Source organism: Peromyscus eremicus, chromosome 22, assembly GCF_949786415.1.
Source record: "Peromyscus eremicus chromosome 22, PerEre_H2_v1, whole genome shotgun sequence".
Lineage (NCBI taxonomy): Eukaryota > Metazoa > Chordata > Mammalia > Rodentia > Cricetidae > Peromyscus > Peromyscus eremicus.
The window spans coordinates 42881453-42950188 of record NC_081437.1 but is presented as its reverse complement, the minus strand read 5'-3'; the positions used below and the strand labels follow the sequence as shown (position 1 = coordinate 42950188).

General features: G+C 41.0%; 2 protein-coding genes across 2 annotated transcripts; one reads left to right on the top strand and one right to left on the bottom strand.

Moving 5' to 3' along the window:
* Nucleotides 1–26153: 26153 nt before the first annotated feature.
* LOC131897519 (large ribosomal subunit protein eL21) lies at nucleotides 26154–26709 on the top strand. Its single transcript, XM_059248444.1, has one exon. It carries the CDS (start codon nucleotides 26188–26190, stop codon nucleotides 26668–26670), a length of 483 nt encoding a protein of 160 aa, XP_059104427.1. The 5' UTR covers nucleotides 26154–26187; the 3' UTR covers nucleotides 26671–26709.
* A 34390-nt stretch (nucleotides 26710–61099) lies between these two features.
* Fam110c (family with sequence similarity 110 member C) lies at nucleotides 61100–65939 on the bottom strand. The gene is made up of 2 exons (XM_059248515.1): nucleotides 64775–65939; nucleotides 61100–61463 (listed from the first exon to the last, which is right to left on the bottom strand). Exon 1 carries the CDS (start codon nucleotides 65775–65777, stop codon nucleotides 64791–64793), a length of 987 nt encoding a protein of 328 aa, XP_059104498.1. The 5' UTR covers nucleotides 65778–65939; the 3' UTR covers nucleotides 61100–61463; nucleotides 64775–64790.
* Between the last annotated feature and the right edge of the window lie 2797 nt (nucleotides 65940–68736).

Here is a 68736-nt window from a genome sequence, read left to right as displayed (position 1 = left end):
CAACTAAACAAGCACAGGATTTATATTGAGCTTCTTAGGGGTGTTTTTCCAGGGAGAATATTTTCAAGTTGGGAATTAAACTTGAGCTTAAACAAGCTAAGAGATTGGCTGGATTTCTTGCTTATGTATTAGTTGGTTTCAAGCTCAGGGATTGGTTGGTTTTGTGTTCAGTTGGTGGAGGCAGAATGTTTCTTTGCCTCTAGTTTCAAAGTCAAAATGTGTTTCTTTCGACTCTGATTTCACGGCTAGGGTGTTTATTTCATGGGCTCTGGTTTCAAAGCCAATGTGTTTCTTTGGCTCTGGTTTCAGGGTCAGGGTGTGTTTCTTTGGCTGGCCCTTTTACCCTACACAAAGGGCTTCATAAATTCATAAATTGATTTTTCCCATGGTTTAGCTGGTACAAACAATATAAAAATGGACATGTTTGAACAGATTATTGACACTGTCAGCTTTTTTATCTACAGAACAAATACTGTTGTGCAAATGACTGTAAGTGTGTTGTCTAAAGATCTTACCAAATAATCTATAAGAAGAAGCTCTTAGTATCTTTTCCAGTTACTCAAAGATTATTGAAATATGCAAAGGCTTTTACAGATTGATTGCACCGAAAACGTTTTACTCCTCTATAAAGTGCAAAACTTTACCATACTGACTACTTTTATAGGGTGTCACTGCAGTACGGTTTTTTTCTCATGATTTCGAAGACTACGGACACATGCAAATGGTTTACCACATTCACTACATTCATAGGGTTTCTCTCCAGTATGTGTTCTTTTATGCCTTTGAAGAGTACTCTGCTGTGCAAAGGCTTTACCACACTGATTACATTTATAGGGTTTCTCTCCAGTATGTATTCTTTTATGCATTTCAAGATGACTGATATGCAAAGGTTTTTTCACACTGATTACATTCATATAGTTTCTCTCCAGTATGTTTTCTTTTATGCATTTGAAGATGACTTTGACAAGCAAAGGTTTTTTCCACACTGATTACATTCATAGCGTTTCTCTCCAGAATGTGTTATTTTATGTATTTGAAGAGTACTATTACATGCAAAGGCTTTACTACATTGATTACATTTGTAGGGTTTCTCTCCAGTATGTGTTCTTTTACGTCTTTGAAGATCACTGTATTGTGCAAAGGCTTTACCACATCAAGTACATCATACGATTTCTCTCCAGTATGTGTTTTTATGCCTTTGAAGAGAATTATTACAAGCAAGGACTTTATCACACTGATTACATTCATATAGTTTCTCTCTAGTATGTTTCCTTTTATGCATTTGAAGTTGACTTTGACATGCAAAGGCTTTTTCACACTGATTACATTCATAGTGTTTCTCTGCAGTATGTGTTCTTTTATGCATTTGAAGATTACTGTGATGAGAAAAGGTTCTACCACATTGATTACATTCATAGGGGTTCTCTCCACTACGTGTTCTTTCATGTCTTTCAAGAGTACTATTACATGCAAAAACTTTATCACATTGATTACATTCATAGGGTTTCTCTCCAGTATGTTTTCTTTTATGTATTGGAAGATGACTTTGACTCTCTCCAGTATGTTTTCTTTTATGTATTTGAAGATGACTTTGACATCCAAAGGCTTTTTCACACTGATTACATTCATAGGGTCTCTCTCCAGTATGTTTTCTTTTATGCATTTGAAGATTATTGTGATGGGCAAAGGCTTTACCACATTGAGTCCATTCATAGGGTTTCCCTCCAGTATGAATTTTCTCATGCCTTTGAAGCTGACTCCCATATGCAAAGGCTTTAACACACTGAATATATTCAGAAGGATTCTCTCCACTTTGACTTCTTTCATAAGTGCAAAAATAATTGGCACATGTAAAAGCTTTACCACATTCAATGTCACTGTGTTTACACTCATATTGTTCTCCTTAATTAAGGATTGCTTTGCATTATTTTGAAGAGACCTGTGATGGTTAGATCCTTTATTACATGGTTCACATTTACCGAATCTTTTTCTATAAGAGATTTTTCACATATCTGAAGAGAACTTGAAAAACTCAGAACTTTATCACCCTTACTGCATTCACAAATTTTCCTATATTGTGAGCTACCACAGCTATATCTGATGAGAATGGCAAAAGTCATAAAGCCAGCACAGCTGCTTGACAAAGATACAGCAAATCTGAGCCACATGATGGCCTCTGTGCCACCTTTGGTTTTAATCTCCACCTGTTGCATACTTGGGAGATTTTTAATATTTGTACAAAATGGGGATACTGGACTGATGGAAAATTTCATATGCATCATTTATGCCTTCTCCCAGGAATGCTACTTCTAAGCTTCCTCATGACAGTCCTGAACATACTACATCCCCCTGCTTCTGTGGAGATATCCTTAGCTAATTGAAGGTCTTTCTTATGCCTTGGAGATTGTGATGTACATAAAAAAGCCAAAAGTCTCTTTATGAGGTGATGAGACATTCTTGAAACATCTGTTCCTTTACTTTTGCAGGAACACCACATTCAAAACAAACTCAAAAAGGTCAACATGATTTGGTGGGCTAAAGGAGTTGGCCACAGTTGAAATTTCAAGACTCTTCTCACTATACACTCAGGCAATTATGGGGTACATACAGCAGCAAAGTTATATTAGCTGAAGTTACCTCTGCCCTACACAAAGACTTATATTGATGAACCAAAAACAGAATGGAGAGGTAATATAATAAAATGCCAGGACCTCCCTTTCTCAGAACAGTTAGCACATGTATAGCCATTGTGGTGTCATATGACCAAGGAACAACAGATTAGACATGTAGACAAATTCTGTAAAGATATAAAATATAAACATTGTATGATGCCAGAATTTGAATAATAACTGCAGCAGGTTTGGACTGAAGGTATTTCTCATTCACACTGACTGTTAAGAGTTAATAATAAGATGCTTGGGACAGGACAATATGCCTGGGATGGCATACAAATTTTGTTTTCATCTAGCATCCTTGAAGAAGCCATTAGAGCCACCAGCCTAAGAACAGGCTGTCATATACCTTTACATTCTTAAGAATTAGGTTATGGAGTTAATGAGTAAAAATGATTAACTCTGTTTATCAATGATGTCAGAACTTGAGGGAAATGATTGGAAAAAGATAACTTTGTTTATCAATGATGATTAAAAGATGCTCAAGTAAAAATGATTTTGTGTATAAATAAAGCCTGTAAGAGATAGAGGTTGTCAGAGTAGGACAAGCCATGTCGAGATATGCTTCTTCTCTGTCCATCTGTCCTAAAACAAAACTAAGAAGTGTCCTGTGTCTGATTCCTATGATCTTCATACCCTGCCCACATCCAGAGCTGGACTCCAGCAGTGAGTCATACCACATTTTCTAAGTTAACTAGCACAAACAGAAGTATTTACACAACTGTAGAGTCACAAACCATGAAAAATACAACAGATGGCAATTAATAATTAAGGTCAACCCACCACATGAATAATTATCTGATGGGGAGTTCCACTTAGAAAAAAACATTGGGGTACAGTCTGTGAATGACTGATTGCTTCTGTATTTTTTCTCATGGGTCACTACATTTCTTTCCTAAAACAGCTATAGATATTTTCTCCACTGCTTATGTGTTTATCTCACGTATATATTTTATCTACTAGGCACACATATATTTGTGGATGGTCAGGAAGATGATCTCTTCTTAAGCTGTACAGTTTTGATGAATAGAAATAATACTGGGATATTTTTCATAACTCAGACTGACATAGGAAAATAAAAGTATTCTCAGCTACATACAAAGACATATTTTTATACATTTAGCTAATTGTAGACCTCATAGCAAATCCACAATGGACTAGTTGCCCCTGGAGATGAATTGCACAAGGACAAGTTCCCAGGTGTCTATTGCTGTACCAAGGTGAGGCATGAAACAACTTTTGTGCCAGTTTTTCCACTTACAAAAACCTGGCAGATAACATGAAAACAGAATTCCCTCTACAAATCCTCTTAGCAATTAACTTTCTGCATATACTCCTAATCTTACTTTATGATAAAACACTCAAGGTTCAGCCAACTACCTATTCATTGTTTAGGTCCTGAATTTCAATGTCACTCTCTGTTGGGGAATGCTGATCACTTAAACCTGCAGGCTTGCTTAATCACTGGCCAGTCAGCATGAAACCCTAGCCTGACAGAAAGTGTCATTTTCTCATGTGTTATCAAAATGGCTCAGACAATGAATATATAACTTTTATATTGTCCAGAGTTTTCTTGTTGAAGGAGATGTGTGCAGAAAGAGCTGTGTAGAGAGATGAGTAGCTATGTAGAAGAGAGAGCTGTGCAGAGAGATGTAGTAGGTAGCTATGTAAAGATGTATGTAGGAAGAGATATATAGAAAAGAGATGTAACTGTGTATAGAGATATATGGCTGTATAGTAGAGAGATATAGCTGTATAGAGATGTGTGGCTGTGTAGAAGAGAGATATAGCTGTAGGAGAAAGACATAGCTATGTAGAGACAGATTTTTTTCAAGATGCAGTAATACAGAAAGTTACCATATATGTGCTTTCTTCCTTGCACCCCCCAGATAGAAAAAGTCTAGCCCTTGACACATTTGTGGATTTCTTTTGCATACCTTGGTGCTGACTGGAGGTTTGCACACCGGGCAGCAATATCCTAACACTCATAGGGCTTTTCTGCAGTGTGAGTTTGTTGATGTATTAACAGTAAAGCTGGAAAACCAATTACTTGTATGCTTGAATCAAATTCAACAAGTATACTTAATGTGGGGACTCCTACATATCTTCTAATTGCTCTGAGAGTGATGTATGTTTTGACTTTCCATATCACTATGCTCACATGGCTTGTATCCAGAGTAATATATGATCTACCTAGTAAAGAAAGAATAACAAATAAAAGGTTTCCACATTTAATTCACTGTATGACTTTCTATTCCTCATAGACTTATGGTATAAGGATTAAAGTTTCTCCACAAAAAATGTCCCTTGACTTTTACTCTAATTTCCCCTCTCACTCAACTGAGCACAGTCACAACAAATATGCCTTTTGTAAGACAGCATAGCTCTCATGGTGCTATGATTCAAATGGCAATATCTGTTAAGGCATTGTTTTCTTGTTTTCTTTCTTAAAATAATGCATGGCAAATGCAATTCACCTACCTGAAATAGAGGTATATGGTTTCTGAGAATTTAATAATCATCAACGCACTATAAGCTGTGCTTATTTACACTGTTGCTTTTGTTTAAAACTTCCAGGGCACATAACAATTTCTTCAGAGGCACAGTTGTATCACCCAGCACATGAAAATTACCTTTCATATCCCCGAGAACTGTGATGATGTTCTTTGATATTACAGTCTTTCAAACTGTATCCTAAAATATACTATCAGAAAATGTATGTTATATTATTGAAAATTGTGCAAAATTTAAGTTACTATCTTCAGTGAACCTTAGAACTATGATTCATTCACCTCATTCATCTTCTTTCTCAATCATATTAGAGGAGCAGCAATAACCAAAGAACAGTTGCCCCCTTATTTTAAAATGTGAAGAAAAATTCAGTTTTACCTATAGTAGTGAGGTTCCTATAAGTCTCCAACATCACATCTTTGTAGAGATTCTTCTGGGAAGGATCCAGCAAAGTCCACTCTTCCCAAGTGAAGTCAACATGCACATCATCATAGGTCACTGCATTCTAAAACATCCCATACATGTGTACAACAGAAAGCATGATACTGACAACATAGCATAGTCATATAATTCTTGTGCTCCCCACACTTATTTCATGACATATACATTATAATGTAACCACTAAGTCATTTTGAAGAAAACTTGATAGGAGGGTCATCTCTGTCATTTCTGTACCGTTTGAGTGGAATATCACCTTACAATAGAAATGCCTATTAACAAACACAGAGAGAGAAATAAACAGATCAACATTACAGAGTACACATGAGAGAAATTGTATGAGCAGTTACTAACTACAGAGAAGAAAAATAATATAGATAAACTGGCTCACACCTTTAACCCCAGCACTCAGAAGGAAGAGGCAAGTATATCTGTCTCTGAGTGGAATGCCAACCTAGTCTATGCAATCAACTCCAGGACAGCCAGAAGTACATATTGAGACCCTGTCTCGCATTTAAAAGAAATAGTCAATCTTGCCAGGTGGTGGTGGTGCATGCCTTTAATCCCAGCACTCAGGAGGCAGAGGCAGGCAGATCTCTGTGAGTTTGAAGCCATCCTGGTCTACAAAGTGAGTTCCTGGAAAGGCACAAAGCTACACAGAGAAACCCTGTCTCAAAAAAAAAAAAAATCAGTCAAACTAACAAAAATGATAGAAAGAACTCAGAGGTTTTTACTGAAGTGCCTACAAAGAGTTATGCATTCATTCCAGTTCTGTATTCACCCTCTAGAAACCTGAAGTGCCCTACTTTATACTGTAACATCAATAAGATTTTACTAAAAGATTATTTACTAAAATATTATTACTAAAAGATTTTACATTTTTAAACAGTTACAAATGGACAGATGAAAACATAAACGATATAAATGTTGATCATATATAATCAACACAGGGCAGGAGAGATGGCTCAGTAGTAACGAGCTCTTGCTGGTCTTGCATATAGGTAGGCTCAATTGCCAGTACTTACATGGGCATCAGAACTACTCATTATTCCAAGTTCAGGGTTTCTGAGACCATCTTTTGAACACTGTGAGGTGATCACCAGGTATCCACATGGTGCATACCCATGCATACAAGTAAAATACTGATATTCATTTAAAAAATTCAAAACAAACACAACAGGCAGGAAGAATCCAATGACCTACAATCCAATGACTCAGAAGGCTCAGGCAGTATTAATGTCATGAATACATGCCATCCTGGGAAGCAGAATGATAACCTCTGCCAAATTTTTAAATTCAAGGTATGAGTAAAGCTTAGTTCACCAGCATATGCTTAACGTGTACAAAAACCTACACCACAGGCCCATCACCCAATAATATAAAAACAAAAAAAGCCAAGAATGTTGGCCCACCTTTAATCCCAGGATTTAGGAGCCAGAGTCAGGGGGATCTCTGAGTTTAAGCCCAGCCTGGTGCACAGAGCTACTTTCATGACAGCCAGGGCTATAAAGACAAACCTTGTCTTCAAAAACAAACAAGCAAGCAAAACTAAAACAGCCAGCTACCAAACTGCCTTAGCCTGCAATAGCAATTGCTTCTACTGTATTTTATGTGATTTAGAGATACAGTCTATAATGGTAGTAAAGGCATAACAGTACAAGGAGGAAGCTGGCTGATTAGTTTCAACCACAACACACTAGATACAAACTACAGTAAACGGGTTGAGACTATCCCATTCCCAATGAGGAATTTCGTCCAGAAAGGCCCCTCCTATTACAGGTTTCACAAGCAATTTAAAGAAATCACCAAGGAGATACACATGTTCAAATATATCATCCTATCTGGGAGGTTTTCATTCATTCTGACAAAGGTCACTATAGGCTCATGGTCATCCACAAAGAAAATGCATTTAGTCACTTCAATGATCCTCATAGTCTGCAACAGCCCCCGAGCTGTTCAAATGTCCAAAGTCTCTTCTGATACTCAAGACCATCTCTTGACAGTGCCATCTTGTAAACTCATAAATCAAGTTACATCTTTCCAATACACAATAGATGTTGGAATACCATTACCATTCCAAATGAGAGAAATGGAGACATAGTGAGGGAAGATTGGACCAAGGCAACACTGAAGCACAGCCGGACAAACATCAAATTCTTTATCTCTGTCTCAGACACATAGGGCTTCAGTTTCAAAGGGCTTAGATGGCCCTATTCCTGCAACTTCTCATACATCTCTCTTTTTGGTTACTTTCACTCCCTATATGCAGCTCAGTCTCCATGTAAAATTTCTCATAGCTTAGATATCTCAACATCTTGTGGTCTCAAAATCCTACCCAGGCTGTTGAGGAATATTATTTTAAAATGTGTTATATCTGTTTATATTGAACATTTCTTTTAACGATGTAAAGATCTGTTGCATTCTGTTGTGTTGCATTTGTTTAACTCTGTGAGACTGTGATACTTTGCCTGTCTAAAATATCTGATTGATCTAATAAAGAGCTGAATGGGCAACAGCTTGGCAGGAAAGGACAGGCAGGGCTGGCAGATGGAACAAATATGAGGAGAAATCTGGAAAGAAAAATAGGAAGGAGGAGCAAGAAAATGAGAGGACACCAGGTGCTAACCATCTAGCTACACAGCAAGCCATGGAGTAAGAAGTAAAGAAAGGTATAATCAGAATAGAGAAAGATAAAAGACCAGAGGCATATAGAATAGAGAAAGATAAAAGCCCACAGGCATAAAGTAGATGGGATAATTTAAGAAAATCTGGCTAGAAACAACCCAAACTAAGGCTGGGCATTTGTAAGAAAGAATAAGCCTGTGTGTGTGTGAGTGTTGAGAGCTGATTGGTAGGACACCAAAAGAGTTAAAAAAAAAAAACAACAACAACCAATAACACCAAGCATCATGCAATGAACTCTTACAGTCTTCTCACTGGGTTTCTGACTCTGCCAAACACAGATGCTTGCAACAATCCTGAACTGTAAACACAGAGTAAGAATCTTGACCTTAAAATTTGATTTTCTTGTTTCCAGGACTAGCCCATGAAAGGTGATCCTGCAAAGTTTGATTTCTTAATTGGGATGGACATTAACATACTTGGACCACAGGAGCAGCAGATTTTGTATGAAGTTGCTTCCTGGGACTTAAAATCACTTTGCTTACTCCTTCCATAAATTGAAGCTTTAGCTGGATGGAGTCTTACCCTTAGGGCACCTTGGTATGCTTCCATTCTATAGCAAGGGCCTTCTTTATAATGATAAATTCCTTAAAAATCCCTGTTTCAGCAATTGACTGCCACCTGAAACTCACAGCTATCTAGATGGATCTCTGCCTCTTGAGTTTTAGAATTAAAAGTGTGTACCACCATTGCCTGACCTCTAATCTGTGTCTGATCTAGTGGCTTGCTCTGTCCTCTGATACTCAGGCAAGCTTTATTAGGGTACACACTATTATCATTATAGGCTTCCACCTGGGGGAGAGGGGAATCATTCTTTTCCACATTGTGTAATGGGCTGTGCAAGCTAGCCACATTGTGTGCAGGAGGAAGAATGGAAAGTTCCTATGGAGTGCAGGAAGATAGCAGGGTCAGTTATCTTCCATGGAGCCAAGGCAAGTACTATTGAAATGCTTACCTGTGTAAATTTGGAAAAGTCTGGGTCTGGAGTGGGAGGCAGGGCCAAGGAATCACTGTAGTATGTCTTTAAGCACAGGGTAACCCTAAGGGACTTTCTCTTGTCACTCAGTCTTCAGGAGCCAATCAGGGCCTCCAGTCTGTCAGTCAGAAGTGGTGCAGGGCTCTTGCTGGGGCCAGTTCAACTGAGACCCTTTTGAGTGAGGACTCAAGAAAGACATGGCAGTGGCTTGCTCTGCTTCTCTGATCTTTCAGCTTTCACCCCAATATCTGGCTCAGGGATTTTTATTGTAAGAACATTTAACATTTGAACAACAGAAGGGTGCCCAAAATATTAGCAATTAAGAGAGATTTTAGGACCAAAAAGGAGATGTTTGCTCTGTGGCTCCATGCTGAGGTCAGGTGAATTCAAGGTACTTTTTATCTGGTTGTCCCAGGGACTTCAAACAACCAGAAGAGAAAAGCAGGAACTAGATCACAAACAAGATGATAGGTCTTTCTCCCATCAGAAGGCTGGATGATGGCTCCATTGCTTTAGGAGTTTTCTTCTGAAATGCATTTCAATCACTTGAAATTTTAATAATAATAAAAAGTGCAGTCTTCACAATAAGTTGAATACTTAGAGAGAAACTGAGCAAGGAAAAATGCTTTTATGGGCACTATAGTTAGCTAGCATGTGTTACTCAATGGGCAGCTGAAAAAACAGCAGTATTAATCAAGGTTCTCTGCTTGAATAGAACTGATAAAATAAATCTCTGTATGTATTTAGTAAGTGGATTTATTAGAATATCTCACAGACTGTAGTCCAGCTAGTCCAGCATTGGTTATTTAACAATGAAAAATTGAAGAATTCAATAGTTCTTTAATCCATGAGGCTGGATGTCTCAAATGGTCTTCAGTATACAACAGAATTCCTAAGATCTACCCTCTAAAGATAATAAAGAAATAACCTTCCCAGCCACAACCAGGGCAATCATTCAAAGAGAAAGGGCTTCCGTCTTCAATTTCTTTTATATATGTAGTCTGCCACCAGAAGGTCTGACAAGATTACAGGTAGATTTTATTACCTCAAAAGATCAAGATTAATGAAGGATTTTCACATTTCAAAACGTTTAATTAAGTAAAATGCTTCCCAGGTATACCCATTTCTTTGTATATTGGTTAATTTCAGAGGTAGTTAGTTTGACTACCAAGAATAGCCATCACAATAGTCAAGATGGAAGAAATGAGAAAAATTTCCTGCCTGCAGGAGGCAAGGACAGCATAGGAGTTATTTCCAAACCAATATTTTTCCAAAACAGAGGAAGCATGGGGATTTTACTTAGGGAGTCTGGACATGTTCATGTAGCATAACAAATCCACTTCTGAACATGATCACAATCTAAAAGGAGTGACATTTAGGGACATTCTCGCCTCAAAGTCATGCAGGAACATATATAAGTTATACAAATGATGGAAAGAAATCTCTCTGGCATGTTCATCTTGTACCACAAGGTCTAAGCTGAAAATCAAGGAAATGGCACTATGAAATTAGATTGCTTTGGAGCCTATGCCGCCTGTCAATCGTGATGTTTCATCTAATAGATACATGTATCAATTCTCACAAAACAAAGGACAGAGAATGCAAACACAGAAAACATCAAGGAAAAGTTACCTATCAGCACTATGGTTACTGCTCTTAGTTTGATAGCTCTGCTGAGCTATTTTCAGCTCAGAACAAGGTTGCTTTTACCAATGTGCAGATGGCTCAGAAGAAGATCACAGCTTCTTCTATGCAGGACAAGGAGTTCATTTTAATTACCCCTGGATGCTGTCTGTCTCAGGCCTGTGACATCACTGCAGAAAATTCCATTCTTTCCTTTTTTCTTTTCTTTTTTAAATTGGTTTTAAATTTTAGTTATATGGGTATTTTGCCTGAATGTGTATGTTCACAGGACCTACAGAGTCCAGAAGAAGGTAGGAGATGCCTGGGACTGGAGTTACAGCAAATGGTTAGCTACCATGTGGGTTCTGGGAATGGAACCTGGGTCCTCTGTAAAAACACTCAGAGTTATTAATTGCTGAGCCATCTCTCTAGCCCCTCTTTCTATTTAAAATTTATTTCTATACAGTTTATTTAAAAAATATAACACCACTTTCCGAATTTTTTCTATTCACTCCATCCCTTCTCAAATAGTTTGCTTCCAACTTCTTCCTTGTAAAGTATGAATGAATAAGTATGCTAAAATATATGAAGACAACCTGCTGAGTCTGTTTTTCTTGGTTTTACGTATATGATTGCAGGGCTGATGATGTAATAGAGAGAAATAAAGAATTATACATTAGTGACACAGAAAAGGACTCAAACTTGTATGTTGAAGATCACTATTAAAAGTGTGTTTCAGTAGAAAGTCTTATAGATGTCAATGAATTAATATCTGGGTTCTTTTTATTTTGAGCAGAAAAAAGGGTAGTGAAGTAGTTTCATTTCTATTAAATAGATAAAATAATCTGAGTCAAAGTAACTTTGGGGATAAAATATTCATTTGACTCATAATTTTATGTTACATCCCTATCAAAACAGATGTTTTCATCCATGGTCCCCAAAGTCTCATGTTAATCATAACATAAGTGCTGTGGACATCATTCTGTATAAATAAAATGCTGATTGGCCAGTAGCCAGGCAGGAAGTATAGGCGGGACAAGCAGAGAAGAGAATTCTGGGAAGTGGAAGGCCGAGGCAGAGAGATGCCAGCCACCCAGCCACCACCATGAAAAGTGAGATGTAAATACTGGTAAGCCATGAGCCACATGGCAACTTATAGACTAATAGAAATGGGTTAATTTAAGATATAAGAACTAGATAACAAGAAGCCTACTGTGGCCATACAGTTTGTAAGCAATATGTCTCTGTGTGTTCACTTGCTTGGGTCTAAGTGGCTGTGGGACTGGTGCGTGAGAGAGATTTGTCCAGGCCGTGGGCCAGGCAGGACTGGAGAAAACTCTAGCTACAAAATTAACTTCTTAAATCCCATAGTCTTTAAAAATTCCAACATTTAAAAAGTCTACAGTCTCCTAAATGTATACTCTGGAAAAAAAATGAATAACAGCCCACTGTTTTCAAAACTGGAAGAACAGGAGCACAGCAAATAATCACATTTAAGGAAACCAAAACAGAAAGCTATGCTCCTGTTCTTCCCTTTTTGAGGAGCTTCCTGTATCACATTTTGCAAATTCTGAGACTCTTAATGATATTCTGATTTGGGCTCTCATGGACTGGGGAAGTTCCATGTTTCAGGCTTTGCCATCCCTAGCACACACAGCTTTTCTATCATGTCATTTCTATTCCATGCCTGAAGCTGTCTTTGGTTAGCCTATGGTTCTAGACTCTACCACACCTTCAGGTGCCCACTGTAAGCAGTGTCCTTTCAAGTCCTTTCTGCAGGTGTTTCAAATCTGTAACAGGATCATCAGCTCTCCATGAGACCTTCAATCTTGGATTGACAGTCAAGACACAGACAGAAGAATCTCAGTAAACTAACAGTCTAGACTCTAGCCAGATAGCAAGCAAGGGTAGTTTCTATTCCTTCAACCTACTCTATATTGATTTACTATTAATCTGATCACACTGTATCCACAATCAGGAGGCAGAGTGTGATAAATGTTGGTCCCTTATTGCATAATTCAGTACCAAGACCATGGAATGGAATGGTGATATCACTTCTGGAAGGGAGACAAGTCTTCTCATCTCAATGAACTTAATATATAAGCTAACATATCTAAGCACACCCCAGAGAATAACATGATCTAGATAAGCCCTAACAGGTGTGCCTGGAGAAGTGTCTTTTGACTGATTCCAGATCTTACAAAGTCAAAATGAATATTAACCATAACACAAAATAACAAAATGTTATAGACAGAGAAAATCTTTCTTTTTTTTGTGATATCTCAAACACCAATAAGCTATGTTTGAGGCCAAAGTATATAAAACCTCTTGAGTATGGACTTACTCCTTTCCCAGATGTAAGAAGTACTCTTCTGAAGATTGCCAGGGTAGAATTATGAACCTCATGTAGAGTAAGATACAGTGTAGACCTCTTATGACCCATGCTTTTATCTTATTAAATCAGAATCCCACCCAAGCCTCCTCAGGAACTGACCTATGATCTTGTTACCAAAGAAGAAGAGAGAAAAAGAGACAGAAAAATACAAAAAGGAGCCGGGCGGTGGTGGCGCACGCCTTTAATCCCAGCACTCGGGAGGCAGAGCCAGGCGAATCTCTGTGAGTTCAAGGCCAGCCTGGTCTCCAAAGCGAGTTCCAGGAAGGGCGCAAAGCTACACAGAGAAACCCTGTCTCGAAAAACCACAAAAAAAAGAGAAAAATACAAAAAGGAAATAAAAACCAAATAACATAACACCCACACAACTTAGCAAAATGCAGAAAATCAAGACCTAGACCTATAATCATCCCAAACCCAGATGCCTAGATGATAGCATAAGAACATAGTCAACAACAGCCAGGGCAATATGTTTCCACCAGAACCCAGCTATCCTAGCACAGCAGGCCCTGAATATTCCAACATAGGCTGAAGCACAAGAAAAGGACCTTAACACCAACTATATGAAGATGATAGAGATCCTTAAAGATGAAATAAATAAATCTCTTAAAGAAAGTGAAGAAAACACAAGAATTGGAGGACATGAATAAATCCTTTAAATAAACCAAGAAAAAGGGGGGAAAAAAAGGTTGAAGGAAATGAATAAAACCTGTCCAAAACCTGAAAATGGAAATGGAAGCAATAAAGAAAATACAAACTAAGGGAATTTTGGAAAGGAAAAGTTTAGGAATACAAACAGGAACTATAGAGGAAATTTCACCAACAGAATAGAAGAGATGGAAGAATCTCAAGCATTAAAGTTAAGATAGAAGAAATGGATAAATTGGTCAAAGACAATTTTTTTAAAAATTCCTAAAAAAATACAGGAAATCTACAAGAATAATAAAGAATACAGGAAAAAGAAGAAACTCAGGTCAAAGGCACAGAGAATATGTTCACCAAATAATAGAAGAAAATGTCTCTAACCTAAGGAGGAAAGGCCTATCAAAGTAAAAGAAGCATACAGAACACCAAAGAGATTGAACCAAAAATGTCCCCTCACCACATAATAATCTAAACATTAAACATATTGAAGAAATAATATTAAAAGCTATGGTGATATATTGTGTACCCTAATAAACTTGCTTGGGGATCTGAGAACAGAGCCAGCGACTAGATTAGACATAGAGGCCAGACAGTGGTGGCACACATCCTTAATCCTATAACTTGGGAGGCAGAGATTTGTCTGGATTTCTGTGACTTCAAGGCCACACTGGAAACAGAGCCTGGTAGTGATGGCACACACCTTTAATCCCAGTACTGGGAAGCACACATGCCTTTAATCCCAGGAAGTGATGTCTGGGCAGAGAAAGGTATATAAGGCATGAGGAAATAGGAACTCATGCTCTTGAGGCTGAGGATTTTGTAGTGGTAAAAACATGGCTGGCTTGTTCTGTTTCTCTGATCTTTCAGCTTTCACTCCTATATGTGTCTATGGGTTTTTTTTTAATTAATAGGACTTTTTAATATTCATGCTACAAAAAGCTGAAGAAAAAAACACCAAGTAACACATAAATCTATTAGAATTACACTTGATTTCTCAATGAAGGTTCTAAAAGCCAAGGACCTGGACACATGTGCTGCAGACTATAAGAGACCACAGATGCCAACCCAGACTAGTATACCCAGCAAAACTTTCAATTACCACAGATGGAGAAAATAAGATATTCCATAATAAATCAAACTTAAACAATATCTATCTACGAATCCAGCTCTACAGAAGAAAAACTCTATTCCATGGAGGGTAACTACAACCATGGAAACACAGGAAATAATCTCATACCAGCAAAGCCAAAAGAAGGGAAACTGGGAAACCAATACTCTGTCTGTCTGTCTGTCTGTCTGTCTCTCTCTCTCTCTCTCTCTCACACACACAGAGAGAGAGAGAGAGAGAGAGAGAGAGAGAGAGAGAGAGAGAGAGGGGAACAATAAGAACAAATCAACAATCATTGGTCATTGATATCTCTCAATATAAATGGTCTCAATTATCCAATAAGAAAATACAAACTAACAGAATGGATATGAAAACAGGGTCCATGCTTCTGCTGCATACAAGAAACACACCTCAATATCAAAAATAAACATTACCTCCTGGAAAGGGGAGGAAAAAATATATTTCAATCAAATGGAATTATGAAGCATGCTTGTGTACTCATTTTAGTATCAAAATATGCTGCCACCCTTTCAATTCCTTTATATCCTCTCAAAGGCAGACTAAAATCTTGAATTGTATTATATTCTTCATTCTGGGAGTGTGTTTCCACAATGATGGTCTAGGCATATACTCTGCTACAAATATGTAAATAAGTGTAAAGGTATATACTTTGATATAAATATCATTGCATTATCACTACTTTTTATATTTTGGTTACATTTTATCATAAAATACAGAGTAGCAACAGAATGTACCTCTGAAAAAAGCTCAAGAGCCTTACAAGTTAAAAATAAAAAAAATGCTATTTATATATATGTACTTGTACTCTAATTGTTCTAAGTATGTAATGAGCAAACATTAAAATGCACATTATCCAATACGAGATCTTAGATTTTATGAACAAAGTAGGACGCCAATGTGGTACATTTACTGTTACTGCACACCAGAAACAAACATTGCTGCTTTTAATTAACACACAGAAATTGAACTCTTTCTCTTGAAAAATGCTTAAGTATCTACACAATGACCTATAGAACAATGTGATAACAGGACAATAGCAAAATTATAATAATTTCAAAACATCTTGATTCTCCTAACATTAAAGATATTTGTAAGTACACATGATCACCAAGGCACCTGTACATGAGTACACAAATAATAAAACCTAAATGCAATCTACATGGTTATATATTGTAGAACTGAATGAAAGTTATGCTGGACTGCATTAAGTCCTAGGATGGCAGGCAAACCTATGTATGATTAATATTTAAAGATAGACAAGCAGGACCATCTGAGTGAGATCCTTAGACACACATGCAAATTAGCCCTGACAAACAAAAGTAATAAAATACAAGAGCTGAGAGTTGCCTCAGACAATAAAGGACATTGCAATCAAGGCTAAAGACTAGTTTGATCCACAAGACACATATGTTAGAAGGAAACAAAACCCCCATAGTTGTCCTCTGCCCTCCACAAAAGCACTGTGGAATCTGTGTGTGTGCAAACAGTAGAATATTGAACACAAGTAGCCGGGAGTTGGTGGCGCACGCCTTTAATCCCAGCACTCGGGAGGCAGAGCCAGGCGGATCTCTGTGAGTTCGAGGCGAGCCTGGGCTACCAAGTGAGTTCCAGGAAAAGGCGCAAAGCTACACAGAGAAACCCTGTCTCGAAAAACCAAAAAAAAAAAAAAAAAAAAAAAAAAACAAGACAAGTAGTGTGCTTTTCTTCTTTCATTTCCCTAATGATAAAACACTTTCTGGTACCCTATTGACATCACTCCTATCTCCTAATTTACACTTAATCATTCCTACTAACCCTCTTGACTTAAATGACTCTTCTGAATCTTATTCCCTCCCTAAGACTTCAATCAGCCCACTTAAGTTCCAAAATTCAACTTGTGCTCTAGAAACAAAAACCAGTCATATTAATGAACTCCTAGACATTTTCACTTATTATTCCTAAACTTTAATTTTTCTTTTTATTTTGCATATGTATTCAAATGAAGGTGCACATGTGTGTATGGGGTACAATGTTCCTGAGAGGGCAAGAGGACAACTTTGGGTGTCATTCCTCAGTATTATCCTGACATTTGATTTAGGAACAAAGATCAAAGTGTATGACACCTGGAGCAGATCCTACCCATATCCAAAGCATCCTTCTCTGCTTTATACCTCTGAACAAAATCATCAGACTTGTTTAAAAGCCAAACTTAAGACAAAAATAATAGATGCTTTCATAACGAAACATTCCAACATCTTGGGATGAGGACCAAATTATTTGAAAAGAGTAATGATAAAAGATAAATGAATTGTAAGGGTTTATTTAGTTAGCTTGTTACTTTATTTGATTTTATTTTCAGATAGGGTTTCACTACATAGCTCAGGCTGGCACTTAACTCATGGTCCTTGTCCTGGTTGGCTTTTCCTCAAGAAGACATAAGCTAGAACTATTGGGGAAGATGACCTTCAATTATAGGGTGTTTTCTTGATTAATGATTTATGAGGGAGGGCCCAACCCACTATGGAGCTGTACTATTCTTATGCAAGTGGTACTGCAGTGTATAAGAAAGCAAACAGAATTTTTAGATGCCTGTTTCTTTTCTAATGAGAGAGAGGAGGAGTATAGATTTGGATGCGAGGGGAGCATGTCGGAGGAATTGGGGATGGGGAAATCATAATCAAAACATGAAAATCTATTTTCAATTAAAAAAGGCAAGGGTCTTACCTTTAATGGTACTAAAATCTCTGAAAATCCTTACTTCTTTTTCACCACTGGACTGCCATCTGAGACTACCTAGTGCTGTTTTTCTCAACAAAATAGAGCTTTTCATTTCTTTCTACATGTTTCTTTTTCACTGTAGACCTGAATGAGTCAACAGTAATAACCATCCAACAAAAACAATATTTTGTCTAAGAAATTAGCCCATTACTTTTTAATTCTGCCCACTTTCTCTGGACTTGGAGAGAATAAGAAAGATTTGGGTCAAACTATCAAACAAATGAACTCTAGCTAATTTTTTCATTAAGTCTTCTAAGCACCTGCCCATACTTACCAGGCCAAGTTCACCTGATATGGCCACAAGGAATGAAGCCAGGCTTGGGCTGGAGGGGCCACAGCAAGAGGAGGCTATGACTGTTTTATTGAAAGCAATCAAACTTTTTATATCTTTATCAGAAACAGAACACAATGGCAATTTCCAGGATACAATGAATTGTCAAGCTATATACAGGGTACACAAGATTAATGTCTAAGACCTGTTGTTCGAATGTTAAATGTTTTTATAATAAAAAACTCTGAGGCAGATATTGGGATGAAAGCTGAAAGATCAGAGCACTGCCATGTCTCACCTCACCAATTCCACGAATCCTCTGACTGAAATCCTCTAAGTCCTCACCCAAAAGGGTCTCAGCTGAAATGCTTTTAGTTCTGATCTCTTCACATCTGATATAACTTTCTCTGCCCTGCCATTTTACTTCATGGCCTGTGTGCTTCCCAAGCAAAGGTATGAGATCTCAAGTGCTGGAATTAAAGATATGTGCCACCACTGCCTGGCTCTGTTTCTCTCCTATACTGGATCAATCTCCTGTAGCCCAGTGTGGATTTGAACTCACAGAGATCTAGATGGATCTCTGCCTCCTAGTGATAGGATTAAAAGTGTGTGCCACCGCTGCCTGACCTCTATATCTAATCTAGTGGCTGGCTCTGTCCTCTGATCCTCAGGCAAGTTTTACTGGGGTACACAATATATCACCACAAAGACCAATTGTCCTGTTAATTTTCCATGCTTTTTGACTACTAAGAGATCATACAGAAAGCCAAAAATCAGCTTGAATGCTTCACTGCCTGAAGGAGTGCATCAGTCTGTCAGAACTGGAAGGCACATTGTGCCCCAGGAGCCATGGACTTTAACCTGAAAAACATATGACACATCTCTCAAGGAAGGTAGGCCAGGCTAACTCCATGGTTTCCTGAAGAGCTTATTGCCCAATAAAATCTTATGACCTTGACCTCCACTGTCTGCCATTACTTTCAGCATTCCCATCTTCCAGGAACTACAAGAACAGCCAATTATCTCTGTGTCTAGCTGTCTAAGGCTTTTGACATCTTAAGATGTAGCATGAATCTTAAACGTTCTTATTAATAAAATCAAACTTGAGGCTAGGTATTGGGGTGAACACTGGAAGATCAGAGAAGCAGAACAAGCCACAGCCACCTCACCTTGCCAATTCCTCAGCTGATCCTGTTTCCTCAGACTGGAAGCCTCTGAGTCCTTATCCAGAATCAATGTCTGCTGAACGGCTGCTCAAAAGCCTAAAAGCTTAACCAGCCAAATGCTTCTAGTTTCTGGTCCTCACACCTTATATACCTTTCTGCTTTCTACCACCACTCCCTGGGATTAAAGGCTCACTTTCTGGGATTAAAAGCGTGAGTCACCATTCCTGGCTGTTTCCAATGTGGCCTTGAACTCACAGAGATCCAGAGGGATTTCTGCATCTGGAATGTGGCTGTTCTCTTTTCTGACCCAAGATAAGTTTATTAGCGTGCACAATATTTTGGGGAACACAACACCACCACATTAAGACCTGATATCTTCAACATTTTTCCAAAAATCAACATTTCCAGATCCTTTGCAGCAACAAAATCACTTCTGAGTTACAACTTTCTTCTCTGTTGCTGTGACTAAATTATCTAACCAAAAGCAACTCAGGTACCAAACAGATTCATTTGGTTGATACCCCTAGGTCACAGTCCTTCCTTGTGGGAGCTTAGGATAGAAACTCAATCTAATAACTGAAGGCAGAACATGTGGAAACATTGTTTCCTGGCTTTGTCTCTTGCTTTATCACTGCCTTATGCTCAGCTAGCTCTCTTATCCAGCCCAGGCCCACTTCCTCAGAGATACTGCCAACTCAGTGGAAGAGCCTTCCCACATCAAACAAAATCAGCACAATCTCGCCGGGTGTTGGTGGCACATGCCTTTAATCCCAGCACTCGGGAGGCAGAGCCAGGCGGATCTCTGTGAGTTCGAGGCCAGCCTGGGCTACCAAGTGAGTTCCAGGAAAGGTGCAAAGCTACACAGAAAAACCCTGTCTCGAAAAACCAAAAAAAAAAAAAAAAAAAAAAAAAAAGCACAATATTTTGATCTAGGCATACTCTCAATTGATGTTCCCTCAGATGACTGCTGTAGGCTGTCATGTTGACAGCTGAAGCTAATTAGGAAAAACAGTAATATACAAGAAGGTTTTAAAGATCCAAAGCCAATGTATTAATCCTATCAATCACTTATGCAGCAAAAACACAAACATGAAGATAGCAGCAACTGGAAAACACAGATGTGCCAGAAAATGGGAAGAGGCAAGCGTCTAACATCAAGAAGAGAAAACTAAAACTGTCTCTCCACAGAAACTTCCCAAACCAACAAAAACATAAGGATCTCATAACAAGGAATTTTCTGAATACAAAATTGGTGAAGGTTCATCATTTTCCAGAAAATGAGCAATATAACTAGATAATTGATAAAATTAACAACATAGTTGATACCACTAACAAAACAAGACCCAAAGACAGACCTATAAATATATATTGTGGTCCCTTAAGCAAGAATGACAAGATTCTAATCAAAATCAAACATGAAGAAATCACTGACCAAAACTCATCCTGCACACTCCGGTTCTCTCCTTTTCCAATAACAGAAAATGGGTTGGGAGAGGAGGACTGTTCCACCAAAATTGAAGAGATTCACTTGAAGCTTTCTGATGTTTTAACTTTGTAGAAAATAGTTTTGACTACTAAAAGGATCTCATTCTCTTACGATAAAGAAAAAGATGTCTGTTAGGATCACTTAGACACCACTTTGTTTCCTATGTTTGATAATTTCCTGTAAGTCTGCATCAGAGTGAGGAAATAAAAACTTTTTAAAACAAAATTCAAGAAAACAGATTTTTAAGGAACACTTAAAGCAACTTGTTTTACTCTAATTGTTTTATAAATCAAAAGCACTTTTGAAAACAAGTTTGCTGCTACTTTTTTGAATAAGTTTGTGCAAGAGAATGTCTTTCACATGTGTACAGGTGACATACAAAAGAGGGTGTCAGAGCCCCTGGATCTGGAATAGCAGAGAGTTATGAGCCTCCCAACTGTAGGTATCTTAACTCAGGCCATCACCAAAAAGAATATGTGCTAAGCCACATGCCAAGACCCATAATACCTTTTATCTAATAAAACAAAAGTCTTTCACAGATTAACAAAAACAATAACAACAAAATCTAAATAAAGTAAAGAAATGATCCTTGGGAACATGAAGCATCAAAATTAAGATGTTCTGTATGATAAACTTGCACCATAAAATGAATACCATCCAATAACAGTGCTCAACAATTTATAACAGGAAAGCTGATTACAAAGCTACATTCACAGTACAATCAGAATTTTCAATGGGATTATAAAAAAAAATGGTACACAGATTGACATGACTTCTATACTTATCATAAAGATACAACAATCAAGAATGTGTAAAATATCTGTGAAAGAATAAAGGGGAAAGAGAGAAAAAGCCAGAAATGAAGGCAGGGAAATATAGTCAACTTTTAATCAAAAGACCAAAGGAAACTTCACCAAGAAAAGTGTGATCTTGACCAATGTCACCCAGCTACCTATAATTCTATGTGAATAGAAATTAAACACAGACTTCACAACTTTCACAAAATTAAGTGACCCTTAAACTGTTGTTTCTGACACTCCAGCTACTGATATTTCTTTCAAAGACAGAAGCCCCATGATCTAGAGCTCTCTTTGCAAATGGAAGTGATCTCTTACTATGGTTCTGCAGCCCCTTATGCCTCTTTGTGGTTTCAGGTAAACCCAGCCCCACTGATGCCCAATCCCAAAACAATAGAGAAGAATAATTTAAAATCTGCTTTCTGCCACATGGATTATGGCACAAGATGTGAATTCTGCCCTATCTACCTGCCCAACACCATGCACATCTGAGAAATCTTTGCAGATCACTCCTTTTGTCCCCTGGAACTAAACTTCACCGAATCACACCACTGTGGCTGGTAGTAGCAGAAATTTAAAATCATTCTAATCATGTATTGCTGACAGGTGATCCACATCACCATCTTTCTACCAGTTTCTAAACTATTTGTAACATTTATAAAATAAACCTGAAATTGGAATGCAATATTCAGAACTTCTAGAAACCAGACCTTCAGTTTTTCAATCTGTCTTCCCACTGCACACCAAAAGCAGTGCCTGTGACACTACAAGCATCATATCCTCTCATGTCAGGGCTGCAGAGTCTCCCCTTCCCCAGGAAATCCATACGCAGGGAGGCTCAGAGGACAAGGGCCACTGTCCAGGTCAACACATGGACCAACAGAACCACAGTCTGCCTCATGGTCCATCCAAATCTCAACAGAAATGACAGCTCAGCAGACCTGCTCTGAACACCCTACACACACCATGGTATGGCTTGTGGTCTTTTTTACAACTCCCTACAGCAGAAGCAGAGGAGAATCCTGGAAAGAACCCACAAGCTACCTGCCACTATTTCTCCTGATTGCTAAGCCTCCCCAGAATTCCTCATTGGCTAGGGCCATCCAGCTGGACCTCAGAATATTAACAGCTCCCCTACTGGATGACCAGAGATCAAATGACTTAGACAGCACAGTCCTTCAAGCTCTGCCCTTCCAACCCAGCAGAAAGGGCCCTAGGCTGGAACATTTATTTGTATTTTAGTAGGCATTCTTCCACTCTCTTAGAACACATCCTGTTCCTCATTCAAAGCACAGGTTCCTTTGTATGCACATTTCATTACACACTCAATGTCCAGTACAACCAACCCATTGCCTCATAGCTGGGAAATCCTGCAAACACACTGAAAGCTTTGCTTGATCAGGCAAGTCCTTAACTGTAACAACAACACCCGCATTACCGATACACGTTCACCATGTCCGAGTGAGGGGCTAAGGGAAAAGAGACAGCAAGTCAGTCGCCACAGCTGAATGCCGAATGCCAGGCCAATGCCGTTTATTGAAAGAGGGAGGAAACCTTAAATACAGGGTTACAGCACAATGGCAGATCCACGGAGGGCCGGAGGGCAGGAGTTCGCTACATTTTTGCATCTAAGCTGTTTGCACCAAATGCAGGATACAGGAACAAAGAACCTCAGATTGATCAGTTAGGTGAGAAGGAAACTGGCAGGGAATCTGAATAGGGAGGACATCTGGTCAAGGTCGGCAAGCAAGGCGGCAGCCACTCACAGTGGGGGACCAGAGCTTCTGATTTAGGTTGTGTGGGACACCTGCCCAGGCCACACAAGTGCTCTGTCTTAGGTTGATGACCGCCTCCCAAGCATTACCGACCACGTGAGCTGTAGAGTGACTGCTGCCAAAGATCTCAAAGTGGCGCTGGGCTTGCAATCTGTGCGACACAGAAAAGACAAACAGAAGTCCTAACCCACCCATAGCCAGGAGGCTAAAGGCAATTGAGCCATTCCCTTCTTAAATGAGCTTTACTGCAAATTGGAGTCCTTGAAAGGTGGTATCCCATAAGCAAGTGGAACTTAAGTTTAAATAATTTTTACAACTTTCAAAGCCAATTTAAATGTATAAATGTAGAATTAAATTTATCATGCCCAATAAAATAAAAGATTAAATAACTGTGGTAGCTACTTTGGCTGCCAGGGTCTCCATTGTGCTAGCTGTAGAACCCAATTATGAAATAGCCATCCCAGAAATAGTAGCAGCAGTGGCCACCACCGCTATAACAGCAACAATGATGTCAGTCTCTTCTGGAGCATGTGAGCATCATCTGTGTCTAACTGTCATGGTCCACTGGCATGGACGCAGCTCCAGGAACACGAACCACCAAGGCCCATTATTCTTGATCCCAGCACTACTTAGGCTGGCAGGTCTGCAAGAGAACAACTAAGAACCATAAAGAAAACAAAAACAGCAAACAAGGAGCAGAACTAATGGTCTCATTAATGGTTACATTCAGGCTCACAAATTTTAAGGTATCTTCAAGAAGGCTAGATGAATTTCAGGAAGCCAATAAATGTTGTACAGGGCCATTCCTGAAAAGTAGATACTACACCAGCTTGAAGAGGGTTGCAAAATGTGAAAAGGCTTAGCTGGCATGTTACTGTTAACAAATGAAGGTCATTGACCTTCAGAGTTATCCTTAATCTCCAAGGTGTGACACATTCTCAACATTTTTGAAAAAAGGTTACCATACATTACCTTCTGAAGAATCCAACCACATGGCTACAGTTCCTAGGCTTACAATAATGTTTGCCAAGGCTGGCCGTATTTGGCTCTCAATCCCCATTGGCATCAGAAGGGGAGAATTTTTTACGAAGGCCCAATAGGTCTCTGCCATGTTGGGATTCAGCAGCAGCCACAGGGCACACACAGCGTTCAGGAACCCAAAGAGGAACTTCATTGTCCTGCGGAAAGACACAAACAGATCTCCGGGCCCACACCAACACCGGATCGGGTCCCCTCCAAGTGCCAGTAGAAAGATCCTTCCATCGCACCAGAGGATTATTTGCAACAGGAGCCCTCCAGTGCTTATCTGCAGCAGATACTCCAGCAGAATCCACCGATAAAAAAATTTTAAATATATAAAACAAGGGAAAGAATAGAATATGGAGAGGAGAGATGAGCCCCTAGCTCCTCCCTTTTTACTTTAGAAATATGTTTTTAAGGTACGATGGCAGCGTTCTACTATAGCCTGTCCTTGAGGATTATAAGGAATACCAGTCTTATTAACAATAGAAAAGTCTTGGCAGAATTTTGAAAATCCTGTACTGCTGTAGGCGGGACCATTATCAGTTTTTATGCATTTTGGCACTCCCATGTAAGCAAAAGCACGAAGACAATGATTCTTTACATCCTTAACTTTTTCCCCTGAATGGGCAGAAGCAAAAATTAGAGAAGAATATGTATCAATAGACACATGGACATATTGTAATTTTCCAAAGGAAGGCACATGTGTGACGTCCATCTGCCACACATGATTAGGTAAAAGTCCTCGGGGATTAACTCCCAAATGAGGAACAGGTAAAAATTCGACACAAATAGGACATGATTTAACTATCTGGATGGCTTGTTCCCGGGTTATGCCTGTATGATGACGAAGAGATCCAGCATTAAGATGATAATGTTGATGCAACTGAGTAGCCTTATCAAAGGCAGAACAAACTAATGTGACAGGCATATGAGTAATGGCATCAGCCCTCTGATTACCTTCACTTAGAGGTCCAGGCAATTGAGTGTGAGCTCTCATATGGCCCACATAAAGGTTATGTGAGTGGGACCGTATAAGTCCTTGCACTTGCAATAAATATTCATAAATGGGAGAAATGGATGGTATGTAGGCTGTTGTCTCCAAAGGCATAATGGCATATTGACTACGAGTATAAATATTTACATTCTCATCAGAAAAGATCTGTAAAGCAAGCAACAGCGCCTGTACCTCTGCCATCTGGGCAGAAGTGCCCTGGACTTTTATTTTCTTTACTATGTTACCAGAAACCACCACAGCAAAACCACGTGAAGTGCCATCAGTAAATACCATACAGGCCTGAGGAATAGGAGTCATCTGTACTATCTTGAGAAATATAACAGGATGCAATTTAAAAAATTGACACACATCATTGGAGGGGTAATGAGTATAAAACCGACCATGCATGGAGCATGTCAATATGGTCCAATCATTATCATTAGCTTGCAACCATGCTATTTGAGACTGGGTGTATGGGGTCACCACAATATCTGGCTCCTTACCAAAAGTTTGAACACTGATCTTGATTCCCTTAAATATAATCTGAGCAACAGCCTGTGGATAAGGAGTAATGGTTTTTGCTGGAGAAGCTGGGGAATGTACCCATAGAATAGGACCTGTTTGCCAAAACACTCCAGTAGGTGAATGAGTAAAACAAAATATCAAATACAATAAGGGAGAAGAAAGATCTATATACTGCATGTGAGCCTGTTCCAGGGCCTCTTGCATTCGTTGTAGGGCTATACGTCCTTCAGCTGTTAATTTATGGGGAGATAAAGGGTCAGGGTTGCCCTTTAAGACATCATACAGCCTTTTGGCCGCGGCAGCCATCTTCCAGTAACTCGCCAAAATGACGAACACAAAGGGAAAGAGGAGGGGGACCCGCTATATGTTCTCCAGGCCTTTTAGGAAACATGGAGTTGTTCCTTTGGCTACTTACATGCGAATCTACAAGAAAGGTGATATTGTAGACATCAAGGGAATGGGCACTGTTCAAAAAGGAATGCCTCATAAGTGTTACCATGGCAAAACCGGAAGAGTCTACAATGTCACCCAGCATGCCGTGGGCATCATTGTAAACAAGCAAGTTAAGGGCAAGATCCTTGCCAAGAGAATCAATGTGCGGATTGAGCACATCAAGCACTCTAAGAGCCGAGACAGCTTCCTGAAGCGGGTGAAGGAGAACGACCAGAAGAAAAAGGAAGCCAAGGAGAAGGGCACCTGGGTGCAGCTGAAGCGCCAGCCCGCCCCACCCAGAGAAGCACACTTTGTGAGGACTAACGGGAAGGAGCCTGAGCTGCTGGAGCCCATTCCGTACGAATTCATGGCCTAATGTACAAAAAGAAATAAAGGACCTGGACTGTAAAGGGCTTTTCTTAAAAAAAAAAAAAAAAAAAAAAAAAAAAAAGACATCATACAAAGGGTGAAGCTGACCTGTTGGAATTTTTAAAGTGGACCGAAGCCACTGAATATCCCCCAGAAAGGTTTGGAAATCATTAAGTGTGAGTAGCTGATCCATACACAGAGTAATCTTTTGTGGACGTATGCCCGTGCGTAACAATTCATGACCTAAATAATGATAGGGAAAAGATACCTGTACCTTTTCTGGGGATATTTGTAAATTAGCCAGGCTAAGAACCTCTTGTAATTTAGAAAAGGCATCAAAAACAAGTATTTTATCTTTAGCAGCCAATAACATATCATCCATGTAGTGAATTATATAAACATCTGGAAAAGCTTTTTGAACTGGAGCTAAGGCCAAAGACACATAAATTTGACATATAGTAGGGCTATTGGCCATTCCTTGAGGCAATGCCACCCACTGATATCTCTGATAAGGTTCTCTAAGATTTTCTGAAGGAACACTAAAAGCAAAGCGAGGACTGTCCTCGGAATGCAAAGGAATGGTGAAGAAACAATCCCTCAAGTCAACCTCAATTAAATGCCAATGTTTAGGAATTGCCACAGGGGCAGGCCAGCCAGGTTGTATTGCTCCCATGAGAAGCATGGTTTTATTTACAGCTCTAAGATCCTATAATAGCCTCCATTTTCCTGACTTTTTTTTTAATAACAAATATAGGTGAGTTGCAAGGTGAAGTGGAAGGAATGATATGTCCAGCATCTAACTGTTCCTTAACTAATGTGTTCGCAGACTCCAATTTTTCTTTATTAAGGGGCCACTGCTCCACTCATACAGGGTCATCACTTTTCCAAGTGATTTTTATTAGTTGTATAATCAAAGGCTGCTGTGTAGTGACCCCTATGGAAAAGACCCTAGTCCTCTAGTATCCCCAGGACCTCTGGTGACACAGTTTTTGTCTGCCACAGGGAGTGGGTCTCCTTGAAACATTTTCCCTAAGCCTCTGCCCGGGCAGTAGCCCTGACTTTTCAGCATCTGATGTACAGGATGTGTAGTAAGCACAGCTCCCATACCATCTAACACATCCCGTCCCCACAAGTTTACTGGAATGTCAGGTAGCACAAAGGTTTGAAAAGTTCCTGCATGACCTTCCTCATCCTTCCAATTTAAAAGTAGCCTGCTCTGTAATGGCATCTGAGCTGTGCCAATACCTTGTAGGTTAGAGGTGGAAATTTTAAGGGGCCAATTGGGATCTCAGGATTTTTGTGAAATTATAGATATATCCAGCACAAGAATCCAATAATCTTCTGATCTCAATCCCATATAATTTTGTTTTTAATTTAGGCTGCTTATTATTGATAACTGTTTGTCAAAACACCTTTTTTTCCTGTACTTTTAAAGCCTCTAGTTTTACATACAGGCGCCATTTTGCATTTAAAATATGAAAGCAATAATAATTGAGCAATTCTATCACCAGCTTCTGTTTCCATGGTCCTTTTTACATATGCCAATTATAAAAGTATTAAATACAATCTCTATAGGATTTGAAGAGATAACTTTAGGTAATACTCTGGAGTATTTTTATAAATTTCAAGTGACACATTAATGCAAATAGCCAATTATTAACAATGTGGACCACACAATTAACCTGTATTTTATTTACTGGAAAAATAATTTTGTAACCTCTTTATCAGTAAGAGATTATTATTTATGGGTTTATCTTAGCAACATTATTTAATAAGCTAACAACCCAATCTATTTCAGGTGTTATATTTCTATAGAATTAAACCAAGAATTTCTAGAAAGCAACTTAAATTGCAGAGCCAAATTTTCAGTAATGATCAACAAACAAGAGCACACCTAATATATACTTCAAAATTATGAATCCTGTTTCTTTAGTTAATCTACCATGAGAATCAAATATTCATCCAAACATTTAAGACAATCAAAAGAACAAAACATCCTTTATTCACACAGCATTGACTTAGCATTCTGTGTCCTGACCGAAACCATTTTACACCAGAAGTTGGGCCCGTTTAAACTTTTAGGGTTAGTCCCTCTCCCAGACTCAGCTCCCTTGGTCCTTTCCGTTGGCCTTGCAGCTCCACCTCCTGCCTGTGCGTACCTGCCCACCCGCTGCTCCGGGCTATCTCTTTGATCACAGCCATCCTGGACATGCGCCCCACTCACACGCATTCCTGTTTAAACTTTTAACGATAAGGCCTCTGTTCACTTGGAGCAAGCTGAGGCTGTGGCGTAGCTTTGGCTCCGCCCAGTGCTCAGGCTCTAGTGCTGGTGCCCTCCCCATCGCAGCTCCGCCTCCCACCGGTGCATACCTGTCAACCCGCCGCTATGGGCTATCTCATACATGCCTTTGTCGGCCGCTGTCGCCGCTGGGCGTGCACCCCGCACACACAAACTCACATTTAAACTTCCTACTCCCATGAAGGGACTACCTAATGAGTTATTCCCACCATGAGGGGAAAACAGAAAAACATTTGCCATGAAGGGATCCTAAATATTGAATTATTCCCACTCCGAGGGAAAGATAAAAAACATTTGAACCAAAATAAGCAAACAGACAGCAAAACTTCTAACCTCTGGGCTAGCTTGCTGTTCAGCCAGCAACAATGAGGCCTACCTGCCGGTTCTTTGTAATTTAGATGCTGCACCGCAGAAAGAGCTCAGAGTTTCAGCTATCCTGAAAATTCTACAATTGGAAAAAGTCTTTTCTTCCTCCATTACCACTGGGGAGAGGCTTCTGTCTTTTGTTCATCCTTTCTCTACAGGGCCCCAATCTTTAGGCCTAGTTTCAAAATTTTTCCCCTTTTTACTGGGAAAATCCTATTTTCTTGATTAAAATTTTTTTCTCCCTTTTCTAACGGGAAATTTTCTTTCCTTCCCTCTTCTCTTTTGGGAAGATTTCCTTTTTTATTTAAAATCTTTAGCTGTCTTGCCCTTTCTTAACTTCGGTGGTGCCCTATTTGCACCCATGACAATTCACTCTCACCTTTTCTTTTTTCTTTAAAATGCTGGCCAGCCTTCTAAGAGTGTCTGTCAGCTTGTTCCTTCTTTCTTGGATCTTGGTAGTGTCTTGGTAGAATCTCAGTAGGACCTCCATTTGTAACGGCAACACCCGCATTACTGATACATGTTCACCATGTCCGAACGAGGGGCTGCGGATTAAAAAATAAGGGACAAGAGACAGCAAGTCATTCCCCACAGCTGAATACTGAATGCCAGCTGAATGCCGTTTATTGAAAGAGGGAGGTAACCTTAAATACGAGGTTACAGCACAATGGCGGATCCCCAGAGGGCAGGAGGGCAGAAGTTCGCTACATTTTTGCATCTACGCTGTTTACACCAAATGCAGGATACAGGAACAAAGAACCTCCGATTGATCAGTTAGGTGAGAAGGAAACCAGCAGGGAATCTGAATAGGGAGGACATCTGGTCAAGGTCGGCAAGCAAGGCGGCAGCCACTCACAGTGGGGGACCAGGGCCCACACTTAACACAACAGTCTTTTACTTATCAAATAGTTGTCACCTGGTTTCATATTGCCCATCTGACAGAACTATGCTTTTCTCAAGAAAACTGGAACTTTATGGCACAGCAGGCCTGAAGGTTGGTTGTGACTTTGAATGCCGCCTTTAGCAGCTTGTTCTTTGATATGGGGATGGGTCTAGTGGCTAGTTGTAAATCAGGGGCGGCTTCTTTGTAATGGTTTGGAGCCAAATGTTTCGACAATCCTGGTGAACAAATGTGTATCCTAGCATTCTAATCTCTAACAGGGCTGGTTAGCATATACTTATCTTTTGGGTGTTTTAGACGTAGTCTTCCCTCAGCTGAATTCTACTTTGTGAGACTTACAATCTCCTAAGCATTGTTAAATTTTTTAAATCAACAATTCTACTCTTCTACATGGTGGCATATTAGTGGAATGCTACACCACACTTGAGATGCCCTTTACAACCTCAACAAAATTAACTATAAATGGATCTTACACATAGAGATTAAATGCAAAGTGCTGAACATCTAGAAGATACTGGAGAAACTAGGCCTCTCCAAGTTTCACAACCTGCTTTCCATGGATGCACCAAAAGCATGTTTAAGTTGACTACAAAAACGTTTCTACACAGAGCTCCCTGCTCCCAATGCTTTGAGCAGATTCAGCCCACACAGGAAAATTACTCAGAGGCCTGCCCCTGGGTCCAGGGAGTTGCAAAGACCACATGGGACCTCACAGGACAGGGAATTTGGCTGCAAGTTCCCACCCAGATCTGGGAAGGACCCACCACACTGGCTGCTGCACCTCACCATCTACTCCTACCCATCTGGGGACAGCAGTCCCTCACTTACCATGTTGTGGTTTCCCAGCTCATCCAAGCTCCTTGCAGCAGCAATGGCAGAACGGCACACAAAACCACTGGTGCCAGCTCCTCTTCAAAGCCAAGCCTGAATTCAGGCGCCCGGAAGAGCCCTGCACCACTTCAGACTGGCAGGTCGCCTAGAGGGCCTGATTGGCTAGTGAGGCCTGAGTGACAAGAGCACCTCCCATAGGGTTACAGTGTGCTTAAAGCCACAGCACAATGGTTCTTGACCCTGCCTTCCACCACAGAGACATTTTCTAGATCAGCAGAGATATGCATTTCAATAGCACTTGTCCCTGCCTCCAACAGCAGACCCTGCTATCTTCCTGCACTCCATAGACACTTCCCCTTTTTCCTCCAGGATACAATGTGGCTAGTTAGCTTGCACAGCCCACTATACTGTACTATGATACCCTGTCGCATAGGTGAAAGGGTACCCAGAATACTAACAATTAAAAGGAGATTTAAGGACACAAAAGGAGATCTTTGTTCTGTGGTTTCATACTGAGATCAGATGAACTGGAGGGACTTCAGACAACCAGGAAAGAAAAGCAGGAACCAGATCTCAAACAAGATAATAGGTCTTTCTCCAATCAGAAGGCTAGATGATGGCTCCATTGCTTTAGGAGTTTTATTCCTGAAATTCAGAGCAAATTCTTAGCAAATGAATAATAACAAAAAAAGTAGGCTTCACAGAAAGTTAAATACTTAGAGAACAATGAAGCTAGGAAAATATCTTTATGAGCAATACTGTTAGCCAGCACATCTTCCTTGGTGGGCAGGTGGAGAAAAATAAATAAATAAAAAATAAAATAGCTGCATTATTTAAGGTTCTCTACATGAATAGGACTGGTAGAATAAATATCTCCATGTATGTAGAAAGTAGATTTATTAGAATGTCTCACAAACTGTGATACAGGTAATCCAACAATGGCTGCCTACCAATGGAATGTGAAGAATCCAATAGTTGTTCATTCCATGAGACTGGATATCTCAGTTGGTCTTCAGGATACACCAGAATTCCAAAGAAGTGGGTTCTAATGCTAGCAAAGGAATGAACTTGATAGTCAGAGTTAGGACAAGCAGGCAAAAAGAGAGAACTTCCTTCTTCAATATCCTTTATATATGTCAGCTGCTACCAGAAGGTACAATCCAGATTAAAGGTAGATCTTATTCTTTGATTGTTTGTTTATTTTGGTGTTTTGGAGACAGGGTTTATCTGTGTAGCCCTGGAACTCATTTTGAAGACCAGATTGGCCTCAAACTCAGAAAATATGACTGCCTCTGCTTCCTAAAAACTGGGATTAATGGTGTGCACTGCCACCAAGCAGCTAAAGTTGGATCATATCACCTAAAATAATCCAGATTAAAGATGGGTCTTTAACTTCAAAACCTTTAAGAAAGATCATTCACAGGTGTATCTAACTCTTTGGGTTTTAGTTAAGTCCAGATGTAGTCAGTTTGATTACCAAGAATAGCCATCACAACAGCCAAGATGGAAGAAATGAAAAAGATTTCTTACCTGCAGGAGGCAAGGAGAGCATGAGAATTATTTCCAAAACAATGCTTTTCCTAAACAAAGGAAGCATATGGATTTTACTTAGGGAGTTTAGACATGTTTACATAGAGTTCTGCCTATTCCCAAGCATGCTCAGTTAACAAATACACTTCTGAACATGATTACAATGTAAAAGTAGAGACATTTAGGGACTTTCTTACCTCAAAGTGATGCAAGAACATATATAAATTATAAAAATGATGGAAAAAATGCCTCTGGTGTATTTATCTTGCACCACAAGGTCTTAGAGGAAAACCAAGTAAATGACACAGTAAAAGTAAATTGCTTTGGAGCCTATGTGACCTGTCAATCGTCATGTTTAATCTAAAAGATAACTGTACCAATGCCACAATTCTCATAGATATAAAATATAGCGAACACAAATACAGAAAACTTCAAGGAAAAGTCACCTAAAGCACTGTACACTCTGCTCCTAGATTAATGGTTATAATAATCTCTATTAATCTCAGAACAAAGGTGCTTTTGCCTCTGAGCAGAGTGGTTCAGCAGAAGGCCACAGCTGCTTTAATGCAAGACCAGAGGAACTCATTTTAACTGGCCCTGGCTTGCTGTCTGTCTCAGGGCTATGACATCATTGTAGAGAATTTCGTTCTTTCATTTTTCTAACTTTTAAAAAATAACTTTAGTTATATGATGTTTTGCTTGTATGTGTCTCTGCACAGTACCTACAGAGGCCAGAATATGGGAGATGCCTGAGACTGGAGTTATATCAAATGGTTAGCTACCATGCAGGTTCTGGGAATGGAACCTGGGTCTTCTGTAAAATCACCCAGTGCTCTTAATTGCTAAGTCATCTATCTAGTCCTTTTTTATTTAAAATTTATTTCCATAAATTGTTAATTAAAAGACATTACATCACTTTCCACTTTTATCTCTTCATTCCATCCCTTCCCAAATCCCTTCCAACCTCTTCCTTTTTAAATATGGGTGAATAAGAACACTGAAATACATGAATACAACCTTCTGCACCCATTTTGGTTGGTTGTATATATATGGATAATGGGCTGACCACATTGTATTGGATAAACAACTAGGGAGCTCATCCCTGCTTGAGGCTAACTCTCTCAAATGGAGGCAAATTCCACTTTTTAATGAGCATCAGCTGTGTGACCCTGACTAGGATGCCATGGACAGGAAACATAATCAAGAATAGAAAACTTAGGGTGGAAAATACCTTAGCAGTTAAGAACACTGAAAATTCTTTCAAATTATCCAGCTTCTATTCCCAATACATATAGAAGCTCACTACTATCTATAACTCCAGTATCAGGGGTTCTAACACCATATCCTGGCCTTCCTGGCCACAATAAGAGGAGATTTGAACAATAAAATTTATTTTTCAAGCTGTGTGTGGTAGTGCATCCTTTTAGCACAAGCAATCTGAACACAGAGGCAGAATTGTAAGTTTTAAACCCTCTGCTACACAGTACACACACACACACACACACACACACACCCCTAGAAAAGAAGATAACTTAAAACATACAAGAAAAGGAGCATTGGAGAATTGGGACAATATAATACCTCTTAAAGTCATTTCAAGTGTCTGTCACTGGTGTCCATTAGAATCATTTTCAGAAATAAACATGGCCAAGCATGTGAGCACATGCCATTAATTCCAGCCACTGGGAGAAACTGAACATTTGACAGTGGGCCACCATTTTACCATACAACCTGAACTGTCCATCATGAGCTGTGTGTTATCAGATCCACCAAGTCATAAAGTAGGAGATGCACAGCAGCAATCTATTATCAAATGGAAGTGGTATATAAGAGATCAGGCCCAAGCAGGTCCTGAAGGCACAAGCAAGATACATGAAGAAGATGCCCAAATGTCTATGGTTTCTACTTCTGTTACAATGCTTTCTGCTGCCAAGCATACACCTGTAGCCTCATGGGGTGTTCCCTATGATTGGTTGACTGAGGAAGATAAAGACTAAGGCCTGGTTTACTAATGGTTCTGTACATCATGCAGGCACCACCCAGAAGTAGACACCATGCAGCATTACAACCCCATTCTGGGACAACCCTGAAAGATGCTGGTGAATGGAAGTGAAGGGAGAGATACTGAAGAAGTTGAGGCAATACACATAGTCATACAGCTTGTTTGGAAGGAGAAACGGCTTACTGTGCAACTATTCACTGATTGATGGGCTGCTGCAAATGGATTGGCTGGATGGTCAGGGACTTGGAAAGAGCATGATTGGAAAATTGGTGAGAAAAGACATCTGGGGAAGAGAAGTATGTGGATAGTTTTCTCCAAATGGGCTAAAGGTATGAAGATATTTGTATCCCATGGAAATGCTAACCAAAACGTGACTTCAGCTAAGGAGTTCAGTAATCAAGCAGATAGGCTGACTCTGTAGACAGTCAGTCTCCTTTCCCAGCCATTTATGTCATTGCCCAATGGGCCCACGAGCAATATGACCATGATGGCAGAGATGGGGTCTATTCATGGGCTCAACAACATGAATTTCCACTCACCATAGCTGACCTGGCTACTGCTGCTGCTGAGTGCCAGATTAGCCAACAGCAGAGATCAACACTTAGCCCTAGATATGACACCATTATCCAGGGTGACAAGTCAGCAATCTAGTGGCAGGTTGACTACATTGGACCATTTCCTTCATGGAAAGGACAACTCTTTTTCCTTACTAGAGTAGATACTTATTCTGATTATGGATTTGCCTTTCATACATATAATGATTCTTCCAAAACCATTATCAATGGACTTATAGAATGTATTATCCACCAATGTGATATTCCACACAGTATTGTTTCTGACCAGAGAACTCAATTCACAGCCAGAGAAGTACAACAGTGGCCCACAATCATGGAAGCTACTGGTCTTTCCATGTTCCCCAGCATCTTGAAGAAGCTGGCCTGATAGAGAGATGTAATGGACTTTGGTCTTTTGAAGACACAGTTACAGTACGAATTAGGTGGCAACATCTTTAGGGCTGGGGCAAGGTTCTCCAGAAGGCAGTATATGCCCTGGATCACCATCTGATATATGGTATGCTTTCTCCTATAGCCAGGATCACCATGGGTCCAGGAATCAAGGGATGGTAAAGGAAATAGTTCCAGTCACTATCACCCTAGTAACCGACTAGGAAAGTTGTTGCTTCTTGTATTCACAACTCTAAGTTCTGCTGGCCTAGAAATTTTGGTTCCAGAGTAGAGAGTGCTTCTGCCAGGAGTCCAGCCACAACAAACATTCCATTGAACTGGAAAGTCAGACTTCCCCCTGGTCATTTTGGGCTTCAAATGCCCTTAAACCAACAGACTAAGAAAGGAATAACACCATTAGAAAGGATGATATATTCAGATTACCACGGGGAAATTGGATTGCCTCTCTACAATGGAGGTAAGCAAGATGATATCTGGAGTGCAGGAGATCCTTTAGGGCATCTCTTGGTGCTATTGTGCCCTGTGATTAAAGTTAATGGGAAACTACAACAATCTAATCCAGGAAGGATGACAAAGGGCACAGATGCATCAGGAATGAAGGTATGGGTCACTTCTCCAGGAAAAGACCCAAGACTTCTGAAGTGTTTGCAGAAGGTGGAAGATATACAGAATGCATAGTAGAGAAATGCAGTTCTAAATATCATCTAAGGCCACGTCACCAGTTACAGAAATGAGGATTATAACTGACATGAGTGCTTCTATTGTATTTTCTTAATAATGTATTTGTACAGATATTTGTATGTTCTTTCCATTTTCTTATCATATGTTATAATAACAATTAAGAGAATATCAGTGGTTATCAGATGTAAGTTTGAAATACCAGAAAGATATCCCCCAAGAAACATTACCACTATTCTAAATATATAATGCATTTGCAATTGTAGGATAGTTACATTGTGTTTAGGAATAATTATGACATGGTTATTATTTTTCATTTGGAAATTAATCATGACATAAGGTGATATAATTCTGTGCCAAGTTGACAAGGGGTGGATCGTGATGGCTATTCTTGGTTGTCAACTTGACTATATCTAGAATGTACTATAATTCAGAAATGGAGGGCACAGTTGCCACCTGGATTTTAAGGCAAGAAGACAACATGCCTTTGATCCAGATCCTGAGGCTGAATGACATGCACCTTTAATCCAGACTTTCAGGCTAGAAGCCACACCCTTAATTTGGATCACACCTTCTGCCAGCAGGACAATGAAAAAAGGCTGCTTTCCCTCACCTTGTCAGCACATTCATTCCTGAACTGGCATTGAAGCCTACTTCTTTGGGATTCCAGCATATACAAAAAGACCAGCTGAGACACCCAGCCTCATGGGACTGAGCAACTACTAAATTCTTGGACTTTTTTTTTTTTTTTTTGGTTTTTCGAGACAGGGTTTCTCTGTGTAGATTTGCGCCTTTCCTGGAACTCACTTGGTAGCCCAGGCTGGCCTCGAACTCACAGAGATCCGCCTGGCTCTGCCTCCCGAGTGCTGGGATTAAAGGCGTGCGCCACCACCGCCCGGCTATTCTTGGACTTTTCATTCACAGGTAGCCATTTTTGGATTGCAGTCTGTAAGTCATTCCAATATATTCACACACACACACACACACACACACACACACACACACACACACACACACATACACACACACACAGAGAGAGAGAGAGAGAGAGAGAGAGAGAGAGAGAGAGAGAGATTTATTCCATAAGTTTTGTGACTCTAGAGAACCCTGACTAATACACTGGGATTTCCAGTCAATTAAATTTCTATATTTTTAGGTCTTAATTTTTGATTTATACTCCAACTACACATCCGAAACACTTTTATCAAATACCTCCATACCACATTGCATACATCTACAGAAAATAACCTTTCCTATTGTATAAAGCAAAAGAATATGGGAAACAGTGAAGCATAGGGTTGGGTGTTATTTCTGATAAAGAAAATTTAAAAAACAGTATGAAACATTAGACACATAGCAAGATTTGGTTATTGTTTTGATCAAGTTGATAGGTACTTGCTACTTGGTGGGTAGCTACTTATTTATTAATTTAATCTTGTAGGCATTCGTTCTTTAAACCTATTAAAGTTCAAATGTTAAGTAAAGTGATGCTTAAAAGGGAAACACCATCATCAAAGCTCTAATCTCCTGTGGGAACATCCTAGCAGAGCTATTGGTTTCTTCTGTTCTGGCCTAAGATGGTATTTCTGCTTCACTCTGCTAAAGGGGAAACCCCTGCAGAAATGTAGCAATCTGCTCTGGCTCTGGCAACAAGTTGTTACTTTTTTCTGCTCAATCCCCCTAATGGAACATCTCAGCAAAGGTTCTTCGGCTCCATGCTGGCAACAGAGTATCTTCACCCAAAACTCTTTTAAGGGAGAGATTTATTTGGGAAGGAGGAGTCAAGAAGAGTGGCTGCCTTGGCCAAGGTGGGAAAGGACAGCTGATAACCTAAACAGGCAGAGGGGCTTATATAGTGCTTCTTAGGGTTGGAGTTTTTTTCCAGGGAGATTTTCTGGTTAGTTTTCTTGCTCAGGGATTAGTTGGTTTAGTTGGTCAGGGGCAGAGTTGGCTCTGGTTTAAGGGCCAAAGTGTTTCTTTCACTGGCTCTTTTCAGCTTTTTGGCTCTAGTTTCAGGGCTGGGGTGTATTTCTTTCACTGCCTCTGGTTCTAGGGCCAAAGTGGGTTTCTGCTAGCTTCTTGCTGCTTCTTGGGTGGCAGGCTGGTGTCTCCCCTGACTCTGCCCTTCTTCTCTCTGTATCTCTACTTGGATTTCCCTCCTGGCTGAAAGCTTTCTTGCCATAGGCCAAAACAGCTTTATTTACTAACCAATGGGAACAGCATATATTCACAGTATACAGAAAGACATCACACAGCACTTCCCCACTCTGGTATCCCCAAATCAAAACATGCTTCTCACTTGAGAAATGGGTGTCCTAGGTCCTCAGCCACTTTGTAATAATCCGATCTGTGTATTACCTAGACTGGTGTCCTTAATGTTTGTCTGTCCTATTTTTCTAACTAGCTATTGTGTAGAGTGGGCATATAAGCTGCAAGTCCCAGTCCAAGGACCCCTTCAGCTGCTAGTAGAGGTGTGCAGCTACTGTGAACAGAAATTCCTGTGCTCCATGCAAGCAAAATCCGCCCACCCACATTCATGAATGACTTTGTGTATTATTTCCTCTTTTCATTATTTTTATTTTGTTTATGAGACAGCTTTCCTTCTACAGGACAGATGCCTTAGCAAAGACCATTGAAAAAGCTGAGATACTGACACCCCTGAGCTCTTATTGAAATAGTTTGCCCACCCCTGGTTTGAACATGGTCTGGCAGGAACCTAGGCCCCAGGAGTACACCACTCACTTGCCTGTCACAGTCTTTGCTAGTATGTTTGCAAAGTAAAGTTTAGGGCCTTCAGTTTTCTGCTTCGGAGAACTTGTTCCACAGATTTCTATTTCATTCACAAAAGTCCCAGGGCCTGAGCCTAGCCAGCAGGATCAGGTGGCTTTTGGCAGCAGCAACACCATGGATCTGATCTTCTATCTGCCTGGAGGTACCTCCACAGGCTGCACTGTCTGGTCTAAGAGTATCAGAGGTCTGGTATCTCTAAACCCAAGAATACTGCTAAAAGAAAAGGTTGAGAGATTCTTCAGTCCCATATCAAAAGAGCCCTCTGGTGTGGGACAGAAGGAAACCAATAAAAGGGACCATTGTCTTCAAGATTCTAATTCTCTCCATGCTTACTCTTGATTTCTCAGAATCCTTTCTTACATGCTATGTCCTCTTTAAATCCAAACTTTCCATTTTGATAACAAATAAGTTTTTCCAATAGCAATCTCTGAAGTCTCCAGATGGAAGATGGGGCCCCAACAACAACAACTCTACCCAGTCCAGAATGATGCATGGTAATCATCATCATACTACACTTCTTGCCAGATTTTCAGACAATCTTACCCATTACTCTAAGACTTGCTGCAGAACCTACAGTTAGTCTAACTGAGATTTAACTATCTGAGCTTTCTCACAATACCCAACAGAGATAACATCACTCCCTAAACAGCAGGAAGCAATTCTAAGAAAACGACGCCCCTTCTCCCTTAGGTTTCATAATTCTCAGGGTTATGGATGATGGTTATAGGGTTGGGGGTGGAAGAAAATATTAGACTCAGTATTCTAAAAAAAAAAAGGAAAAGAAGAAATGGAATGGATAGATGTAAGATATTATGGTAGATTATTGTATATACTAGTAAATAAATTTAGTAAAATAGCAGCCTTAGATAATTTGCACTGTTACGGATTCTTATATGTTGATACAAATGTAAACTATTTTTATATTCCTGTTTAAGATAATTTGTATATTGATACAAATACAGAACTATATTTGTTATAATGTACATATATTTCTACTCTTATTTGAAATATTTGTATATTGATACAAATGTAAATTTATATCTGTCATACTTTCTGTATGTTCTACTTCTGTTTAGGATATTTGGTATATTGATATATATTTAAGATTATTGTCATATTGCATATCGCACTATATATTCCTACCTCTGTTATAAATATCTTGTGTATTGTCACAATTTTGTGGTCATCGTTCTTTACCATACATTTGCTTATAGACTGTTTACCTTGTTTACGTGAAGCCTTAGTCCTTAGGTTATTTCAGTAGATAAGACTTATAGATTTATAGTCACCTATGCTTGTCATCTCTATAGTTACATTAGTTAGGTTATCCAGATTTACAGATACATAGATCAGATGGACAGGTAATCTTCAAACACTTCATAGACCTAGAGAATATGACATTTAAATAACTTAGAATTCTGTTGACGTGAGACACAATTGCTCCTGGCAGCACCAATTTGATCCCGAGAGAATGTTGGGCTTCTAAGACATCTCCATTTGGAAGTTTGTCTTCTTGACACAAAATGGCCTACTGGGCAAAGAACTGCCCTTGTCTCAATTGCTGACAGTACGAACGCAATGCTGTCCTTTCTGGACAAGCGGGACATAAGGAAAGCTATGGTGATATTTTATTTGTACTGAAATGTGACTTGTATGTTAATAAAGTTGCCTGGGGGTCAGAGCTATTAGCAAGCCATAGCGAAAGCTGGGCGGTCATGGTGCACACCTTTAATCCCAGCACTTGGTAGGCAGAGCTAGGTAGATCTCTGTGTGTTCAAGGATACAGCCAGCATTGGAGACACATGCCTTTAATTTCAATATCAACCATAGAAGACCTGGAGGTCTGTACAGACAGGCAGTGACTAGGAGATCACGTGGTTGGGTTTCCAACCAATGAGAAGGCAGAACAGAAACTATAAAAAAAGACAGACACAGGAAGTAGCTCTCTTTTGGAGAGGTACAGCAACAGTGAAGTGTAGCATGAATCTTAAAGAGTCTTATTAATAAAATCAAACCCGAGGCCAGTTATTGGGGTCAATGATGGTAGATCAGAGAGACAGAACAAGCCACAGCTACCTCACCTTGCTGGATCCTCAGCTGGTCTTATTTCCTCAGACTGGAGGCCTGAGTCCTCATCCAGAATAAATCTCAGCAGAACTGTGTGTTGCTCCAAAGCCTGAAAGCATAAGCAGCCAAATGCTTCTAGTTTCTCATCCTCATGCCTTATACAGCTTTCTGCTTTCTACCACTCCCTGGGATTAAAGGCTTGCTTTCTGGGATTAAAGGCGTGATGAGTCACCATGCCTGTCTGTATCCTTGAACCCATGGATTTCTGCCTCTGGAATGCTAGGATTAAAGGCGTATGCTATCACTGCCTAACTAGTGGCTTTTCTGTTCTCTGACCCCAGATAAGTTTTTAAGGTACACAATATTTTGGGAAACACAATACCACCACAGTGAAGGGTAAAGATTTTAGCTCCTAGCTATTGCTCTGACCTCTTGGCTTTCATCTCTGTATTGCCTCTGTGTTTCTTATTTAATAAGACTTTTGGTTACATCTACAGAAAGTGACCACTGTACTCTGCCAAGACAGGGTAAGATGGTCTTTCGGAATTCCTGCTTCTGAAAATAGTCTGTCAGATATTCTAGGCCGGTAGCCAATTTGAATGCACCAACAATGCTAAGAAACATTAGGTGACTGTCCAGGCTGCCAGCTGTCTCGGTCTACTCTTGCAAGATTCCCGAACATTGCTTGCATCCATCTACCATTTCTCAGGTACCATTATATTCCTTCTCATGTCTTTGATGGGATTGAAGACTAGCAGTTATAGTTACAACTTAGTGTGTGTGTGTGTGTGTGTGTGTGTGTGTGTGTGTGTGTGTGTGTGTGTATATAATATCTTAGAACATATTAAGTATTAGATTCAGGTTCTTTATGATAGGACACCTTTTGGAATGATCTTTGTAACATGCCATTTACCTATGCTCTATACTTCTCTGGATTTTGTATGTGTTTGTTGCTTGATATTGTTCGCATTGGTTGTAGTTCCATCTTATGTAGGTCATTATCCCTCATTATTCCTGGACAATATTTGATAACCGTTTCTTTGTATATAGTCTTGTATTAGGTTAGAACCTTCTTATTTAGGCAAAAAGGGGGAGATGTAGTGGGTAGCCATTCCAGCTTTGATCTGGAAGTTCCAACCCCCATTGAGGCTTCGGTAACTGTCACGCCTACAAGGCAGGGCCAAGGGAGGACCCTGGAGACCCAAGATTGGAATGGGCCAGTGCTCTCTCTCTGTTCTGGGACCGTGGACGGTGGAGGTTGACCGAGCAGAGCTCCAGAGAACACCACTGGACTGCGATACACCTTCCCCAGACCCTGCGACCTACCTATCCCTTCATTTGTAAGTTATCCACTAAATAAATCTTCCTTTTAACTATGTGGAGTGGCCTTAATAATTTCACCAATAAGACAGAGTCTATCTATGTCATCCTGGCTGTCCTGGAACTAGCTTTGTAGACCAGGCTGGCCTCCAATTCAGATATCAGACTGCCTCTGCCTCCCAAGTGCTAGGATTAAAATCATACATCACCACAGCTCAGCTAATTTTACTGTGTGTGTGTGTGTGTGTGTGTGTGTGTGTGTGTGTGTGGCTGGGTACAGGTGTATGAGTTCCTAAGTTGAGTTCAGTGATCATGAAAGACAGGCAGGGCACTCAAGGCACATCTAATGAGCAGAGAATCATATTTAACCAAAATTTGCAAGAACCTCTCATTGACTGGCATGGGAGTGGGGCCTGACTCCCCTCTTTCCAGCTGCTGAGTGCTGGGATTACAGGGATGGGACAGCACACCCGGCTCATGCAGTACTGAGAGGATGGAACCCAGGGCTTTCCCCTCCACTCATAAGTCAGATCCCCAGTGCTGCTGTCCCTTGCTTTTGTTTTATTCAAAGTTAATTATAATTATTTTTTAAAATTCTTCCTTCCTTTTTTTTCTTTCTTTCTCTATTATGCATGCTTACTCCAGTAAACCCAATACATCTGACCTCTCTAGGCACCAATTCTTATGTGAGCAAAGCCACAAACATATACATTTACACAGTTAAAAATAATAAAAATGAAAACAATCAGCTAACATGGCATTTAAAAAAAAGAAAATAAAAGCAAAGGAAAACAGGGCTGGGGATGTTATGAGGCTTCCAGTGGTGCTGGGTTAGGAATTGAGTTGGTCTAGGCTGTCTTGTCACAGCACACAGACAAAACAAACCCATTTCTGACAGTTGTTGGAGGATAAGAAGAAGCCTGGGTACTGACTAGAAGTCTGTCTATCTTTCTTCTTTTTTTTTTCCCCAGGGTTTCTTTGTATAGCCCTGTCTGTTGTAGAACTCACTCTGTAGCCCAAGTGGGCCTCCAACTCTCAGCCTCAGCCTCCAGAATGCTGAGAACACAGGTCTGAGTGATCACTTGTGGCTAAAAGTTGGGATTTTTTTGCTGTTTGTTTAGTCTTTGGTACATGGGACTCATATCTAATAGTAGTAGAAACAAACTTGGGAATCAGTTGCTCTGCCTTAGGAACTCTGAGACCTTTTGTTTTTCTGGGGATTTTTTTTTTTTTGGTTATTGTTGTTGTTGTTGTTGTTTCCTATCTGTAAATTCATAGATCTTTTCTTTTTCCCCCTCACCCCAGACAGGAAGCTAAATTTTTATGGTGTTTTCCTTTTCATGTGGAGTGTACTGTGTCAGTCAGGAGAGCCTCCTCACAATTCTGCATATGCAAATTGGTTTTTAGTTCTGGCCCTCTAGAGGCTAGGAAACACAGGGAACAAAAAGGATCTTGAAAAATATGTCACATGGTTGCCTCCATCTTGTTGAAGTCATCAGCCAAGATGGCTGCCATCCTTTTGAATGTTTCCTTCTTGGTGAGGTAAACAGCCATGCTGTAGGCTAAGTGTAGTTACTGGAAAGTTTTGAACTGTGACCCCACTACCACACACATACACAAGCACACCCAGAGACATGTAAATTCAAAGAACCAAGGAGATGCCATAACAGGCTGCTCAGTCTTCTCTCAGAGATTAGGCCTCAATTTCAGTTTCCTGAGACTTGAGCAGGCAGTTTCTGGGAGGGCCATGAACAAAAGACACAGTCCTTTGAGTAGCTCCCTTTCTGCACATACACTGACTACTCAAGGTTCAGTCAACTGTTTACTGTCTGGGACCCCTCACCAACTTAGAGCTACATGCACAAGCCAAGGACAGAGCCTGGGCCACTAAGTCAGTCCCCACAGTCAGTACATGCTAGGCCAGTCAGTCTTCATGGCAGCTCAAGGACAAAGCCTGGGATTTGTCCAGGCCTGCTCAAAAATGGTAACTGTAACCTCCAACTAACCCTAGCCAATTAAAAGTTACTAACATGATTGCCACTCACATAAACCAATCCTAGTCTGTTCCTATGTAGTCCGTAAACCCCAAGCCCCCTTGCCTTAAAAACCCTGCCCCATCACCACTCAGGGTCTCTCCTGCTCTGTTGCTGTGTCAGATGGACAGAGTCCCAAGTTAACTCATAATAGTAAAAAGACTCTGCTTTTGCATCAGATTCAGTCTCTTGGTGGTCTTTGGGGGACTCTGGGTACAACAAAATAAAATTTGAAAATAAACTAAACATACAATAAAGAAACAGAGCAAGAAATTAAAAACAGACAAAGAGAAAAACCTTCCCAGAATTGCAGAAATAAAAGGAAGCCTGGTATGGTGGTGAAAACCTTTAATACCATCATTCAGGAGATAGAGGCAGATGGACCTCTATGAACTAGAGGCAGATCTGATCTAGGTAGTGATTTCCCAGGCTATGTAGAGAGGCCCCTGTCCCAACTAATTCATTGAATAGAAAATATATAAAACTTGGAATCAAAAAACAAAGAAACAAACAAAGGAAGGCAGTGCTGGGGGCCTGGCTCATCAGGAGGAGGGAGCCCTGGCCTAAGTGCCCAAAGTCTTGGGCTCCATCCTCTGAACTGCAGAAACTCATCATACTGGACCCATCTGCAACCCTAGCACTCAAGCACTGGAAATAAGCAGATAGCCTGGGGAGGGGCTGCTTCCATGCTGCTTTCCAGAGTTGGCCCTTTTCAACTTTTTGAGGGAACTCTATGCTCATGGGTCTTTTAGGTGCTCTAGCATGCTCTCAGACTCTAGGTGTGTCCTTGCCTTGCTGAAACCTTCTCTTTCCTCTGTCCTCTGGTAGGGAGACACAAATGCAAAATAGTTGCTCAGATCTGAACCCCTGTTCTCAAGAATGTACAACAGGCACTCTGTCTGATCTAATCATCTCCCCTCTCTCCAGCTTGGTGCTTCATTTATTTTGTTCAATCTTAATTTTATGACTTGTTTTGTGTGTGCCTGCTTGCTTGCCTGCCTGCTTGTCTATCAGTGAAGTGAACCATGTGCATGTCTGCCTGGTGCCCACAGAAGGCAGAAGAGGGGTTTGGATCCCCTCTAACTAGAGTGATAGGTATTTGTCAGCTGTCATGTCGGTGCTGGATTTGAACACATCCCTCAGGAGAGGTGGTGCTCTTCACAGCTGAGCTATCCTGAGCTGTCCTGGAACAATTCTGAGGGATTGAAGCTGGCCTCTTCTATGCAGCTAGCTCAAGGACAGCTTGAGTTATGTGAAAGATCCTGTCTTTAAAATAGATAGATGGATGGGTAGATAGATAGATAGATAGATAGATAGATAGATAGATGATAGACAGACAGAACAAATAAATACAGTCAACTTTGAATAAACAGAGAACAAGGAAAAGCAGAAGCCAGGTCAAGGGCAGCCCGGGTTATGTGAAAGATTCTGTGTTTAAAGTAGATAGGTAGGTAGGTAGGTAGGTAGGTAGGTAGGTAGACAGACACAGACAGACAGAGACAGAACAAATAAACATAATCAATTGAATAAACAAACACAGAACAAGAGAAAGCAGTGCTGGGTATCTATCTGGCTTATGAGGGGAAGGGAAAACCATGTCCTAGGGTGCTTCAAAAGCCCTGAGCTCTGTCCTCTGAGTACTGCATAAACTTGAGTGTCTGTAATCCCAGCACTCAGGAGCTAGAAATAGAAGGATCAGAAGACCATCTCCAGCAACATAGCAAGTAGGAGCCATTCTGGTTGAAAATAGATCCTCTAAAATAAATAAACAGAATGACACTATTTTCTGACTCAAGAGAAAACATTTAAAACAAATCACTAAAACAATATATTATTTCTGGAAATAAAATACAAGTGGGAATTTTAACTATTCCACTGCTTTTTTTTTTTTTTTGCTTTTTCGAGACAGGGTTTCTCTGTGTAGCTTTGCGCCTTTCCCGGAACTCACTTGGTAGCCCAGGCTGGCCTTGAACTCACAGAGATCCGCCTGGCTCTGCCTCCCAAGTACTGGGATTAAAGGCGTGCGCCACCACCGCCCGGCCACTGCTGTTTTAATATGCTTTAACTCAGTATTTAGTCTGAGAATTGGGGGTGGGGGTGGAGGTGGGCAGCAGTGGCAGCAACAAACACAACAAAAACAAAATCCCGAGCAAGCGGTGAAATGTTTTTAAAAGGACATCTAAATGGCATAGAACTGCCATCACTGCTTCCCTCCCTCACCATCCCCTAATTATGCCAGCCCTTGGCCCCATATACTCCTGTAACAGATATGTCAGTCACACTAACCTTAACCCTTCAAGGCTGTGATCTTTGAAGAGGTCTCTGCAGATGAATGGATTGGGGCACTGTGCTTGTCTGGCATCCATGTGCTCCTGGTCTGGTCTTCCAATTACACACAAGTTAGATATTTCCCTTCTTCATTGCCTTGGCAAGTATTCTATGAAAAACAAAAAATGAAATAATGAAACTGAACTAAAGTGAAATGCACAGGCAGCAGCAGGATCCCCTTGGAAGTAGTGCAGTCGCTGCTGTTGCAACAGCACGCACATATCTGAGGAAGAGAGCACATGTGCAGCTCTGTGCTCCACGCTCTGAGATCAAACGCAGCTGAGCATAGGGCTGGGAATGGGAGGGCAGAGGAGGGAAGAAGACAGGCAGAGGGCAAGAGGCCAGTGGGAGTGGAGGAACCAAGGAAAGACTAGGAGGAAAGCAGAGAAAAGGCAGAGGAAGGAAGTAGAGGAAGAGGCAGGGGAGGGGTGAAGAGTCGGTGTCAGTTGTGGCGGAGTGGGCAGGAAGTTGAGCTTAGGATAAGGCAAATTATCCACAAAGTTACATCAGTAGATACTAGTGGCAGAGCCACTTCATCTTTTAAATCACCTTAATGCTACAAACTTACAAAAAAAAAATGTGCTGATGAGGAACAAGAGCTCCCTGGGGGTGGGTGGAGGACCTCTCATTTCCCTCTACCTCTGGGTACATCTGTGGTAAAGTGCACATGGCCTTAGTTTAGTCCAGAGCATTCACCATCCCAAGAAGGGCAATGAAGAAAAACTGACTCCTGTCCCTTCTGACCACAGGGACCCTGGACAGTCAGCCTCTGGGGAAATAAGTGAAGCCAGGGCCTTTCCCACATCTCAAGAGAAGTGGCAGACACCAGCCCATCTCCTCACCAGCTGCTGAGGCTTTGTCTTCAGTGAAGACTGTGTCACTCCATCAGCATTCCAGTAGGAAAAGGTGCAAACCTGCCACCAAGCTCCTGACACCTTTGACTTTGGAAGTGGAGTGCTTGGGAAAACGGGTCCTTAAGGACCCCTTCCCCCAACAACAGTGACCAAGAAACAAAGTAATCCTCTCAGGGAAGCATGGGCAGCTCAGTTATTTGTCCTGGTCCAGGGGTGGGTTGAAGCTGATTAGAGGGGAGCTGCTCCACAATCTGCTGCAGAAGTGATATGACAGCTCCAGCACGTTGTCAGAGCCTTACAAAGAGAAAAGGGATGGTACTGGTAGTGGCAGCACAGGCTGGGGCATTAGCACTGGTTTTGGAAATCAGTAGGCAGGGACTATTGTCTAGGCCTGAGCACACAAGAAGAGTCCTCTAGTTCTCTGGTTGGCTGGCACCTCCTCCATCCCTTCCACTTAATGGCATGGGGGGGGGGCACAGTTTCTCCAGACAGTAATCATAGGAACCTCATTCTCCCACTCTCTCCTTCCCCTCCACTGGGTGCAGTAGCCTGCTCTCAAAACCTACCCCAGGCTTCTGCACCAAGCCCATCCAGCTACCTTAAAGGCTTTCTCCCCTGAAGCCCTTTCCTCATTCCTGCATTGCCAGCTCCCTTTACTCTCCTACATAATCACATCAGCACACAACACCTTGATAACTCTTATCTTTTAAAAGCATCCTCCAGGGCTCAGTGGTTAAGAGTGCTTACTGTGCTTGCAGAGGACCAGAGTTTGTTCCCATCTCCTACACCTGGCAGCTCATGACAGGTAGCTCCTGATCTAGAGGATCTGGTGCCCTCCTCTGCTCTCTGTGGACACCTGTAATATATATGCACATAACCACAAATAAGTAATTAAAAAGAAAATAAATATTTTTAAAAGCATTGCCATCTCACCACCAGGGGAAAGTCCTTTTGGTAAATGATCCTGGGAGACTGGAAAGTCCATGTGCAGAGGAATAAAGTTAGACCCTTATATTTTTTCCAAATATCAGTTCAAAGTGGACTAAAGAACACATGCAAGACCTGAATCCACTAAATTCTTACAAAAAAACCTAGAACAAAAGCTTACTGGCAGGTATGGCAGCTTACACCTCCAATCCTTGGCAGGCAGAGGAAGGAAGGTGCTAAGTTTGATAATAGTGTGGGCTAGAGAACAAGCCCCTGAAACAAAAGAATAAGGGCTGGAGTGATAGCTCAGTGGTTAAGACTGCTTGTCCTGCAAGTAACAGGGCCTGAGCTGGATTCCCAGCATTCATGTGAAAGCTGACATGGCTGCCAGTGCTTATAACCCCAAAACTGGCAGAGGGAGCCAGGTGGACCCTGAGAGTTCACAGTTCAGCCAGTCTATTTAAATAATAGCAAGATTCACATCCAGTCATTCAGTCTCAAGGAAAAAACCAAAATGTTGACAAAGGAAGACACCTGATGTCCTGCTCTGGCCTCTGCATGTGGATGCTTGACACATACACACACACACACACACAAAAAAAAAAATCCTGCTCTGGCCTCTGCATGTCTATACATAGTTACATATGGATGCCTATGAGACATACACACACACAACACATCAATCATAAGCAAAGTTTGGGGCTGTAGACATGGCTCAGCAATAGAATATTTGCCTAGTATGCACAGGTCCTGGGTTTGCTCCCCAGCGCATCAGTCTTGGCACATTGCTGAGGTTGCAGAAAGGGGCCTGGCATGGGAAGAAGAATGTGGATGCAAACTCCAGCCCTGCTGTTCAACAGTGTATCTGCTATTGGACTCACATGGTTCTCCAGCTTTCTTAGGAGCATAAAGTAGATACTACTCAGGCCTGCAGGGAACAGAAACTGAGGGAAGAACTGTAGAAGCCCTGGGGTTGGGCCTGTTCTCCTTCCTGTTGCTTATCAGGTCCAGACTGGAGCTGTCCTTTGCAACATCCATTGCTCTGACTGTTGGTTATGCCGCGGCGCTGCCCCTCTTGGCTGGTCGCCGCCATGCCGGCGGAGGAGCATGCTGATTAAAAGATTATATTTACCATAGCCATGGTTACCTTTTTAGAGCTTTATTGGTGGGGGGAAGAGAGACAGAAAAAGACAGAGAGAGAGAGAGAGAGAGAGAGAGAGAGAGAGAGAGAGAGAGAGACATGGGGGGGAGAGGGAGAGAGGGGGACTAACAGGGGGAAGGAGCAGAAAGGAGAGGGGACAGAGAGCCCACAGAGGGCCCACCCGCTTTTTAGGCTGGGAAGCCGGCGAAGGCTGATGACGTAATTAAGAACGTAAATAAGGACCAAATCCTTACATCCCAGACTTTCCCTTATTATAAAAAAAAAGCAGGTAGATGGGACTAGGGGCGTCGTTTCTCTCAAAAACTGCTTCCAGCTGACTTTTGGACATTGGTTGGCTCTTAGGGAAATGGAGAAGGGGAGTTTTCCGAGGTAGACAGGCATCGTGGGATATTGTCTGTCATCCGTTTGCTCTGGAGACATGTATCCCTCTTGGCTGTGGCTGGGAACTTTCTGTTTGACAAGATGCTGGTGACACAGAAAAAAAAACTTAGAGAGATAAAAGAATCATTATTATTTTATGTTGACATTTATCTGAGGTAGATCCAGCCTGTCTCTATGGAATTTAAAACATGTTAAGCTTTATCAGAGACAGTTTTTTTTTTTTTTTTTTTTTTTTGGTTTTTCGAGACAGGGTTTCTCTGTGTAGCTTTGCGCCTTTCCTGGAACTCACTTGGTAGCCCAGGCTGGCCTTGAACTCACAAAGATCCGCCTGACTCTGCCTCCCGAGTGCTGGGATTAAAGTCTTGTGCCACCACTGCCCGGCCAGAGACAGATTATTTTAAAGCACCTGTTTCCTTTACTGGTTCAGCATCTAGGAGACAGGTGATCAATTGTTAAAAGCATCTCATAGCAATAGATGTTTACATTAAAGTCTTTGTAGTGCCCAGACGCTTTTGGGTCTGGGGATGTAAATACCTTTTAGCTGTTACAGTTTCTTATTTGATGATCTCTGGACTCCGGTTCTGTGGTGGTCCTGTACCATTAGCTGAACAGTGAGTTAGAACAGGAAACTGGGAAGAGAAAAGCTTGTGGTACATGAGAAATATATTTTATATTTTATATATATATATATATTGGAATTAAGGACAAGGCAAAGATCAGGGCCCTGTCTGTATGCACATGAGAAACACAGGCAGTGGATCTGGAGTGAAGCAATGAGCTCTTATTTTAGGTGGAAATCTTTTTTCATTAAGTAACTCTGAAAGTGCAATTAAATCTGGTGAGGTGGTAAGGCTGTCTTCTGTACCCGACAATAAAGGAGAGGTGGCATCCCAAAACTCCCAGGACTGAGTCAGTGGCTCTGGTGTCCACAAGGAAAGAAACGGATCGCTTCCCTGCTGCGTTCTGGGTTCACTGCCATGTCTGTAGCCAAGCCTAGGTCTGCTGGAGGTCTTAGCTTGACGTACCCATGCATCTTGGTGCATGGGGGCAGTCAGCTGACTCTTTGTCTTTCTAGGCGGCACTTTTAACAAGGCTGTCGATAGCCTGGCAGGGCATTTGCTAGCCCATGGCCTTTTCCTCACTTAAAACAGGGACCCAACAGCTTTTGGGAGTCAGCGAGTGCCAGCACTTGGCAATTTTGTTTTCCGATTTTTATCTCTTCCCTGGCACACCTTAAATGCCACAGATGACTCTTTTGCCTGTGGGGTCAGGAGCCTTGCTCTCCAGATGCTTAAGTTTTAGTCAGGGAGGTCTGGGGAACAAAAGACGGATTTTACTCTATGTCCTGAAATTTTTTTTTTTTTCTGCTGATCGATGGCTTAAGGACAGCTTTTGGAAGATCTGCCACTAGGCAGACTATAAACCGATACTTTCCGGAAGACTTGTCTGAGGCTATAAGCTGATTTTTTTTGGCTTAAGAGCCATCCTGACTACTGTAAACTTATATGTATGAATCTTAGCCGCTTCCAGACCCATCTGTGCTTCTCAAGGCAGTTTGAGAATGAGTGGGTGGAGTTAAGATGAGTTAGGGCGAGTCGTAGAAGCCACCTAAGACCGCCCACTTGAGCCCGCCCACCGCCTGTGGAAGTCAGACATAAAAGGTTGCACGTGGAGACGCAGAAGTGGGGAAGGAGAAGGGTTTAGAAATTTAGCAGAAAGCTTGGAGATAAAGTAACTCTTATTTGCCCGTTCTCTGGCAGAAATTCCCACGACTCTGTTATGTGGCCAGGTTTACCGGTGCCTGCCCCTATCCGCCAATGTTTCCGCCCCTTTGTCCCATGACTGTAGCCGAGAAAAAAAAATTAAAAAATTAAAATAACAAACTGGGATCAGACTACAATCTTGGGCGTCCCCAAAGAGTGGAGAGAGATCCATGAATCAGCTCAACTTCGCCATCCTCTTCGTCAAGGGATGCGAAGGGCTGCAGCTGCACTGCAGTTAGTCCACCCGGTAGACCAAGACAGCATTTACTTTCTCGTTAGAAATGAAAATGTGCCGTTGCTAGTACAGCTCGAGGACAACCCCCAGGATGTCCGTCGCGAAGTTTATAGCTCAGACTACAGCCACAAGAACAGCGGACTTACTGTGGTGAAGAATCATGGCGGTAGCGGTGTGGGGGTTCAGCGGAGGCGGCGGTCTCACAGTCTCGCTGGACAGGGGAAGAGGTGGCAAGCAGCAGCAGTCAGCAGGTCCTCAGTGCTCAGTGGTGTATCTGAGTCTGAACGGCACCAATGTTATGTTGGTTATGCCGCGGTGCTGCCCCTCCTGGCTGGTCGCCGCCCACAGTGGCCATGCCAGCAGAGGAGCATGCTGATTAAAAGAATCATAGCCACGATTACCTTTTTAGAGAGCTTTATTGGGGGGGGGGGGAGAGACAGAAAAAGACAGAGAGAGAGAGAGAGAGAGAGAGAGAGAGAGAGAGAGAGAGAGATGGGGGAGAGAGGGGGACTGATGGGGGGAAGGAGCGGAAAGGAGAGGGGACAGAAAGCCCACAGAGGGCCCACCCACTTTTTAGGCTGGGAAGCCAGCGAAGGCTGATGACGTAATTAAGGACGTAAATAAGGACCAAATTCTTACACTGACTACTCTGAATGGCTCCAAACTACACTAGACCCTGCATGGAGCCTCAGTTCACATTATCTGTTCATAAAGACTACATTCCGGTAGTATCATCCCCTGGGAATGGGCCCTGTGACATTAATAAGATAATGTAAGAGAAGTGATACTAGGAAAAGAAGTCAGACTCTTGCACATGCTAGGCAAGCACTCCACCATTGAGCTACATCCTTAATCCTCTTTATGTGTATTATTTTGAGACAGGGTGTGAATAAATTGACTAGACTGTTCAACTCACTGTAGTCTAAACAAGCCTCCCACTTATGACCTTCCTCTCTCAGTCTCCCAAGAAGTGGGAATTTGTGGGGCGCTTACCCATCACCCCCACAGTTCCCCAGAGTTTTCTTGAGTGCGAGCAGCAGGAAATATTAGATAGAAGGATTTATTGCAGAGAATCTTTTGGAGATAAACAGATAGAAAACAAAGGATAGCCTCGAGAGGGCCTGGAACCTATTCCAACGGGCCCTGACTGTCTCTGCCCCAGGGTTTTTAGAGAGATGCCAAGGGGTGGAGCAAAAGACCTCCTCCCCCAGCACAGCCAAGTGCAGACCATCTCAGACACCTGCACTCAGGCCCGTGGTCCTAATCATCCTCTATGCAGACCTGCTGGGTAAAGCCACGAGGAACCCGAGAACGGGCTCCCACAGGAATTATAGGCTTTTCCCACTAGACCAGGTGGATATTTATTTGTTGTCTATCTACATATCTCTTGAGCCTGGGTCTTACTACTTTAACATATATAAAGAGTTCTCATAAGAATTAAGTATAACCCTTTTGTGTCAGATTGTTCTTTCTTAGTTTAACTTTTAAGTTTTTCTTGAACTGAAGTCATTGGAAGTTAGTTTTAATTCTGGTTGTGAAGCTGAAAATGATTTGAGACCATTAAAGCTTAGTGGGTGTTGAGGAGACTGGAGTTGCAAGGCTGGGCCCTGTATGAACCTGAGATGAGCTTTACTAGGTTTTATAGTGCATGCTACATTCAGTGCAGACCATGCATTGGTTGGTCAAAATGAGGGAATGAGGAGATTTTGGACGCTGCATTCTCTTAACCATGCAGCAGTCCTGCTGACAAATCAGGAACATTGTTTTTGTTTATAATAAAACTAAACAATAACAACAACAAATACCACACCCCCCAAAAAAAAGCAAAATTTAAAATAATTTTTAATATAAGCTTGAAAGTTGAAATTTTGAGGTAGGATGTTACAAGGAAAGTAAATCTTTAAAACAATGAAGTAAGAAAGTTTGAAAATGTAGGCTTGACTAACACTAACCATAAAACACTGTGATAGCTACTTTTATGTCAACTTGACACAAGCTAAAATTATATGAAAGGAGAGAAACTCAGTTGAAAAAATGCTTCCCTAAGATTCTGCTGTAAGGAATTTTCTTAATTAGTGATTGATGCAGGAGGGCACAGTTCATTGTAGTAGTACAATTCCTAGGCTAGTAGTTCTGGGTTCTATAAGAAAGCAGGCTGAGTAAGTCATGAGGAGCAAGGCAGTAAGTAGCACCTCTCCATGGGCTCTGCATCAGCTCCTGCCTCCAGGTTCCTGCCCTATTTGACTTCATGTCCTGACTTCCTTAGATGGTAAACAGTGATATGGAAGTGTAAGCCAAGTAAACCCTGTCCTCCCCAAGTTGCTTTGTTCATGGTGTTTCATCACAGTAATAGTAACCATAAGATGCTTAACCTGAATCTTGACCCCTAACCACAGCCCCACCCCTGACCCTGAACTGAACCTGGCCCTGGACTTGACAACAACCTCAGATGCTGGAACAGTCAGGTGATAATTGTAGGGACTCTTTCAGTCTGAGGAGATACTATAATTGAAGTTGTAAGTGTTCAAGTTTTGACTGTTGTGTTCAGGAGTGTTCAGCCCTATGTAATCCAACAACCTCTTGAAGTTGGATGCTGCTCTTTACTTAGAGGTGGCCTAGCAGGTTTTTGCTTGTTTGTTTTTCTTAAAATTGTTCTTTCTTTCCGCAGAGAGTGGCTGTGTTCTTTGGTTTCTTGCCATACCTACTTACACTTAACATAGATACCTGTGTATTCACACACACTCACACACACACACCTTGCAGATCAACTTTCACAAGACAACCTCAAACTACCACTTTTCCAAATCCAAAAGAGCTCTTTCACTAATACTAATGATTCCATGCAAACACTAGAGGTAAAAAGGATGATAGTCTAGACTACCTGGTCTTAATTGACTAAGACCTGGCCCACTAGTTCAAGAGAAAGCTCCTACAGAAGTGGTCTGTCTTAGTGTTTACTATTGCTGTGAGTAGACACCATGACCACAGCAACTCCTGTAAAGAAAACATTTAATTGAGGGGGCTTGCTTACAGTTCAGAGGTTCAGTCCATCATGATGGGGAGCATGGCAGCATACAGGCAGACATGGTGCTGGAGCTGAGAGTCCTACATCTTGATTCAGAGGCAATAGGAAGTCCACTGACTGTCTCACTGAGGGAAGCCTGAGAAAAAGACCTCAAAGCCTGCCCCTACAGTGAAACATTTCCAGCAGGAGGTGTGGCACAGATTAAAGGTGTGTCCTCCAACCTCAAGGTCTGGATTAAAGGCATGTGTCATCCAGCCTGCTCCAACAAGACCACAGTTCCTCCAACAAGGCCATGCCTCCTAATAATGCCACTCTCTATGAACTTATGGGGGCCAAATACATTCAAACCACTACAAGGTCCCAGAGTCACGTAGAAAGAACACTCTCCAAACTGTTATGCTACCTGCAGCCTGTGCACTGTGTGCCAAGTTCCCAGCTTTGGTGACCTATCAGTTGTCTTTGAGTCATTTCTACTCCTAAAAGTTACACCTGGACCATATTCCTGTAAATAACCCCAATAAACCCCATTGGTTCACCAAATTAGTGTTATCTATCTATACTTTGGTCTGTTGTGAGTTCCCTGTGTGGAGTGAATAGACATGTGTGTTGCATCTTCCCAGGAAAAATTTTGCCACACAACACAAGTTAACAACTGAAGCTAACTATGACTTCTCCAAATACCAACATGTTAGTCAGATATAGGTGGTTTAGGTTAAGTATTTCACAACATCTTGGCTCTGATCCACTATGGCACTTTTATACTCCTGAAGCGTTCTTTGCCCTCTTTCCATAGCTCAATGATCAGAGACATTCATTGCCCATGGATGCTGATTATTGATGCTCCAAGTCTCAGGGTTCTGGATGTCTAAGTTACAAATGAATATTTGTTAGAAAATGATCTTCCTTGAAAAAAGACCTGAAGCTCTGTGATAGGGCTTTTGGCATAATTATTGTGAGATGTGCTGACCATGGGATAGGGCAACATAAAGTGTATGGTGTTGAGTAATATGCTAATAGAATAAAGACAAGGACTTCCTGTGGCTTTAAAGCTGTAATTGCTCACTCAGCCCAAAGCAATGGGAATAGGTGAGTAATGCTTTCTTCATGCCTCTACCTGCATAGTGAAAGTGTTTACTGTTGGCCATTTTCTCTTCTTCCCTGTTTGGGAGTATTATTTGTATAGCCTTGAAATATATTCAAATCTGTGAACATGTATTAGGAGTGTGCGTGCCTAGACATTTTTTTTTATATTGAAGAAAAAAAAATCTTACAATCCTGAGACTGTGTAAAACTTTTCAGTACTTAGAAGTGAATTTAAGGGCGGTCCAGTTATTTTTATTGCTTTGATCTTTCCCATTTATATAAAAGTCAATGGTCACCTACCAATGAAGCAATTATGGTTCTGCCAGACATCTCTGAGGTGTCCTAGAAGCTCCTGCCTTCTTATCCACCTTGTGGTTTCATGTAAAATGTGAAGCACTACACTTGCATTCAGCTCACCAGTAGAAGTTGTGCTGACAAAAATCAAGCCGACATCTAACTAAGCACTTTGCTCCCATAGGGCACTGATAACCTCTGTTCAAAGCTCCTGGTAGACTTTGCTTGTTTTCACTCCAATTTTTTGTTACTCTTTTGAAAGCACATATCATCTTACATAAAATTATCAACATCAACTCAAACAGGAGCCCTTCCCTGCTATATGGAAATCTGCTGCTTTGAATTTTTCCCCTGTATGAGGTACGGGGCAGCACCAGCATCATCATGGCTCCAGTTTCAGCTAACAAAATACAGGTCCTTCCAGAAACTCAAGTGCAGCATATGATGACAAAACTCTGCTCAAGTCTAGGTTTTGGTGGGCTGAGTCAGACTGTGACCTTTAGATGGAAAAAAACAAAAAACAAAAAACAAAAAACAAAAAACAAAAAACAAACAAAAAAAAAAACCCTGGTAGACGTTAAATTCTTTCCATAAACTAGCCCAGTGAAGAGTATCTGAGTCAGGCAGATTTGGGCTCAAATTCTTACTTGACAGTTCTACAATCTAAGAAGTTCCCTCATATCTAGAGCAATGGGACCTTCAGACATCACTAGAGTTGTGTAAACAGCAAGCACAGCACCTGCATACTTCCCCCTGGAAACCTCCCACTCCTAAGGAGTTTCTTCTCAACCTGCTCTCAGCCATGCTCCTCCAAACACAAAGGAAACTGGATTCAGCCAGTTCCTTCAGTCAAGAAACATCTATAGTTGCTTGATTCTGACATGACCCCTAATAGTACAAGCTGAATGTAGAGCAAGAGTGAAAATGACAGACCAGTACTTTTGGTTCTGACACTAGTTTCCTCAGAAAATGGGAAGTGGGGTGAAATCAAGAGCTTGTCATGGAGCAGTGTCAGTCAAGGGTCCCTCCTGGAATGTGCAGCTTTCTCTTCCCCTTGACAGCTTTCTTAGGACTTAGAACCTAAACTGGGAGATCTCTTCAAACAGTGACAGCTGGTGGCCGTACTAAAATTTCCCTACATGTGCTAGGACTCCCAAGAACAGGAAATGGGAGGGCTCACCTCTTAGGACATAGTGTGCACTAAGAAGTTTTGTGAGCTTGAGGTCCATGCTTCACCTGGGTGACGTGAGGGCTGAATTCTGATTTTACTCATGACTGTCTTTATTCCGCATGGGTAGGTCTCTGCTTACTTCTCCAGATGCCTACCTGATATTTTGTTTTGGTACTTCATGAACACCTGTAAGCGGGCCCACATGGGAGCACTTAGGGTACCTAATGTCGACACTGCAATCCTGACTTGCTAAGTAGGTTAAAAACACATCTCCAAGTCCTGACATACTGTCTTCACTGACCACAGGATAGGTAAGCCTGTTGCTTGTACTGGAGTGTGTCTGAGGAGTAGCCTTAAAATTATACTGGGAGAAACACTCTACAGTTTGTGACACTGACCCCTTTATTATTTACCTAAGTTGGAAAGGTGTACTCCTAATAAATAAATACAGAGGAAGCATATTAGTTCATGACAAACAACCAACTAGATATAGGTTGTCTTGGGCATCATTTGTGAGTACTTTTTCTTCAGTGTAAACTTCAAAGTTACACAACAGATAATTTAGTGTACAGATTTATCTGCCATTTAAAAAGGTATGCTTCTCTTACCTTTTGATTCTCTTTATATGATTTGGACTTTAAGATCCATTTTTGGTTCAGGCATACTATATTAAATAGAAACCATGAAAGAAACGAGGCTATAAATTCATAAATCAGATATCTAGCATCACTATTCTCTCCTTACCTTGCTTTGTTTCTTTCTTTACATGTTCTCTGCCTTCATTTCTATAATTTATCTATGTCAGTACATTCATCTGTCCATCGTCTCTCTTTCTTTGTTATCGTGTTTCACACTGAAATTGGGGGTGTGTGTGATGGGTTAGGGAGCTGGGTAAACTTCAATATCAGTTTTAGTACTGGAATCCTCAGTATACACAGGTGAGTGAATTCTCTCATTGTCATCAGTGACAGCCTAAGAAAGTAACTTTTAATAAATAGCACTGTTGTTTTCATACCACAAAAGTGGATAGTGGGTATCTGAAATTTAAAAATCTTCAATTTCCTTTTCTGGCAAAAGTCTTAAGTAAGTTCAAATTGAGCACCAGGTCTACTGAAGCCAGGCTCCAGGCAATTCTGACCTTGTAGTTCAGATTCCTAATTGCTAAGAAAAAACAATTCTATTTTCATTTAAGAATTTTTTAAAATTGTGTGTATGTGTGTTTAGTTGAGTGAGCTTATATGCATCACATGTGTGCATGAATGTGTGAAGGCCAGAAGAAGGTATTGGATCCCCTGGATACTGTTCAGTGTAGGCATAAGTGATAGCAAGACTGAAAGTGAAACTAGCCTGGCTTGGTCAGTGCACCAAGAAAGACCAGACTTCCTCACCTTCAGGTTCAAACATACCCAGCTGTGTCGGACAGATAGGGAACCAACCTAAGGAATTCACAGTAACCTCCCCTTGAGTGAGCTAATGATAAGGTACAAATAGTGTATTCATTTTATTTTGATGTTCATTTTTTCAGTGATAGATGCTAGTACTAAAACATGAAAAGAAATATTTTTAAACAAATAATTCATAACATATTTAAAGAAAACCAAAGAGCTAGATACTCTAAAATAGTTTTACTGCAACCATATAGTAAATATATACATATATGGGAGTGCTGAAGCTTCAAACACTATGCATCTCCGTTGGCCAACTCTTGAAAGGCTTTCCTTTGGTGAGGAGAAGAAGATCACAGTACCACAATCTTACTTCAGGATTGCCTCACCTGTTGGAAGTCAAAAGTCTAGGTCAAGGCAGCAACAACTGTAGCATTGTGTTAGACTCTGAAATATTGGAACAAGCAGAGACCACGAAGTCAGCTTCCCTTCTACTGCCAGAGAGATGTGGATATAAACATTTGCATAAAGAATGAAGAAAATCCCTAGCACATTTAATCTGGATACTGCTACTATATTCACATATAGCAGTTCAAAAGGCCACTGTCGAATGATTATCATTACTATCTTTCTTCTTGCCAACATATTTAATTGCATTATTTATATGTTATTCTTTGTAGCAGTACCTTACTTAATACACAGGTGGAAAAAGTATAAATCCCATGCGTTCTTAACTGCTGAGTCATCTCTCCATCCCCCAAATTTTTCTCAAGACATTCACATATATATAATGGGACACCTGAAAATAATGAATTGCACATACTGAAAGATCTTTTACAAATTGCTGTCATCATGACACCTTTTAAAATTAAGTGTTGTACAGTGACATGCATAACAGAAGCACTGATGGGGTAGCACAGGGCACACTTCCCAAGCTATCTTGAGAGGCAAAACCCCAAACATGTCATCTGTGACATATTTGAAATAAGTCTCACAGAGCTCCACTTGCAAACAGAAGATAAACATTCAAATAAACAATATGCATGAAAAGATAACAAAAGAGAAAATTATACAAAAATGAAAGAAAAGAAACCCACTTGAGGACTAGAAAATATAAAAGGAAATATTTTTGTAACTAAAAACTACTCTTAAAATAAAATTACCGTACACCTAATGTATTTTTAACTAAAAGCAAGGACATTTCAAAATGAAATGACATAAAATATTACCATTTAGAAATTTCTTCCATACTCTTTTTTCAGATCTCATATTTTAAGATTAAAGAATACATTTTGAAAAAATATAGTAAACTTTCAAAGAATTGGCTAACAATTTTTCTTTGAGTTGTTGTTCACACATAATTCTCTCAGAAGAGAATCTAAAATCTAAATCTGAATCTAAAATCGTTTTACTGTGAATGTTACAGACAAGTTCATAACCAGAGGCCAGTAACTTGTTACCCATATTCAGAACCTAGCACCTCTCAAACCCCAGAAGCAGCCTTTGCTTCCAAACATATGCTCTGCAAGCAATGAATTGATGCTAAACCTAATTCCATGGTAAGTGAAGTGGAGCCAGACCTCAGGCCAGGGAAGTGCTCCTTATGGGTAAACCAGTTTCTATCCCCCATTAGAAAGTAAGAATGAGGATGTTATGAAGCATTCTATTGGGAACACTGTTAAAGAACTAACAGAAAGACTCCATGAATATTGGCCAAATCTCAAGAAACTGACCAAGTACAAAAAAAGGACTTTTCTTTTTAAAGCAGGATCTCTATTCCCATGAATCTCCCAATGGGTGTTTCCACATACTTATGGCCTAGAAGAAAGTGACATTAACAAAATGAACATGAAGCCCTCAAGTTATTTTAAATGTCCTCTTCAAATCATTACAAAGGACTATCAGTTGTATAGTATGGGAATAACTACAGTTTAGTTATAGTAAAGCTTGGAAACCAGTGTGTGTGTGTTGGGTGTTTGTCTCAGCCATAGCACTTAAGCAGAATACCTCTTTGTGCTCAGAACATTAAGTGGCATAAGTTATTGCATCCATGCTTGATTTCATACTTTCTTCTTTTCTTTAAAAGCATCTATTTACAGATTATCAAAATACATTGCAGAAACTGTCAGTAAGTCAGGTAAAAAAAAATGTCCTGAAAATATTTTCTAACAGCTGTCATTTCTTCAGCTGCCTTTTGAGATATACTCTTATAAGGAGAATGCCTCTCATAGATACTAACATCTCCCTTCCATCTTCACCACAGCACTTCACCATGGCTAATACACGAGCTTGTCAACAGAGTACTTTATTCCTAGAGAGCAGCACTTATGTATTGTTGGGGTACATCAAACACATGCCTCATGAGTCTCTTCAATGTAAGGGTCCCCTCATCACTGGAAAAGTTTGCTTCCTGTGGAGAAAACAGAAATGAGCCATGAGTAACATCTTGTCTGCTATAAAATTTACAACAGAATATGGCCTCTCCTTTCTTTGGTTTTATAATAGTTCTATTATTTTAAAACATCTTTTTGTGTTTTACATTTTGAAAAAACCCTTTAGGTATATTAAAGAGAGCTTTTATCTGGCTTCTTTGATAGACAAATCTCTCTCTCTCTCTCTCTACAAGCCTTTTCCTGGAATTTTGAAATTTTTCTTTTCCTTCAACAACTCATGGGGTAGAATACTGACAAAATATACCACCTAGGAATACTGGCCTAAGGCTGGACAACAAAACTGAAAACAAGGTAGGCTGTCCAGTGGAACACTTGAGGCAGAGATTCCATCCTTTTCAAATACTAGTGTCTCCAATAGGACCAGGTGCTGACCAGGAAGCAGAAAAGGATGACCTCAGTGCCTTTGGGTCACTTGTTTGCTTATACTCTGTTCCTGGAGACAGCTGTAGAGCTCCCAGTGTAGACCAAAAAGTAAACAGAGTACCTGTCTTCCAAATATGTGACACAATTTAGGGCTTCACAGGTACCCTTTCTTTACAAAGGGGAAATGTGAAGGTGGCTGTGAATATTTGATTTTTTTTTTGTCCAAAAATCAAGCCATGTTTATCTCTAACTATCCCAAAGGACAAGTTATCTCTATTATGCTAGTATAAAAACTAGCAATTTGTTTGTTTGTTTGGTTGGTTTTTCGAGACAGGGTTTCTCTGTGTAGCTTTGGAGCCTTTCCTGGATCTCGCTCTGTAGACCAGGCTGGCCTCGAACTCACAAAGATCCGCCTGCCTCTGCCTCCCGAGTGCTGGGATTAAAGGCGTGCGCCGCCACTGCCCGGCAAAAACTAGCAATTTGTATATTTTATTTTTAAGAAGTCAGAAAAACCTGACAGGATGATATTGAAAACCATAAAATGGAAGGTCAATCCTCATGATTTATACTCTGAGAAACACTATTAAAATTGTCCATGTATGACCATCCATCTACTCACATGTCCTTAGGGGGTGGTGTGAAAATTCTATGAATTGTATGCAGTTATGCTACTTTCAATTTTATTCCACTGGGTAAGAAACTTATAAACTTGTACTTTAATTCTGAGTAGGATATTTTATTATAAATTATGTCTCTGCCTACTAAGTGAACAAAACATTTATTAATATAAGTGGTTGTCAACCTTCCTAATGCTTTGGCCCTTTAATACATGGTCCTCATGTGTGGTGACCCTCAACCATAAAATTATTTCCCTTGCTACTTCATAACTGTAATTTTTCTTTTTTTTTTATAAGATTTATTTATTATGTATACAGTGTTCTGCCTGCATGTATGCATGCAGGCCAGAAGAGAGCACCAGATCTCATTATAAATGGTTGTAAGCCACCATGTGGTTGCTGGGAATTGAACTCAGGACCTCTGGAAGAGGAGCCAGTGCTCTTAACCTCTGAGCCATCTCTCCAGCCCCATAACTGTAATTTTTCTACTGCTATGAATAGTAATGTAAATATCTGTGTTTTACAATGATCTTTGATGACACCTATGCAAGGGTTGTTAGCGCTCCAAAGGGGTCTACAACCCACAGATTGTGAACCACTGATGTAAATGGCCTTTATAGTCTTTCACTTATAAATCCCACCTTTGTTCATCTCAAATATTCTGTAATTTTCATAAAATCCTATTTTAACACAAATGTAATCGGGAAGAAAAGCTAGAACCACATGTGCATACTTTGCTGCAAGCTTTGGTGCTAGCCACCTGGACTTGTGTAAGTGAGTGGAGCTCTGATCCCAAACAAATACCAACTCAATGAGCTGAGAATGCCCAGGAATGTCACTTCATCTTTCCAATGTCCCAGATATCTCTGCAGTGCTGTACAGCAAGGCTGCTTTGTGGGTCAAGGGGAGTAAGTTTATGAGGTAAATTTCATGTGGTAACTGCTAAAACCATCCAGAAGCCTTGAGAAAATCTGGGTGAATATCCTCTTTAGCTTATCTGTATTCCATCTTGTTACCTCAGTATTATTTATCTCATGGCAATTTATGTTTTCTTACTCCTCATTCTAATAGGCAATTTTTCTTCTCTTGTGTTTCACTCTCAGAACAAAAATATACAGATTATTGACTACACAGAAAATAAAACACAGAAGCTGAACAACCTTTCTCTATCTCCTTTCCTTTTATAGACAAAGCAAGTCAGCCCTAATATACGTACATGTGAAATGGGCCTTTGCTAGTTCCTTCTCTCTATACCCACTCTTCTACTACCCTCCTCTATGCCCCAGTACTCACAGCTACACCATGGTATACCCTTGCCATCATTCACATATCTCAGATTCAAAGGCAATTTTGTGAAAATACAAATTGATGTAATTTTTCTGTCATTCTTCTTGTTATTGCTTGTATACATTCCTTGGGGACTTGTACTGGTGTAATATGCAAATCTTCAATAAATTATAAAAAAGAACTTAAGTTTGGGCCTTCTGAAATCAAGAAAAATTAATTCACTTCTTACTATTTTTATATCTGTATAAAGACTTCTCAACAGCTTGTTCATAAACACAAGTTGGATGAATGTAAGCATCTAAGTGTCTGGCCCATGAGATTCCACTTTCTAATAAGGTGTCTTCAGTTAGTATTTATCTCAGTGCCAGAAAATGTAATTTTTTAAAAATTTTCACAGTAACTTTCTCTCAAAGTAGAATCTTTTTTTTAAAAAAAAAACTGTTAAAACGTTTAAATGCCTTGTTCTCAAAAACACTCCTATAAAAGTGTCTTCTCCTTCCTACTCTCAAGATACATCAGAAACAAATCAGAAGGAGGGAAGGTGTGCAGCCTTATTGACTTAGTACAAGGTGAGGCCAGAGAAGTGTGTGGTTACTTCCTGGACCAGAAGGTGCTTACACTTCTGTATTATCATCAGTGGCACACACACACACACACACACACACACACACACACACACACATGCACACACACATTTTCTTGGTAAAGGAGTACCAAGTTCTCAAGATCTCAAAGCCTGGGGTGGGGTGGGGATCCCCTAGAGCCTTCCTTTCTGCTGGAAGTGAGATATCAGGACTTACCCGGTGCTGAGAATGCACTGAGGACATCAAAGCGTTAACTGAATGACCTTTCCAAGTACTCAAATTCAACACAAGGAGGGCAACTGGGTATTTTCATACTGTAGGCGCTGTATTCTAACCATGAGCTGTGATTGGCCAGCACCCAGGTTAGCCAACACATATAAGCACACACACCCCAGTCTCCAGCTTCCTGGCACTAACCTGGATCAGATGTCAGTCAGGCAGGTCCCTGCAACCTCTGACTGGGGGTTTCTTTGGCCTTCTTGCAGGTGAACAGCCACTTTATGATACGGGCGTTCCTTTCTACCACAGAGGTGGTGCTAGGCACCTGTTCAATGAGCTCCTCTTCTTGCAATCCGTCCTCGCTACGCCTGGAGAAGCTACTATCAGAAGTAGCCATGCTTACGCTACGCACTTTGAGTGTAACACAGTCGGATCCAGCAGAGAAGTTCTCCCTCCCAAGAGCCTCCACCACTTCAGGTTCCAGGCCGCAATACAGGAAGAAGGTGTCGGAGTCGGACTCAGCCCTGGCTATCGAGTAGCGGGAGCTGAGATCTGACTGAGAGCGCTGCAATCCTTTGCGACGCGACACCCGTAGCTCCATGCCGGAGGGTGCGACTGGAACCTTAGACGCCACCTCCAAAGGCACGTCTGGGTACTTCATGGCCACTACAGGGACCGGAGTTGGTAACATAGAAGCTGGGATAGTGGCTGCCGCCTGGCCGAACTTGGTCCAAGCGGCCTCTGTTTCCTTCGTCTTGTCCTCACCTGACTCCCCGGTCGTCTCAGGGGCCACTGGTATTTTGTCCTTGACAGACCCCTGGAAAAATTTCTTCACCAGCCCCCCTCTGGAAGAGTCTGCGCCTGGCCCTCGGACGAATTCGCATTTTTGTCGGTAGATGACCAACGAATCGGGTCTCAGAGGCTTTCGAGAGAGAGCCCTGCGGGCTACAGGAGCTGGGGCAAGAGCCGAAGGGATTGGGTTGTGGTGCTGCGCCCCTGGGGCCTCAGGGACCCTGCACTCTGAAACAGGACCCCGGCTGGATCTTGGCGTGCTACGAACATACTTGGCGCGGTCAGCCGCTAGTCTCTCCACCGCGCTCTTGCACGCTGGCTGCGCGGTGTGAGTGTCCTCTGCCGCCCTGGGGTCCTGGAGAGGTGGTCGCATTCTGGCAAGCGCGTCCACAGCCGGCAGGGCCCGCATTCTTTCAGGACCCGAACCCACTGTCGTCCAGTAGAGCTCACTCCTTTTCCGGTGCCAGTCAGTCCAAGTCAGTTCCGAAGTCCGCAAGGGGTGGGGAAACACGCCCCAGGGCCCCTCCGCCCAGATCCGGAGTTGGGGCGAGCCAGAAGGGCCGGGAAAGGTGAATCACTCCGGCGCCAGCTCGCTCCTCCCATGCAGGACATGGTGCCTCCTACACCTGGTGTCCCCGCCTGGTGGCCCGCAGCAAGGTGTCTCCGCCCCCTTGTCCTTCTGTTTCCCGGGCCGCCACCCTACCCCTAGCCTCCTGTCAGGTGTCCTCTCTCTTTTGTCTCCTACGGACTATTCCCCATCTTCCCTAGCTCCAGGAATACCCCACCTTCTTACCTCTAGCCACTACTCCCAAACATTCTCCTCTGTCCCCTCCCCCGCTTTTCTATGGGAGGGTGGAACAGAGAAAGGCTGCTAGGGACCAAGCCTGCTCAGTGCCGGATATCTGAGGCTTCCTTCCAGCTCCCAAAGTCCTTGAGGTCTTTCCTTGCTGGGAGTTCTAGATTCCAGAGATTAGGGCGATGAAACAAACCATCCCTTTTATAGCCTTGCCTGTCCCGGAACTCGCGCTGTAAACCAGGCTCGCCTCGAACTCACAGAAACCCACCTGCCTCTGCCTCCCAAGTACTAGGATTAAAAGTGTGCTCCACCACTGCCCGTTCTTTTAATTCTTAAGTGATCTCATCAGGTTTGGAAATTTTCTGATTTATTTCTATAGTTTCTATACACTATTTGAAGAGAATAGTATATGAAAGAAAAAGAAACATTTTCCATGTCAAAATCAGTTGGGTTGGAAGAAACCAAGAGCCGCCTGAGACTTGGCTTAAATCCAGAAGTCACTGGCTGGTACTGCAAGTCTCATTGCTTTTGGAGAAAACCCCTAACACCTGCAAGAATCACTCCTTCTTGTACTAATCCAGGTGATGAGAAAACCTAGGGTTCACCAGGCAAGGAAGATCAAAATAAGAATGCTGAAAGCTTAAGAAAATATTTCCAAAATTCCATCTCTCAGAAAGTTGGACAGAAGACTAAAACTATCTGCCAGACAAGTAAAGTGTAAGTTATCTCCTATGTGGAGGCCAGTTTCAGGTCTTGCTGAAACTGTCTCAAGTTGCAGTTAAATGCTCTGGACACAAAATTGCAGGATTTAGTCCAGCTGTTTCTGGAAACTAGTTGAATGCCATTGCACACAACAGCAGGAGCACAGAAGCCTTGCTAAAGAAGAAAAGATCATGGCAAGTGTGTTTAGTGAGCTCCAGGGAGGAATCACATGGGGACCCAAGTCAGCTGAAAATCAGACTGTCCATATAGCGTATTTGGAAATGAAATACTTTTTCTCTTGGTTGGAAAAAAAGGGAAGGTACTCAGTAACTTATGGGGTGGGTAGAGACATACAGAAAAAAATATGAGACAGAAGACACCGAATGGGTATGCTTTCTCCAACACAGTCAAGGAGGCCCAAAGTCTAGCTTTTTCTCTGCCCATCAGGCCAGATACTACACACCAAGTCTGGTGTCTAAGTCAGAGGAAGCAGCTCTTTTTTTTTTTTTTTTTTATGGAAGTGAATGCCTCATAGCAGCAGCAGTTAGAAGAACTATAAACACACATGCCTTCGATATATCTGAACTTGGCCTCACCATCACTAACTACATATTTTTGGAAACTTCTCTTGGGCCTTTGCTTTTTCATCTGCTAAACCTGTTCTCATAGTTTGCAATATCCGTTCAGATTCAGAAGGACTGAGAAGTATGATACAGCAGGTAAGGGCTTGGTCTGCATTCAGCATCCTTAAGAAACTGGAACACAGGACTTTGTGCCTCTGGTCGTGTACAGTACAGCTCACTATGTCCATCTGCTAGTTTCCTAGTTAGTAAGATGGCTTATGTAAAAACCTTTGCATTGGGCACAGAGCAAGTTCTCAATGTTAATACTTATTGTTAATTGTTATTGTTTTACAATAGTGATTATAAGTTAGTCAACTATTTTTCTTTCCAAAGAAAGAATGGGTTAATGCTCCCATAACTGTTCTAGCGGCTTTTCCTAGAGAGGAGTAGAGAACAGTTGTATAGTCACTGTACCCAAAAGCTGGATTGGCCATGCATGCAGTTTCAGGAGGCAGGCCAGATAAGGCATGACACATCATTAGTGGAATATTTTGCAACCATTTACAGTTAGCTTTCCCTAGCCCTTAGACTGAGAAATTGGCATAGTATAAGCAAAAAATTTTAAATATCAGAGATTTAGAAACATTCTTCACCATATGTCCTACCTAGCACTCTCTTGGCCATAGCCTATAAACCATTAGAATAAGTCATATATATATATATATATATATATATATATATATATATATATATATATATATATAGTGTGTGTGTGTGTGTGTTCTATAAGTTCTTTTCCTCTAGAGAACCCTGACTAACACACCCTGTCTCAAAAAATTAAAAATAAAAATGAAACAAGAAATAAGAAACAAACAAAAAAATAGGAGTCAACTGAGAAATTGAACGAACTAGATTTATGTGTGTGGACTTTAATAAATCTGGAAAAACATTACTCAGAAGTTAAATTACAGAATATTTTGTTTTTTGATGTTCGAATACATTTAAAACAATGTGTAACTGTGCATATACAAATGTGAGGAATTATACAAAAATATGACATGACACTGCAAATTAACTATAGATAAGCTATGTGGGGAGAAGAACAATGAGGCAGTAGCTTCAATTTCAGTTGCATTGTTTATTTCCAGGAAAGAAAATGTTAAGAAAAGCAGGGGAATAAATCAGTGCCCCTGTAACAAACCTTTCATGCAAAATCATTTACTAGTTTCCTTCTCCTGTGAAAATGAAAATTGATTCAGGGCTGCCATTGTGCAACTCTGAGACATAAAACAGCATGTTAAGTATGA

Coding starts and splice junctions, on each gene's coding strand:
- LOC131897519 (XM_059248444.1), top strand. CDS start 26,188: ATGACGAACACAAAGGGAAAGAGGAGGGGGACCCGCTATATGTTCTCC.
- Fam110c (XM_059248515.1), bottom strand. CDS start 65,777: ATGCGGGCCCTGCCGGCTGTGGACGCGCTTGCCAGAATGCGACCACCT.